Source organism: Nerophis ophidion, linkage group LG11 (assembly GCF_033978795.1).
Source record: "Nerophis ophidion isolate RoL-2023_Sa linkage group LG11, RoL_Noph_v1.0, whole genome shotgun sequence".
NCBI lineage: Eukaryota > Metazoa > Chordata > Actinopteri > Syngnathiformes > Syngnathidae > Nerophis > Nerophis ophidion.
In genome coordinates, this window is record NC_084621.1 from 48,852,063 (window position 1) to 48,924,151 (window position 72,089).

Below are 72,089 nucleotides of genomic sequence, written 5' to 3' on the forward strand. Positions count from 1 at the left end.
ACAGTATTATTTCCTATTTTTTTGGTTGTGCAAACCACAATACCACATTTTTCTCCACAAGACCCTGGTTTCCACTTACGAGGACATTATCAGTGGTGTAAGAAAAGTACATCACATCACGTTGGATTCAAGATGGCTAAAAACACTAAAATCTAAAGTTCAAACAGAAACTTTCAACTTTTTTTAAATTATATTTAAAAAAATTCCATGCCTTACAAGATTTTGGGTCTTTGGAAGCCACACGCTTTGCTCAGTTATTCCACAATCAATGCAAAATAATGTATATGTGTTTGAAATAAAATATAGATAAAACATGTGTTAATATAGAGTGTGTGAAAATACTTGCACACACACACATACTCAGGCAGTCAAAAATAAGTATTAACCACACAAAACTTACCACGATCATGTATACACACAGACTAGTCACACAATTGATTCTGAATGTGCATATTAAAAAGGCGGTGCAAATAAATTACATTTATTCCACTAACACATAATAAAAATGTTCCTGTGTGACATTCTGATATTTATTTTTGGTTAATTAAATTTACAGAAACTGGTAAACTGTGATTAGTCGTTTAATCAAAATTTTAAAGTAATGTGTTTCTGATTCAAAATATATTTGACAGCACACACACACACACATATATATATATCCACAACACAGCCTCCACCAGGCAAAAAAAACAAATAACACCTGCTGTTTGCTTGTGTTTTTTAATTAAATCCAAGAGTCACATTTACAAGTTACATCATTGCAGTCCTTAATAGACACATTTAAAGTAGCTTGCCATAATGACTCTTCTTTAAAATGAATTGCTAAACGAAAACAGGTGAAGAAAAGATACAAAAGAAACAGTTTTAGTCCGAAAGCAGTGAGCCATCAGAAAGACATTCGCTCTGTAAAGAGTACACAACATTTTTCTTCTTAGGCTCAATGTTGGACAAACAGTTTTTAGCAGGCAACATATATACAAGTTTCCAAATTATAGTAAGAAAAAAATAAAAGTTTTCTCCCCTATAAGGACAATTTGCAGGTGTAATACAGACATAAGCTATATGTTTCACTTGAGCATTTAAACGTTTGAAGTACACAAAGAAAATAAAGCACAGGGAGGATTTAATGTGATTCAAAATATTTCATTTAAGGTAAAACCCTTGTTTGAGTAGTACTTCACAGTCGGTTTTCTGTCCAGATTTACAAAATCTGAATGGTGTCATTTTACATCAACATGGAAAATATCCATTTAAACATTTGAATACATTTCCCACTCTGCGGGCCAAGCTTTTTTCTACTCATTTAAATCAATTACAAGTTGCCAAGTTTGCAAAGTCATTCATTTCCATGCTGTAAATGTTCAACAGTCCAAGACAAAGCATAAGTCGGTCTAAAAAGTGAACTTTAGGCATACAATTGAATAAAACTCTGAATAAACGTGAGATGCAATTTTTTCTAATTGCCTAATCCTATTAGTGTAGCATATAATAGATATAACTATTCCTAACAAAAAGGCAAACTAACTTAACATGCTTCATATGACCTTTCTTTATAGAATAAAGAAGACTAAAGTGCAAGGACAAATACAAACTTGAGAGAGCAAAGGCTCAACGAAAATGAATACTTAGCTGATTCATTAATTATTTGTTTTAAATGTGTGTACAATCTGGAGCTTTAAGCAATGTGGCCCGTCATTCGATGCTCAGGTCACCTCAAGGCCTGACACGTTTGTACTCGCAGTACGCTTAGCTCAACATGTACACTCATAAACAAAACAAAAAACCTTAAAGAAAGGGTCTAATAAGTGTACATTTTACAAATAAATCTTCATTTTGCTTTAAGTAGCTTGATTGTGACAAGATTGTCTATACATTCTCTTATTGTAAGCATAGAATCTATATAGATTCAAGGCTATCGGTTTCCCTACAAAATCTGCATTTAGTTTTGGAGCGGTCAACTATTAGCAGAAATGGGAATATTTTAACGATAGAACTTTATACTGCGGTGGAGAAATACAGCACTTCAGTATTATACAAAGAAAAGAAACGGAATGTGGCTCATTTCCCCCCACCGACACTTTGCAGAGATCACAGATTTCTGTAATGGCAGTGAAAATAAAAATAATAAAAAATAATTCATATACATATATCAAAAATTCACAAAATGTCCTGCATTTGGAATATTCAAAATACATATTAGAACTCTTCAAAAGTACAATATTTGAGAAGGCTTAAGAAAAGTTTACTATTGCTTCACTGAAAGCCAGAACAGCAATACATGCAAGAATGGCATAAATCAAACAGTGTAACTAACTAACAAGATACATATACATTTCTTTGAGAAACAACCCATTTAAGGTTAATCTGCTTAAGATAGGTGCCAATTTCCCTTTTACTATTTTAATCAACATGACAACAATTGAGAAAGAAAGAAAACTATTTTTGGGGGGCAGAAATTGTGTAGTAGTTTCAAACTGGATCAAAACATTTGTTTGCATTTTATGTTGCATGTAAGTGTACTGAGTTAATTAAAAAAAATAGGACCCTTAGATAAAAAATTTTTGGGCGATTATATATGCTGTGAACTGAATAGGAATGATGACAAATATACGGCAATGTAAGGCAGAAAGGGAATTAGGTATGACATGTCTTTTGCAAAATGTATCTTAGCCAGCCAAACCATTGTTTTCCTTTAAAGCCATTACACCACTGACTGAAGGGACAGTACAGGCATAGTAGGTGACATCTAATCACCAAACATATTTTTGGTCCACGTTGTGTCGTCACAGCATAAGAGACACTTGAATGAGTGTAAGAATGACTGGGTAGAACAGTATTCACGTCTTACAGTGGAAAAAAAAAAAAAAAAAAAAAACTTAAGACATGCACAGAACCAGTCAAGAATGATGACATCATACAAGTCTGTCATTTTTGTTTTGTTGAACCCTGAGCTAAATCAAAAATATAGTATAAATATATGTAAAGAACAGGCTCATAGCAAAAATGTCATTCAACTCTGTGTCCCGGGTTCACCTCAAATGTGGGCTTGATGCAGTAAACTTGCTTCAAGTGATCCAGCAATTGTCACTGGTCAACTCGGGTGGTCCTTCGTTACATAAATATTCCTTAATACTGCCTAAAATAAAACCTGTCCAAACACACCGCACTCGCTAAATTAAAAGGCAGCTACCTTTAAAAAAAAAACTGCAAAAAGGTAAAACAAAATTACAAACAAGATTTCCCACAATTTTGTTCCTTTCATTGTCGAGGCATGATTTCCACTTGCTATATAAACATGCAGAGCCTATACAGAATAGCGGCGTGAAAAAAAATACCAAAAAAAACTAAACCCAGACTATAATAATTCAAGTATGTATGTATTGTATCCCAAACAGCCAACTTGGCCTTCTGACAACCCTTGCTACAAAAACCAAAAGTAATTAAAGTAATAGAAAACTGCGATCATCATGCAAAACCCAAACCAAGAAATGTGTCTGGACATAATACTAGCAAAGGGGTAAGGTAAACATCTGATTTGTATGTACTGAAATATAGTCCCTTACAGTTTAAAAATGCAACTACTACCAAATATGCGTCACACAAAAACATCTTCTCTCCCGGAGAGACGTTTGTGTTTTCTCCTACGAACACTACTATTTACTTGTGTTTCTTTAAGAGTCCATGTATTGAGTGGTCATGGTCTTTGGGGCTGAAGTCGGGGCATATTCCATTTGTAATTTTGGCGGCAGTGGCACGCACATTGTGGATTAAAAGTTTTGGCTTTGTTTGTTGTTGGATTTTCCCACTGTTGAGACCAGGATTTTCTGTGTACAGGTACTCCTCTGCAAAGTCAATGTGTTTCTCCACAAAGCTCCTGAAATTCTCTGCGAAATACACAACGGGAGAGCGCCAAAAATAAATGAGCAGACAACCTAATTTAAAACTCATACACCAATGCTTCAGTCATTAAAATAACTGAACATTGTTTAACTTTTAAACCAAAATATCTTTGAAAAAATCCAAACGTTTAATTTGTTTTCATATACAGGCACATCTCAATAATTTGATATTGCACAAAATGCATTGTATTTCAGGAATTTAATTAAAACAAAAAGGTACAAATTAAAGGCTACAGTTTTTTAATGTGGCTCAGTAGTTTACAGTATTTAACTTTCTGATAATTCACATAAATGTGTAGTAAATGTATAGAAAACTGTCAGTGTTGCGAATGGTTTCCAGTATAAACTGCACATAGGGGTGCCATACTAGAAGCGGCACCAAAGCAATGAGCAGGGAATTAATCCAAGTTGTCGTTTGCTGTATTTAACAGCTGTTTATGCATGTGTAAATGATATAATCTATAACTGAGGCACGTCAATGCCATCCTTGTCTTGCCCCTTTCTCGCTCTCCCTCATACACACGTCATGCCTCGGCTCCTCTGTACCTCCCCCAAATGTGCATAGGGCCCCTTGCTTTGCATTAAGAAGCACATATGTAAAATGTCAATTTATGAATGCCAAAAACGTTATTTAAAGGAATCTTACGTCTAACATATTCATATCCACTTCTTACTATCTCATTGATTTGAATATCAAAACAATAATTCCCTGGTGATTTATCTCACTCCTGTGGCACACTTTGTTAGTACTTGTCTCAGAAGATGGTGGTCCTGCTATCGACTCACTGACAAGAGTTAGAATAGTGTACACTTTGTTTTAATGATGTTACATTTTTTATTTTCCACAAATAAAATATTTACAGACTTTTTTTCCCTAATAATACTGTTTGTTTTTAACAAAATGATCTAATTGAATTAAAGGTTCATTAAAAAAAGTACAAACAATCGTTTCACACAAACGATTATTTTTGCTTTGCTTGCAGGTAAATATTCAGGTTAGCTTAAGATAAACCCATTAAACATGGTATATTTTCAAACAATTTAAAAGACTCTTAAAAAAATAACTAAGCATTGGGAAAAGTTTACAATTAGTGCTTAAACTCTACTTTTAATGCTACTTTAAGGTGAAGTTGTTGAACAATTTGGGCCCCCGTGAAGGCACCACACTGAAGCCAAACAAAATTCAAAAGGCGTTTCCTGCACCCACTAAAATATTGGAAAGCTGCTGATGGTTTGACCGAAGGGGAAGCAGCTTGAACGAGACACTGCAGAGGTGTTAACTGCCCATGTAGCTAACGAGGCGAATATCCTACGGCTAAAGTGAAGCCAACTTCCACACTGTTGCTCACCCAAGATAAATGCTGCACATAATTACAGTACCTAGTAAAACTACTAGTTGTAGAGTTTTTCCTACAATAGTTAACGTCTAAAAAGTATGTTTTTCTTCTTGAAGTGCATGTTACATGCTAAAATGTTGCCATTTTAGGGGGATCAAACACCATTTAAATTGATTTAAAGGCCTACTGAAACCCACTACTACCCACCACGCAGTCTATATATCAATGATGAAATATTAACATTGCAACACATGCCAATGCGGCCTTTTTAGTTCACTAAATTGCAATTTTAAATTTCCCGGCAGTTTCGTCTTAAAAACGTTGTGTAACGATGATGTATACGCAAGACGTCACGGGTTTTTAGGAAGTATGAGCGCCACGCGCACACACACAGCTAAATATCGTCTGCTTTAACTGCATAATTACACAGTATTTTGGAGAACTGTGTTGCTGAATCTTTTGCAATTTGTTCAATTAATATTGTAGAAGTCAAAGTAGCAAGATGGAGTTGGGAAACTTTAGCTTTTAGCCACACAAACACACAGTGATTCCTTGTTTAAAATTCCTGGAAGTGAAACTTTCCTATGGATCAGAGCGCGGTCAAGAGAACATGGATCCCCACCACATGTCAACCAGCAGGTTTCGGTGAGAAAATTCTGGATTTCCCAGAATTATCCTACTAAGTGTGTCTAAAAACATCAGAATCGGTCCCAATGCAAACGCGTTTTTTTTTTTTTTTTAACTTTTTACCTTTTTTTTCCTAGTCCGTCGCTATCAATATCCTCGAACACAAATCTTTCATCCTCGCTCAAATTAATGGGGAAATTGTCGTTTTCTCGGTCTCAATAGCACTTTTTGTTAGAGGCACCCATTATAAACAATGTGAATATATGAAAAGCCATCAACATGTGACGTCATCGTCTGCGACTACCGGTAGAGGCAGGGCTTTAGTCTTAGCACCGAAAGTTACGAACTTTATCGTCGATGTTCTCTACTAAATCCTTTCAGCAAAAATATGGCAATATCGCGAAATGATCAAGTATGACACATAGAATGGACCTGCTATCCCCGTTTACATAAGAACATCTCATTTCAGTAGGCCTTTAAATTCCTTTCAATGGGCAACGTGGATTTTAGATACGAGAGTTTTGAGCTACAACTTCGATCATGTCACCAATTGCTCTTGTAAAGGTATTACACTGTATAAGAGTTTTATATCTTGAATTAAACTGGTAAAATATATTAGTTTTGAAAAATATTCAAATTCATTGAGATGTGCCTTGCGTTCGAATTGTACTGTGTAAATAACCTTTCCATGTCTAACTGTATACGTGATTGTTAGTTCTTACCAAATGTGATCTTCCCCGTGTCTTCACTGTCAATGGCAGCAAACAGTCGTGTTACATTGAGGTGACTCACTCCCAAAGCGGTCTGCAGAATAACTGCCAACTCTGTCTCTGTGATAGCGCCATCCTCGTCTGCCTCAAACATCTGGTAAATACATATTATAAGCATAATATATATCAATTGCTTTGGACTGTTGCGGTCACATACTTTACCTTGCCTTTGAGACTAAAAAAGACTTCTTAGAGCACCATTAGATGTTTATAAATTGTGGTAATATCTTTGAATTTAAAACATTTCATGAGACCCTCATTCATAAAGTACATTGAAGACATTATTAAAGTATGAAAGAAAACGGACATGATTTAGGCAAATTCACGCTACCAGACCAAGAGTTTAGTTGAATAACCTTAAAAGCAAACGTAACGGCAATCACTTTTTTTTTTAACATTACATGTCAATTTGTTTTATACCAAAAACAAAAATGATCCTAAAAAGCTGTGTGGATATCGTTGGTGTTCTACTAAAGAAGCGTTTATGAAAACGATTTAAAACAGCAATTAGATTGGTTTAAACCAAAAAAAAAACTCACCTTAAAAGCCAATTTCATTGTTTCCAGAGTTTTAGCAGGTCTGCATACAACAGATAAGGCTATCACGTATTCTCTGACATCCATGCTGTTTTCTTCATGCTAGAAAAGTGAAGGTAGCACATAGAAAATATGAAATCAGTGATCATGTCCCTTAATGTATTCCTTTAGGTGGCAACAAAGTCAGTTAACATTAGCATTTATGAGATAGCACAATATACATATGATATACAGGTACCTCAATTATTAATATTATTCCGTTCCAAAAAGTTAATTGCACAGAAACTGGGCAATTTTTTCCCCAGAAGAAATAATCCAATTAATCCGTTCCAAACATCCAAAATGTTAACACAAAACATTATTAATATAGAAAAATTAAGAGTTTTGCAAACAGAACATTTTGGAGAATGTATATTACTGAAATGGATAAAAGAACATTTAAAATCTTTTCATCTTTTTAAAAACCTCTTGTTGACAAAGAGGGCAATCAGCAGCAAGGGAAGGAAAAGCCAAACAGACCAGTTAATACGTTGCTACTAGGGCTGTAACGATAAATTGTATAAGTATCTAACCGTGGTAAAACTCATGACCATTAGGATTACAGTTTTAAATTAAAAATGATCTCAAAACTGTGATTGATAAGCCCATGTACCCATATATTATACAGATTATTAACTGGAGAAGCAAGCAAGTGCTTTATTGACTGGCTAGCCATCTTAAAGGGGAACATTAGCACCAGACCTATGTAAGCGTCAATATATACCTTGATGTTGCAAAAAAAGACCATGTTTTTTTAACCGATTTCCGAACTCTAAAAGGGTGAATTTGGCGATTTAAACGCCTTTCAATTGTTTGCCTGTTGGAGCAATGACCTTTCACCCCTGACGTCACATCGTGAAGCGACCCGCCATTTTCTCAAACACATTACACACACCAAGTCAAATCAGCTGTTATTTTCCATTTTTTCGACTGTTTTCCGGTCCCTTGGAAACATCATGCCTCGTCGGTGTTGTCGGAAGGTGTAACAACACGAACAGAGACGGATTCAGGTTGCAATAGTGGTCAAAATATGCAAAATTCCCTCGTTTGTTCTGCACACTGATGAGATGGCAAGAATGTGTGGATATCCTGCGACACGCAAAGCAGATGTATTTCTTCAAACGATAAAGTCAACGAAATCACAAAGGTGAGTGTTGTTGATGTTATTGACTTATGAGGAGTGCTAATCAGACATATTTGGTTACGGCATGACTGCAATCTAATCGATGCTAACATGCTATTTAGGCTAGCTGCATGTACATATTGCATCATTATGCCTCATTTGTAGCTATATTTGCATCCAGCCTTTCCCTCCACCCACATTTAATGCCAAACAAACACATACCAATCGTTGGTTAGAAGGCGATATCCTACTTCGTCCTCGCTTTCTCCCATGTCACTGGCTGTCGTATCGTTTTCGTCGGTTTTGCTTGCATATGGTTCAAAGCAATATGGCTCAATAGCTTCAGTTTCTTCTTCAATTTTGTTTTTGCTACCTGCCTCCACACTACAACCATCTATTTCAATACATGCGTAATCTGTTGAATCGCTTAAGCCACTGAAATCCGAGTCTGAATCCGAGCTAATGTCGCAATAACTTTATGTTCTATCCGCCATGTTTGTTTGTGGTGGCTTCACACAGTGACATCACAGGAAATAGACGGGTGGATATAACGATGGTTAAAATCAGGCACTTTGAAGCCGTTTTTCATGATATTGCGTGATGGGTAAAATTTTTAAAAGAACTTTAAAAAAAAAAAAAAAAAAAAGCACCTGGGAACTGCTTTTTATTGGTTATAACCCTTCTGAAATTGTGATAATGTTCCCCTTTAAATGCTAAAATGAATACAAGACAATAACAGCATACCCCATTCAAAGTATATAAAAACATTGCTGTCTGAGCAACTAAGCTATTCAATAGTGCACATTGAACCTACAAGCTGTGTTCTCTTAGAACAGAATGGTGGGTCGGAGGAATATGACATGGATGTGTCAACAGAAAATTAACCTGTCTGACATCAAACTGTTAATGCCACACTCGTTTTGCTTTTTTAAAAACTACTTTAAACCCTTTACAAATTAAAACAGAAGATAAACATACAAACAGTCATATATAATACGGCTCTTAGTAAGCAAGAAAGTATATACTTTGTCTCTTAAAATGTGTAAATAAAACTTAAGTTAAAATACTTCATTTTTAAGAGTACTATTTAACACATTCAACACCAGTGTTATAACGTTACCTGTGATCACAATAACTGTATAGTTGGTATACTTAAATCCCTTGTTGCTTTTTACTTAAAAATTGTTGAAATATTTATATTTTTTCACCATATTTTTCAAAGTGCCGGCATTGGCACTTGTGTTATATTCAAGAACAACAACTGTATGCACACACTAAGTTTACATCAGATGACAATTAGATGTGTGCGCGAAAAGAGCGCTTAACTACACAACACATTCCTTTTGACCAGTGGTGGGCCATTTTGCAGCTGGACTCAATAAAAAAGTATATAGTAAAAATGCAGACTGTCTAAAAGCATATTTGCCAAACACTCACAGAATTATGCAGTGTTTGATAGGATGAAGAAAGGAGACGTTAGGCTCCTTCCTTTATCAGTGGTCTGATTCAGCCTCACACCCCAACTCGGGCTCTGAGGTCTTTGGATTAGAATCTGCTGAAGGTTCCACACACTTGTTTTCAGACTAAAGGTCATCAATCTTTTCAGGCAGTTGCTCCCATGCTTTGGAATGATTTTTTTGCCCCCATTGCGCTCAGTTGGCATCTTTAAAAGCAAACTTAATGACTGTTCCAGCTTTTAAATAGCTTCTCTTGGGCTGCTATGATTTTTAAATTGTCTTTTATATTGTTATAGTGTTTTTATTTTGGCCTGTTTTTTTTCCATATATATCAATTGTGTATGAAAGCACTTTGTGGCTTTTTGTCTGTGAAAGGTGATATACAAAAATGTACTTATTTAAACATACTTACATATATGGTGTTGTTCATCGTTCTGTACGTGGTTTATAACAAATAAACCACCCGCAAACACAATATAATATTGATTCAAGAATTCCCTTGCTGTAATCTGTATACCGTGTCCTAACTCTACAAAACTCAAAATCCATTGTACACAGAGACTGAGTCCCCAATGTGTGGAAGTCTTTGTTTGGGCAGTCTGTTCAGCAAAATTATTTGCAGGCAAACAGATGATAACGGAGACAGGGCACACAAAAACCTTTCTGGCAATAATTTTACTGAAAAAACTAAATTACATAAAACATATAATAAATACAATTTCTCAAACTTATAAGACAATTCGGCTAGGACAGTAAGCTCTGACCTCATCAAAAAGGGCAAACATATCTCGTAGCATGTCTGAAACAGGCACATCCAAGAACTGAGCCAAGTCATCCAAGCAGAGCTTCTGTTCTTCCAGCTTCCTGGAACGGTTCCCATACTCCTGCAGAACCTTTTCAGTCTTTTGGGGTTTCAGCCTTTAATGGGACATACAGTTCAATCAATACTGTGTATTATTCAGAAAAGCAAATCATTTAGAAGTAAGAATCTTGGCCCATCGGTCAATTGTTTAACTTCCTTAACAACCATTATAGATCTGTGTATCATATTAGTATTGCTTCCAACACAGTTGTTTCAATGACTCATTAGTTTTCCTGGAATTTGATTTATTTAAGAGGCCACCATATCGGGACGTGTAATCAATATGTAGAAACACTTTCTTTATACGATGGTCAAATCAAACTCAGTTTCCTGTGCCATGAATTTGGGATATCTTACCCCAATCTCCTAACAAGTTTAGCAAACTCCAACAGGCAGGTGTCAACTGGTAGTCTCAGGTGGCCGTCTGCCATGGCAAGCTGGCAGTCCTCAAATGAATAATCTGTAATGGGGACTCCTAAGGCTCTGTTCAAAATAAAGACAATAACAAATCTTCAATATACCATATCTAAACCTGCTAAAATGTATTCATTGATCGCTGATCATGTTGCCTTTCACTGGTTTTACTTCCAATTTCAGTTTTGGACCATAACAGCTGTGTTTGATCGGCTTGTAGTGCTGTACATTATTTCCTGTCTATATATGAGTAATAGAGGCCAGACAGCCTACCTTTATGAACATCTTCTCCTCCAACTGATGTAATATTATAAAATTTGGTTTCTCAAAAAGTTGCAGCTACTTCACAAGCCCACTACGGACTATGGTGTCTAAAGTAATTCAAAAGTTTTTTATTTTTTTATTTATGTTGTAAAAATCTAACTAAATAATAAAAAAATAAAAAAACAGCAACAAGGGTCAAAAAAATGGAGCAACAAATACCTTAATAAAATCCCTAATAAAATGATCATAAATGGGTGAATGTATGCAAATGCATTTGCTGTAAAACTTAAGTCAAGTGTAACATTTGGTGTAGACTGGTTAGCTGTAAAACTTTTAAGTAGACATACATATACATGAGATTGTTTTCTGAATTTACAAAATACAAATACACAACACTTAGTACTTACTCAGCCATGACACGCCTCACATTGATGGCAAAGAGAGCAGGATTTATTTTCTCATCCTCAGAGGGTGTATAAATTGGAAGAAACTGAGGAAAGAGAATGCTCAATAAATTATTTAAATACATTATAATGTAATGTCAAACACTGTTATCCCCTTTAAAAGATGTGAAATTAATGCAGGTAAATTAACAGGAATAGACCTTATATGTGAGGAACTATGAGATGCAGACTAATCCTGTAAGTACGGAAAAGCAAAACTGACAACCGCACTTACTTAAGGAATTACCAATTTGTACAGAAACAAATAGCATTACTGTGTGAGATGCATTAAGTGCCTCATAAGCTAGTATGCATATATTTTCTGCAAATACTTAACACTAAATAAATTACACAGTGAGATCATGTAAAGCAGAGTACATCTTATGTGTGTAAATGTACAACTCCTTAAAAATAACATATGGGTTGTACTGAAAACACAATTGCCAAAAGGAATAGTTTTAGAACAAATTTGTAAAAGGCCTTGAGTCGTCCAGACTTAAATATCTGGAGAGATTTGACAATAGCTTTGCACTGAAGCTTCCCATCAAACTTGATGGCGCTTCTGGGGTGTTGCGAGGACGAATGGACGAGACTGTCCAAAAATTAGGTGTACCAAGCTTGGGGCAATATATTCAAAAATAAAGAGGATGTATTTTCTGCCAACGGTGAATCAACAAAGCACTGAACTAAGGCTGTGAATAATTTTATGTACATGTGATATCTTAGTTTATGAATTTCAACACATTTGCAAAAAAAAAAAAAAAAAGTATTTCACATTGGCATTATAGCGTTTTGAGTGTAAAAGTTTGAGGACTAAAATGAATGTAGTCTATTTTGGAATAAAGCTGTAAAATAGCAAAATGTGGAAAAAAGTGAAGCACTATGAATACTTTCCGGATGCACAGTACGTTGACGCTTCCAGGTAAACAAAAGTAGAAGGCAAAGGAATGAACTACATTTTTAACTGAAGATATTAAGGATCTTTTCTTTGTTTTCCTATTTCGCACCTTTGGTACATTGGAAGCTAAAAGCGCACAAGGTATAACATCCAATAGTACAATGAGTGAGAAGAGGAAGCACATTTCAGAGGAAACACGTTAAAAGGGGAACTGCACTTTTTTGTGTGAAATTTTGCCTATTCACAATCATTACAACAGACAAGAACACATCTTTTTTTTCAGGTTTTTGAAGATGATAAAATACGCTTGGAAAATGCGGCCAGTGCATTGTTGCCTTCAAAGCAACTTTGAAACCCTCCATCAACGTTTTATATACACACTGCAAGTCTGTATTTAATATAGTAGCAGACATGTTTATAACAAAAATTATATGTATACAATATTTACAGTATTTTGGTCATTTTAATCATTGCGGGAACTGATTTCTTCCACGCACTGACTTCCATTTTCATAGCAAGGCACTTCCGACTTCTGGCAACAACTGTGTGTTTCTACTTCCGGGAAAAAACAAGTGTGTTTTCTAATCATGGCAGACTTTGTAATTGACAAAGAAAACGACTATTTTTAGTCAAATAAGGATTCAAAACCTTGTCTTTTTTAAACTAAAATAAACCGAGGATGAACTGTTGCTTATAGAAGCGAGCATGAAGGGTGAGACATTTGAGCAAACGGAAGACAAAAGAGTGAGGTTGGCTTGATTTAAAACTGTAAATGTGGAACTTGAAGCCAAGCTATTTCGACAAAGAAGTGCTTACTCTGCTGCTGCTACAGTTCTAACAAAGACCAAAAAATGTCAGCACATTACACCAATTTTTAAATCCTTACATTGGCTCCCTGTACATCAGAGAATTGATTTCAAAATCCTCCTGCTCACATATAAAGCACTACATGGTCTCGGGCCGAAGTACATCACTGATATGCTCCCACTATATAAGCCCTCTAGATTACTAAGATCTGAGACCAATCTGTTAGCGGTTCCGAGTGTAAACTCAAATCAAGGGAGCGCATCATTCAGTCACTATTCAACAAATAGCTAGAATAAACTTCCTGAAGGTGTCAGACTTTCCCCAACTCTGACTACTTTTAAAACTAAAATGAAAACGTTTACGTTCATCTTAGCTTTCAGCTAAATCTTTTAACTTTTAACGTCCGCAATGTTTTCATTTTTATTGTCTGCATTTTAATTTTGCTTTTATTTTATTTCATTTCACTTTGTTGTCTGTGAAGCACTTTGAGTCTGCCTTGTGTATGAAAAGTGCTATACAAATAAAGCTGCCTTGCCTTGCCTACTCAAATAAACGGAAAAAAACTCCCCGGCCAACTGGAACCAACGCACAACTGTCCATCGAGTGGGTCACACTTTAAATATGATACACGCAGCACGTTATGCGTGTTATTACTACTACAGTACATACGCTGTCTGGCAAGCTGTGTACAAACAAAACATGAAATGTGGGCTAATACTTTAAAGTTACAATAATATTATTGTTCATGTTTTTCAGTCAGTATAAATTGGTGTCTTATCGCAAGCTCAAATGCGTTTTGTGTTGACACAGAATCCAGCTTATCTCTTGTCGTAGTTAGCTTTAACGGCAATACCGAAGCATGCCGATGTGTTACCGTACTATGCTAGTGAAAGAGTTCCTCAGTGTTTTTACAATGTTGCTACAGCTTGGTTATTATACAGGTTATGTAACGTGAATGCGGTATTGTTGACGGCTTTTGAATGCATTTTAAATGGATTTAGAGGTAGAATGTATTGCTCCGATTAGCTGCATTGTTAGCCACCAAGAACAAAATTATTTTTACAAGTTAGATAGCGGAAAAAAAAACAAAAAAACTTTTGTCTTCTTGTCATAATTATTGTGAACAATTGGCAAAATTCCCCAAAAAAGTTCAGTTCCCCTTAAAATTCTTTAGAACATAATGTCCAAGAGATAAGGCCGTGCTGGAAATATTGTCACTTTGGGAACAATTTGACATTTTCAGTTCAGAGTGTACTTTTCTTCTTTTTTTGTTGCCAGTGGTTGAGACATACAAGCTATGTGGTGACTTACAGTATATTTTGCAGATATGTGAGGGGAAAACTTACTTTTGTAAGGTAGAGTATATACAAACAAATGGTTTTACACTTACCTCTATTTCAAACTCATTGTGTAGCTGGCAGAGTGTCAGCCACAAGATCTCAAACCTGGATTAAAATAAGTAATGAATAAAAACAAATGCAAAGCTTAGATTGAGAGGTAACCGAGTAAAGAAACTAAATATACAGCAATAAAGGCAGAAAGTAATATTTTTCGGAGAAACAATGTTCTTGAAACAAAAAAGATTGTTGGTTATGTGTACATTTACAGTGGCTGTATTGAAAAAAAGCCAAAGACCGTGGCATTGTACATTCAAAGAAAATTACTTACGCTCCAGGCCCTTGCCAAGTCCATGTGATTGTGTCCTTGAAAAAAATAGAAATACATTAAGATTCACATCAAGTACATTTTGAACAGTCTTTTTTAAATTGTGTTACGGGCCAATACAGGAAAGCACATAACATCCCTTCACTAAACTATACAGCCTCTGAATATAAGTATTTAACAATCACCATTTTATCATTAAATATATTTTCAAAGTTGCAGTTGGCATAAAAAAAATCATCATGTTGGGAACAATCCAAGTAGTCTATACATACAAAAGAAAATAGAACAAAAATTTACTAAAAAATTTAAGGACTTTTGCATATCGTTCACAATCATCATCCTGAAAGACATGACAACAGATGTATGTTTATTTTATGCATTCTAACATGTAAATAAAAGTCTGCGTACAGCGGAGTCAATGGAAGGTCCTCTATTTTGCCCATAAAACCCAATAAATAACCATCCACAAAACCCCAACAAATCTTAATTTAGGTACTAACAGACAAACTATTTTCAGTGTGCGAGATGAGTGCAATGTTGACATAATCGACTGATCAGCTGCTTCCGCGTTTCCTTGCTTTTCAAACTTTATTCTGCATCATAAATAATGCCTCGGACTGGAATGGTGAGAACGACATAAAGACAGTTGGTTCCATCCCCGTTTTCTTTGCGAGGATTAGGAGTCATTCTTCCTTTAAATGGGTATATATGAACATCCTAGAAGTCGACATCCTAATGACAGCAGACCTTGGACAGTAAGTGATGTTTTATTATGTTTTTTGGCTCTCAAAGTCGTCTGCAGTGAGCAGCAATAAGTGATGGTAAAAAAATAGCAAACATCGTGATGCGTTTTTTTAATTAATGCGCAGCATATGCTTAAAATGATCAAAATACGTATATATTGAATGTAATTATACATGTGCTTGTTAATACATTACATACTTCCTTACATCATGTATATAAAAGCTTAATGGAGGTGTTTGAATGTGGTTTTAAGGGCTTTATAGGCAGAATAGAGTGACTCCAATTTTCTATATTGTAACAAACTTTTGATCGCATTTGTTTACCTTTTACAAACCCCGTTTCCATATGAGTTGGGAAATTGTGTTAGATGTAAATATACACGGAATACAATGATTTGCAAATCATTTTCAACCCATATTTAGTTGAATATGCTACAATGACAACATATTTGATGTTAAAACTGATAAAAAATGTTTTTTATTTTTTTCAAATAATCCTTAACTTTAGAATTTGATGCCAGCAATACGTGACAAAGAAGTTCGGAAAGGTGGCAATAAATACTGATAAAGTTGAGGAATTTTCATCAAACACTTATTTGGAACATCCCACGGGTGTGCAGGCTAATTGAGAACAGGTGGGTGCCATGATTGGGTATAAAAGCAGCTTCCATGAAATGTTAAGTAATTCTCAGACAAGGATGGGGCGAGGGTTACCAATTTGTAAGCAAATTGTCGAACAGTTTTAGAACAACATTTCTCAACGAGCTATTGCAAGGAATTTAGGGATTTTCCCATCTACGGTCTGTAAAAATCATCAAAAGGTTCAGAGAATCTGGAGAAATCACTGCACGCAAGCGATGATATTACGGACCTTTGAACCCTCAGGCGGTACTGCATCAAAAACCGACATCAGTGTGTAAAGGATATCACAACATGGGTTCAGGAACACTTCATAAAACCGCTGTCAGTAACTACAGTTGGTCGCTACATCTGTAAGTGCAAATTAAAACTCTACTATGCAAAGCGAAAGCCATTTATATACAACACCCAGGAACGCCGCCGGCTTCGCTGAGCCCGAGCTCATCTAAGATGGACTGATGCAAAATGTTCTCTGGTCTGACGAGTCCACATTTCAATCTATATTTGGAAACTGTGGACGTGGTGTCCTCCGGAACAAAGAGGAAAATAACCATCCGGATTATTATAGGCGCAAATTTCAACAGCGAGCATCTGTGATGGTATGGGGGTGTATTAGTCCAAGCAACGTTAACATATTTCAGCAAAACAATGCCAAGCCATGTGCTACAACAGTGTGTCTTCATAATAAAATAATTTGAGTAGTTTCCTGGCCCGCCTGCAGTCCAGACATGTCTCTCATCGAAAATATGTGGCGCATTATGAAGCGTAACATACGACAACAAGACCCTGGACTGTTGAACAATTTAAGCTGTACATCAAGCAAGAATGGTAAAAATTCCACTTTCAAAGCTTCAACAATTAGTTTCCTCAGTTACCAAACGTTTATTGAGTGTTGTTAAAAGAAAATGTAATGTAACAGTGGTGAACATGCCCTTTCCCAACTACTTTGACACGTGTTGCAGCCATGAAATTCTAAGTTAATTATTATTTGCAAAAAAAAAAGTTTATGAGTTTGAACATCAAATATCTTGTATTTGTAGTGCATTCAATTGAATATGGGTTGAAAATGATTTGCAAATCATTGTATTCCGTTTATATTTACATCTAACACACTTTCCCAACTCATATGGAAAGGGGGTTTGTACATTGTTAAAGCTTGTTTAAAGTTTGCCAACAACATTTGGACAAGTCAGTAAATACTTGGAGAATATGGTTTGGTCTGTTGAGAGCAAAATTTAGCTGTTTGGATCCCATAATGCACACAACATTTGGAGGACAAATGGCACTGCACATCACCCTAAAAACAGCAAAGTTCAGGGAACATGATAGTGTGGGCTGATTTTTAGCAAATGGTACTGGTAAACTTCACATTATTGAAGCAAGGATGAATGGGCATCAAGACATTCTTAACAAACATTTTCTATCATCTGCGAGGATGATAAAAATTAAATGAGGGTGGACATTTCAGCAGGATAATGATCCTAAACATATTGCCAAGGAAACTCTCAATTCGTGTAAAAAATAAATAAATAAAGCTGCTAGGATGGCCCTGCCAGTCAACTGACTTGAATCCCATCAAAATCTATGGAATGAACTGAAACTCAAGGTCCAAAAAAGAAGCCCACAGAACCTTCAAGATTTAAAGACTGCTTGTGTAGAGGAACGTTCCAAAATTACACCATAGCAATGCATGGGACTATAGTTTCTCCATAGAAAATGTCATTGCAAACATGCTTTTGTACAACATATTAAATAAATACTAGCTGGTGTGTTTATAATACTTTTCTCAGTGTCATTTCCCACTATTACACCAACGTAATTTCTGATCTTATTGGCTCTACATTCCTCGTATATATGCATTACTTGGGTTGTTACCAACTTCGCGTGGAATGTCAATATCACCTTTGCAAATATATTTAGTGAGAAAAATGGTGACGTGCGTGTACTAACTCAAATATTGTTTAAAGGGGACCCCAACTTTTTTTACATATTGGTACCTGTTTTTCTGTATTCAGGATCTGCATAAGAGCCGTACATTTAAAATCAAACTATTGAGGCATGGCAAGATATTTATAAAACAATCTTTACTTCCTTCATACTTTCTCCAAAGGAACAGTTTGGAATTTTCCCAATGTGTGACGTTTTTACCAGTTGTGACGTCAGTGGATATCTCCATATGTGGAAGAACCTTTTCCTGAAGATCTTTGCGCAAGTTTGCAATTGCAGTCTGACGATGTTGTCAATAAGCTCATTTTTCTCTGTCCTTTTGTTGTGGAGCAGACTGGTTTGTATTGGCACATGCATCTACCACTGTTGCCATTTCTAATACAAAGTAGCTTCAACCATCCATCTTCAACCGCTTATCCGGAATCGTGTCGCGGGGACAACAGCTCCAGCAGAGACCCCCAGACATCACTCTCCAGAGCTGAACTATAAGCAGTAGATTATAGTTCAAACTTGTATCTGTCAGTAGACTCAATATGGAAGCTTTAAAAACTGCCACATTGCTGGTGGGGAGAAAACGTTGTCGAAGTGGAGCCATGTAAATAAGACCGCCAACAAAACGCTGCATCCCAAAGAGACGGTTAGAAAAGCAGCTTGAAGACTGTCTATAAAACATAATCAATGCAAAATGTTGACTAAAAAACAGCATTACATGTTATGGAGACCAGAGGAAGGTGTTTTAAATGTAGAATTTTTTTTTAAATAAAAAGACCCCATTAAAAAAATAAAAAAAGCCATGGATATCTAGTGTTTACTCAAATAAAATGGAAACATGTCTGTCCAGCTGGACCAGACAGACAACTGTCCATCAAGTGAGTTACTTTAAAGGCCTACTGAAACCCACTACTACCCACCACGCAGTCTGGTAGTTTATATATCAAAGATAAAAATATTAACATTACAACACATGCTAATACGGCCTTTTTAGTTTACTAAATTACAATTTTAAATTTCCCGGGAGTTTCGTCTTGAAAACGTCGTGTAATGACGACGTGTACACAAGACGTCACGGATTTTAAGGAAATATGAGCGCTGCACACACACACAGCTAAAAGTCGTCTGCTTTAATGGCATAATTACACAGTATTTTGGAGATCTGTGTTGCTGAATCTTTTGCAATTTGTTCAATTAATATTGGAGAAGTCACAGTAGAAAGATGGAGTTGGGAAGTTTTAGCCTTTAACTACACAAACACACGGTGATTCCTTGTTTAAAATTCCTGGAGGAGAAACTTTCCTATGGGTCGGAGCGCGACATGGATCCCTACCAAATGTCAACCAGCAGGTTTCGGTGACAAAATTGTGGTTAAAAAGTCAGTTCTTACCGGAGAAAAGCTGAGCTTGTGCCGTCCATAGCTGCCGTTGACTCCCCTGAGACACTGCGCGTCAAGACACCCGTGGAGACACCCTTCCGACTATCAGGTACTATTCAACTGACTAAAACACTAGCAACACAATAGAAAGATAAGGGATTTCCCAGAATTATCCTAGTAAATGTCTCTAAAAACATTGGAATCTGTCCCAATTTAATCGTGTTTTTTTTTTTAAACTTATTTTTTTCTATCATTTTTTTTTTCTAGTCCGTCGCTATCAATATCCTCAAACACGAATCTTTTATCCTTGCTCAAATTAATGGGGAAATTATCGTTTTCTCGGTCCGAATAGCACTTTTTGTTGGAGGCTCCCATTAAAAATAATGTGAATATGTGAGGAACCCCCACACGTGTGACGTCATCGTCTGCGACTTCCGGTAGAGGCAGGGCATTTCTCTTAACACCGAAAGTTGCGAACTTTATCGTGGATGTTCTCTACTAAATCCTTTCAGCAAAAATATGGCAAAATCGCAAAATGATCAAGTATGACACATAGAATGGACCTGCTATCCCCGTTTAAATAAGAAAATCTAATTTCAGTAGGCCTTTAATATCGATCATGATACATGCAGTATGTCATGCGGTTATGAAAACTACATACGCTGTCTGGCTAGCTGTGTACAAACAAAACATGAAATGCAGGCTAATACTTTACAGATACCGTAAGGATTGGTCACATGTTTCAGTCAGTAAGATTGGTGTCTTGTCGCATTGTGTTGTCCATAACAAACCTAAACGTGTTTCTTGTTAAGGTAGAAGCTCGTTTATCTCTTTCCAAACCTAGATTTTACGGCTAATACCGAAGCATCCCAAACTGTTACTACGCTTGCAGTAACAATATCGCTAAAGCTTAAATATTATACAGTACAGGTTACAGAACGTAAATGAAGTACATTATTGTTGACTGTTTTTGAATGCTCTTTTATGGTAATTTAGAGGTAGAATTTCTTCCTCCCATTAGCTGCATTTCTAGTTACATAGAACGAGCCAACTTTCCCAAATTAGGTTTATTCGTTACAAGTTGAGGGGCTCACTGAACTATCCAATCTCTACCATGTTTGTTTATCAGAGTGGTTTAGCCTTTGAGTTGAAAAAAAGTGATCTAACCAATGGATGTCTGTTTTGTTCACATTAATGAAAGACTGATATATTTATACTTATATTGAATAAACATTGGAAGAGCTACCTAATGCTCTACATCCATGTGACATTACTGACACCTAGTGAACATTCAGTATACAGTATTACATACCAACACAATTATTTTCCTTCTTTCTTACAAAAAAGAAAGCAAACATGACTGATCGTTGATTATGTGCAAAATCTAACAAATCCTTAGTCAAAGTCAGCCTTAGTATCTACATTTGTCCGTTAGTATTAAAAGTGTGTTTTCTTAACTGCAACGCTAATATTAAGATATAAATAATCATACCAGTTTATTTGGGTACCGCATCACAACAGGCTGCACAGGTACAGCGGGGATGAATGCCCCTAAAAGACCAAAGACAATATACTTTGATTAGAAAACAGTACACAAAGTACAAAGATGGTCTAAAAACCAAGAGTACACACATTTTAATTTTTGACATTTTTGTGTGGCTGGTTCAGACGTGAGTGAGTCCATTTGGTCTAATACTTTGTGTTTTTACATTGACATGTTTTATTAGTGCCACAGTCTGCTTACTATCAGGTCTGTCGCATCGCTGCCTCTCTCCCTGGCTGTTATCTACCGCCCCCCAGTCCCCAATTCGGACTTTATCAGTGAATTATCAGAGTTTGTCGATCTAGTAACGCATGCCGACAATATAATCAGAATGGGGGACGTTAATATCCATACCCCATCGGAACCTACGTACGTGGCGCTACAGACTACAGGTATAATTGATGGCTGTGGTCTTACACAAATAAATGAACCCACGCATCGCAACGGTAATACGATAGATCTGGTGCTTGTCAGGGGTGTCACCACCACCAAAGTTATGGTACTCCCATATACTAAAGTAACGTCCGATCATTACCTAATATAATTCGAAGTTCTGACTCATTGTCAACAAGCTAATAATAACAACCGCTTTAGCAGCCGCAACAATTATGCTGCCACAACGATGACTCTTGCTGGCCTACTAACAACTGTAATGGCACCATTCCCAAATTATGTGGGCTCTACTGATAACTTCACTAACAACTTTAACGACGCCCTTCGCTAAACCATTGATAGTATAGCACCGCTAAAGCTAAAAAGGGCCCCTAAAAGGCGTACCCAATGGTTCACAGAAGAAACTAGAGCTCTTAAATAATACTCAAATCTCATCCGCCTCAACAAAAACGATCCTAAATATTTGTTGAATACAGTAGCATCGCTAACCGAACAAGAGACTCCTCCCAGTAGCTCCACCCACTCGGCAGATGACTATGAATTTTTTTTAATAAGAAAATTTAATTCATTACAAAGGAGATTAAAGACAACTGGGTTCTATTAACACAGATACGACTGTATATACGACGGATATTGCCCTCCAAAATAGTCTTGCTCTTTTTGATAAAATAACAGAGGAATTGCTACGGCGTGTAAATGGGATAAAACAAACAACATGTTTACTTGACCCACTTCCTGGGGAACTTATCAAGGAGCTTTTTGTAATATTAGGACCCTCAGTGCTAAATATTATAAACCTATTACTTTCCTCTGGCACTGTTCCTCAAGCATTCAAAAAAGCGGTTATTCATCCTCTGCTCAAAAGACATATCCTCAATCCTGACCTCATGGCAAACTACCGGCCGGTGTCCCACCTTCCGTGTATTTCGAAAATCCTCGAAAAAATTGTTGCCCGGTAGCTAAATGAACACTTAGTGTCTAACAATCTCTGTGAACCCTTTCAATCCGTTTTTTAGGGCAAATCACTCTATGGAGACAGCCCTCGCAAAAATGACTAATGATCTATTTATTGCAAACGATGGATTCTGATGCGTCATCTATGTTGCTGCTTCTTGATCTTTAAACTGCTTTCAATACAGTCAATCAAAATATTTTCTTAGAGCGTATCAAAACACGTATCGGTATGTCGGACTTAACCTTGTCTTGGTTTAACTCTTATCTTACTGAAAGAATGCAGTGTGTCTCTCATAACAATGTGACCTCGGACTTAGTTAAAGAAACGTGTGGAGTTCGGTTATTGGCCCTGCACTCTTTAGCATCTACATGCTGCCGCTAGGTGACATCATACGCAAATACGGTGTTAGGTTTCACTGTTATACTGATGGCACTCAACTCTACATGCCCCTAAAGCTGACCAATACGCCGGATTGTAGTCAGCTGGAGGCGTGTCTTAATGAAATTAAACAATGGATGTCCGCTAAATTTTTGCAACTCAACGCTAAGAAAACGGACATGCTGATTATCGGTCCTGCTAGACCAGGGGTGTCAAACTCATTTTAGATGGGGAGCCCCATGGATAAAAATCTACTCCCGTGTGGGCCGGACTGGTAAAATCACAGCACGATAACTTAAAAACAAAGACAACTTCAGAATTCACAACAAACTTTGGCATAATAATGTGTTAATTCCACAACTGTATATATCGGTATCGGTTGATATCGGAATCGGGAATTAAGACTTGGACAATATCATAATATCAGATATCGGCAAAAAAGCCATTATCGGACATCTGTAGTCGTTATTTATACTTTCTGAATAAATGATGTGATAATGTTCATCAACCCACTCATTGGTGTTTATTTTCAATCTATCAAAACAATAAAATATCAACATCAAATTACAGGATGTTATTTATGTAGTTTGTTAATTTTCCTCGACTGCTGCATTAACATTATGTGTTTGTTTTTTCCATATGTAGCATCATCTACAACAGGAGTAGGCCACCTTTAACAATCAAAGAGCCATTTTGACCTGTTTCACAAAATAAAGAAAAACAATGGGAGCCACAAAACTCTTTTGAAATTTAAAATGAAATAACACTGCATACAGAGGTTTTTTTTGCTTTGTGCTATGTATAAACCAGGGGTCTCAGACACGCAGCCCCCACCTTAATATGAAAATATAACGTTAGTGCGGCCCGCAAGATTTATATGAATGCCGCTTGACAGCATCACACTTGCCAACCCTCCTGATTTTTCGAATTTCAGAGCATCTATTCTGGTGAATGTCTGCTGGTGTTCACCCTGAGAACAATAATGAGGGCATGCTATGATAACAGAACCTTTAACGCCCCCTACAACCTGTCCTAACAGCTTGCCAGCCCAGTCACATGTTGATTGTAGTTACTGCAGATCACGTAAGTCAAGGCATACTTGTTCAACAGCCACACATGTTACACTGATGGTTGTGATATAAATAACTTTAACACTCTTACTAATATGCACCACACTGCGAACCCACAAGAATGACAAACACATCTCGGGAGAACATCTGCACTGTAACACAACATAAACACAACAGAAGAAATACCCAGAATCCCATGCCCCTAACTCTTCCAGGCTACATTATACACCCCCCCACCCCCCTCCGTGCGTCGGTTGAGGTGGGCGTGGTGGGGGTGTATAATGTAGCCCGGAAGAGATGCATGGGATTCTGGGTATTTCTTCTGTTGTGTTTATGTTGTGTTACAGTGCGGATGTTCTCCGGAAATGTGTTTGTCATTCTTGTTTGGTGTGGGTTCACAGTGTGGCGCATATTAATAAGAATGTTAAAGTTATTTATATCACAATCATGCGTTCCTTATGTCTCGTCTCGATTTCTGTAACATGATATTTTCGGGTCTCCCTATGTCTAGCATTAAAAGATGTTGGTACAAAATGCGGCTGCTAGACTTTTGACAAGAACAAGAAAGTTTGATCATATTACACCTGTACTGGCTCACCTGCACTGGCTTCCTGTGCACTTAAGATGTGACTTTTAGAGTTTAATACTTACGTATAGAATACTATACGGTCTAGCTCCATCCTATCTTGCTGATTGTATTGTACCATATGTCCCGGCATAGTCTGACTTACTTTGACGCACACCAAGGACTCTGGAACCAGTTCTCTCCAGTTCTCTCGAGAGGGGCTGGACTCTCTTCCACTGTGGCGTTGCCGGCAGTGAGAGGCGACAGGCTGGGGTGGCAATTCTTGTTGCCCCCTGGCTCAAAGCCTGCACGTTGGAGTTCAACACGGTGGACGAGAGGGTAGCCTCTTCAGAGTACACACCCTTTTTGAATTCCCTCAAGGGAGTACTCGAGAGTGCTCCCCCGGGTGATTCCCTTGTTTTACTGGGGGACTTCAACGCACATGTTGGCAACGACAGTGAAACCTGGAGAGGCGTGACTGGGAAAAATGGCCGCCCGGATCTGAACCAGAGTGGTGTTTTGTTATTGGACTTTTGTGCTTGTCACAGATTGTCCATAACAAACACCATGTTCAAACATAAGGGTGTCCATATGTACACTTGGCACAGGGATACCCTAGGCCGCAGTTCCATGATCGACTTTGTAGTTGTGTCACGGGATTTGCGGTCTCATGTTTTGGGCACTCGATTGAAGAGAGGGGCAGAGCTGTCTACCGATCACCACCTGGTGGTGAGTTGGCTTCGATGGTGGGGGAGGATGCCAGACAGACCTGGCAGGCCCAAACGCATTGTGAAGGTTTGCTGGGAACGCCTAGCAGAGTCTCCTGTCAGAAAGAGTTTTAATTCCCATGTCCGGAAGAACTTTGAACATGTCACGAGGAAGGCGCTGGACATTGAATCCGAGTGGACGATGTTCCGTACCTCTATTGTTGAGGCGGCCGATTGGAGCTGTGGCCGCAAGGTTGTTGGTGCCTGTCGTGGGGGTAATCCTAGAACCCGCTGGATGCAGTCAAGCTGAAGAAAGAGTCCCATCGAGCTCTTTTGGCTCATACGACTCCAGAGGCAGCAGAAAGGTACCGACAGGCCAAGCGGTGTGCTGCTTCAGCGGTCGCGGAGGCAAAAACTCGGACACGGGAGGTGTTCGGGGAAGCCATGGAAAACGACTTCCAGACTGCTTCGAAGCGATTCCGGACCACCACCCGCCGCCTCAGGAAGCAATGCAGTGTCAACACCATGTATGGTGGGGATGGTGTTCTGCTGACCTCGACTGCGGATGTTGTGGATCAGTGGAAGGAATACTTCGAAGACCTCCTCAATCCTACCAAAACGTCTTCCTATGAGGAAGCAGTGCCTGGGGAATCTGTGGAGGGCTCTCCTATTTCTGGGGCTGAAGTTGCCGAGGTAGTTAAAAAGCTCCTCGGTGGTAAGGCCCCGGGGGTGGATGAGATCCGCCCGGAGTTCTTTAAGGCTCTGCATGCTGTGGGGCTGTCTTGGTTGACAAAACTATGAAACATCGCGTGGACATCGGGGATCACACTCCTCAGCCTTCCCGGTAAGGTCTATTCAGGTGTACTGCAGAGGAGGCTACGCCGGATAGTCGAACCTCAGATTCAGGAGGATCAGTGTGGTTTTCAATAGGTCGTGGAACTGTGGACCAGCTCTATACTCTCGGCAGGGTCCTTGAGGGTGCATGGGAGTTTGCCCAACCCGTCTACATGTGCTTTGTAGACTTGGAGAAGGCATTTGACCGTGTACCCCAGGAAGTCCTGTGGGGAGTGCTCAGAGAGTATGGGGTAACAGACTGTCTGATTATGGCGGTCTGCTCCCTGTATGATCAGTGTCAGAACTTGGTCTGCATCACCGGCAGTAAGTCGGACCTGTTTCCAGTGAGGGTTGGACTTCGCAATGGCTGCCCTTTGTCACTAATTCTGTTCATAAATTTTATGGACAGAAATTCAAGGCGCAGTCAGGGCGTTGAGGTTATCTGGTTTGCTGGCTGCAGGATTAGGTCTCCGCTTTATGCAGATGATGTGGTCCTGATGGCTTCATCTGGCCAAGAACTTCAGCTCTCACTGGATCGGTTCGCAGCAGAGTGTGAAGCGACTGGGATGAGAACCAGCACCTCCAAGTCCGAGTCCATGGTTCTTGCCCGGAAAAGGGTGGAATGCCATCTCCGGGTTGGGGAGGAGATCTTGCCCCAAGTTGAGGAGTTCAAGTACCTCGGAGTCTTGTTCACGAGTGAGGGAAAAATGGATCGCTAGGTCGACAGGCGGCTCAGCGCGGTGTCTTCAGTAATGCGGACGCTGTACCGATCCTTTGTGGTGAAGAAGGAGCTGAGCCGGAAGGCAAAGCTCTCAATTTACCTGTCGATCTACATTCCCATCCTCACCTATGGTCATGAGCTTTGGGTTATGACGGAAAGGACAAGATCACGGGTACAAGCGGCCGAAATGAGCTTCCTCCGCCGGGTGACGGGGGTCTCCCTTAGAGATAGGGTGAGAAGCTCTGTCATTCAGGAGGAGCTCAAAGTAAAGCTGCTGCTCTTCCACATCGAGAGGAGCCAGATGAGGAGGTTCGGGCATCTGGTCAGGATGCCACCTGAGCGTCTCCTTAGGGAGGTGTTTCGGGCATGTCCGACCGGCTGGCCTGGGAACGCCTCGGTACCCCCCGGGAGGAGCTGGACGAAGTGGCTGGGGAGAGGGAAGTCTGGGCTTCCCTGCTTAGGCTGCTGCCCTCGCGACGCGACCTCGGATAAGCGGGAGAAGATGGATGGATGGATGGCATGTGTTCCGGCAAGAAATCTGCATTCAAAGAATTTCGGCTCATTAGTGATTTCCAGAGCCCAAAGAAAGTCTGCGGGCTATAGAGCGTTTTCTATTCGGGGTCCAGTGCTCTGGAATGCTCTCCCGTTAGTTAGGAGATGCTACCTCAGTAGAAGCATCAAAGTCCCATCATAAAACTCATTTGTATACTCTAACCTTTAAATAGACCCTCCATTTAGATCAGTTGATCTGCCGTTTCTTTTCTGCTTTGCCCCCCTTTCTTTCGTGGAGGGGGGGGGCAGGTTCGGTAGCCATGGATGAAGCGCTGGCTGTCCAAAGTTGGCTCGTCCTTGCATCGGTTGGGGACGTCTCTGCGCTGCTGACCTGCCTCCGCTCAGGATGGTCTCCCGTTGGCTCCACAATGGACTCGACTCTCACAATATTATGCTAGATCCATTCGACGTCCATTGCACCAGTCACCCGGGGGGGATACCCCACATCTGCGGTCCCCTCCAAGGTTTTTCATTGTCCCATTGGGTTGAGATTTTCCTCGCCCTGATGTGGGATCTGAGCAGAGTAAGTTGTTGTGGCTTGTGCAGCTCTTTGAGATACATGATTTAGGGCTATATAAATTAACATTAATTGGTTGATTGATTGATTATGATTGTATGCGCCTAAGCAACGTCACGGCCACACGGCAGCACATCTTTTTTTTCTACATTCATCATGCTTCAGTTGATGATTAAACAAATAACTATACGGAGAAAAAAACGCCATCTACGACTGTTGTCTCTTGTTAATTTTTTGAAGGTATGTAACATTAATGTTTTCACATTCACAAACTTTAAAATTTTAGTATTTTAGTATCATTTAGTATTTTAGCCTGCCAGTGTGTCTAGCAGGCTAACATTACAAACAAATGTTCCAAACTAACAAGTAAAATATTATAAACTTATGCAAAAATTGTGCATTTTTCTCTGGCCCTACCTGAGCAAGTCAGCATCTGAAATGCCTCACTCTGAAGGGCTAGATCAGGGGTCGGGAACCTTTTTGGCTGAGAGAGCCATGAAAACCAAATATTTAAAAATGCATTTCCGTTAGAGCCATTTAATATTTTTTAACACTGAATACAACTAAATGTTTGCATTTTTAAGTGAGACCAACATTTTTAGAATATAATAAGTTTCTTATTCTTTTTAATAACATTGTTATTCTGAAGCTAACCAATAATAAATAAAATACCTCTTACCATTAATGTGACTTCTGGAACAGGTGTGGTAGAAAAAGGACGGATGGATTAAAATGTGTGAGAATGTTTTATATTTTGAACGTTATTTTTAACACCGTGACTACGAGCGGAATTATTCATTACTTATCGTGTTAAGCAATGTCAGCTAAGATTTATCTGAGAGCCAGATGCAGTCATCAAAAGAGCCACATCTGGCTCTAGAGCTATAAGTTCCCCTACCCCTGGGCTAGATGCATAATCATTACCCCTCGTTATGCCCACTACCCCAACATACAAAGAATCATTGGGACACCACTACCTTCACAGGAATGCGCAACATGTAGGGATAGATATAAATAGTAGGGCACTGGGGTGTATTGGGATTGGGCCTATACAAAATAAAGCAAACGTGAGCAAAACCCAGGCTTTTACTAAAGGCAGTAATCATAAACTAAGCTTTCAGTACATACACAATGTTGACATCCATAGTTATATTTTGATAAAGATGAATAAAAACGCTCTACTCGTAAACGACATGTGCAACCGCAACAAACACTGCTGCAGACGAAAAGTTAAAATAATGAAATGAAAACCTTATTCAAGCAAAAACAATGCATGTTTATCTAGGAGAGTATTGATACCAATTTCTTTGACCCGGCCACACACAAAGAAGTTGTAGACGTTCATGGTTTTCCAAGTTTTCATCGGTTCTGTTCTGTAGAATGGGGCCTGGACCACAATAGTTCAATTTGTTTGGGAACACTAAGACATATAGTCTGTTGGTATCACTCAAAAAATCTATTCCATTGTATAGTTAAACATTTTTTGCTCGTATCAGCTTTTTGAAGGAAGAATGAAGCCTCTTTTGTACTCCGATATTTCGCGCACTGCTTGCTGTAATACAGCCATCTTGGCTTGGTTGACCGCCACTGCTTTAACTTCCGGGAAGAAGCCCTTTTTGGGAATACATGCAAATACTATATAGCACTTGTTCTTTCTTGTCATTCGCTTTGCTTCTTTTCGTTAGTCTTTCATCTGTTTTGTATTTAGGGTCACCATGTTTAGTGTCTGGAGTGAACAATCGGAGTGGCTGAGTAGTATTATGTGGTATGGCTTAACTCGCATGCAGTAATTGGTCAGTAGATTTTCTGGTCTGATCTACCAGTACCAAAAAGTCCGTAAAAAAAAAAAAAATGGAGGTGAAAATGGAGGCACTCCGTTGAAACGTAAATTCCTACATAGTAGGTCCAGATGCGTATTGGACAGCATCTGGGTTTGGACTCTAACTATGGAGTGATCAATAAACCTACTGTATACTGTGCTTTATTTTCAATAAAAACACTATTTGTTTCTAGTGCTCAAATATGGTACATCTTAAACCACAACAAGTGAAACACTGAAGAAAGAAAATAAAGCTGAAAAAGACAAACAATGACCAAATTAAGAAAGTTTACCTGGCTTAAAAGTGATTAGGCAGGATCTATTAGTGCATGTTCCCTCTGGAAAAATCATTATCTGCATGAAAAACAAGTACAACATGTCAAATGGGTTGAGACTACAAATTATCCTCTCAGTGTACAACAGGGATTTACAAGGGTCAAATTAAGTCATGGTCAAAAGTTTTAGCCATCCATAAGCTTCTGGTTGAATTTTTGACAACTCCTCTTGACAAAATAGGTGCAGTCCAGCTAAATTTGTTGGTCTTCTGACATGGACTTGTTTGTTCAGCATTGTCCACACGTTAAATTAAGTCAGGACTTTGGGAAGGCCATTCTAAAACCTTAATTCTAGCCTGATTTATCCATTCCTTTACCACTTTTGATGTGTGTTTGGGGTCATTGTCCTGTTGGAACACCCAACTAGGCCCAAGACTGGTGATGGAACGGAACTGGTGCTTTACGGAGAGTAAATGGGACAATGAAAAAGGAGGATTACTGCCAAATTCTTCAGGACAACCTAAAATCATCAGCCCGGAGGTTTGGTGTTCCAACAGGACAATGACCCAAAACACATGTCAAAGGTGGTAAAAAAATGGCTAAATCAGGCTTGAATTAAGGTTTTAGAATGGCCTTCCCAAAGTCCTGACTTAATCTTGTGGACAATGCTGACGAAACAAGTCAATGTCAGAAAACCAAAACATTTAGCTGAACTGCACCAATTTTGTCAACAGGAGTTGTCAACATTTCAACCAGAAGCTTGTGGACGGCTACCAAACGCGCCTTATTGCAGTGAAACATGCCAAGGGACATGTAACAAACTATTAACATTGCTGTATGTATACTTTTCACCCAGCAGATTTGGTCACATTTTCAGTAGACCCATTTTAAATTAATTAAAAAAACCTAACTTCATGAATGTGTTTTGTGACCAACAAGTATGTGCGCCAATCACTCTAACAAAAAATAAGAGTTGTAGAAATTATTGGAAACTTTACACAGCCATGACAATATGTTCATTACAAGTGTATGTAAACTTTTGACCACGACTGTACATAGAAATTAAACTGTTGAAGCAGGATTTTACTGGATTGGTTAAGGGACGAGCGGTAGAAAATGGAGAGTCAAAACCAATAGTCTTTTAAACCACTATTGAATTTCAGTGTGATGTCATAATTCTTCACATTGGCCCATATAATTAACAACCCTTGAATGAATGTTTAGTTCAAAACATTCTCAATCATTCAAACTGAAAAGAGCAGGCTTTTTTGATCATTGCATACATTTACCTGAGGCCATTCTCCTCCAGAGTGGGCTCTGCGCTTAATCTCTTCCACAGTCTTCTTTCTTGAATCCTGGTCCGACCGTGAAACAAACACTGGCCTGATGTACTTTATTAAAGCTGGAGGAAAAGCCAGAAAGAGTTGAAAACGCAATTACCAATGTTGTACACTAAACACCAAATCACATTGACTAAAACAATTATTCTGATTATTTTCGAGATGCAATAATTGTTTTTTGTCTTTATTTCAATATCTGTCATCTGACTGAGTGTTCATGTAATTAACACATTGGAACAAACACCGGTAAACATACAACAACAAGAACACATTTAAGCCATAAAATCAGAAAAAAAAAAGGGAAAAAATAAATAAATAAAATAAAATAAAAAATAAAAAGAGTATCACAATATATGAGAGCAAAAATTATACTTTCCATGGTGTATAATAATTCATAACCTGCCTTTGAGACCTAAACAAAGTTGACCCACAAAAGGAGAAAATGTTTTCAATAGGGTAACTTAGGAAAAGTAAATGAGGCATGGGGCTTGATGAAAAGTAGTAATTGATTTCAACTGTGAGTTGACGGAAAGAGATTAGGACTGCAACTACAACCCTGAGAGACACTACACACGTCACTGCGGCTGATCAGGTCTTAATGCCTATTCTGGATTCAACTTGTTCAACTAAAGCATCCGTGTCCTTCCATAAATCTGTCAGAAAAAAGTTGGATTCAAGTTATCGACATGTACCGTATTACACTAAAAACTATTTTAGAAACTAATAAAAAAAGGCTTATTTTAAGAAAAATATTTCAGATAGGACTTGAATATTATGTGTTCACACATCTCTAACGTATGTTGACATCACTTCCGAAAATAAATCAAATGCTTCTTTAAAATGCATATGAAAGACAAAAAGCCATATCCCTTCGCATAATATTTTCCAATTTATTGGCATGTATTTACAAACAGTTACTATGTAAAAAATATTTTGTACCTGTTTTTTTACATTTAAAAAAAAGATGTATATGTGTGTATGGTTACTCACTGCCCCACAGGGGTATATCCTTGCTCTCGGCTTTCATGACAATGGAAGCCATTGTCATGGTGACAGGGATGGCGTCAAAGTAAGAAGAGTGGGGTGCCAGGGTGATAATAGGTGCTTCGGCAGGTAATGCTCTTCGCCCCTTTACAGTCATCCAATGGAAACCACCCGCAAACCACATGACCCGCATGATGATCTTCAGACTAATATCAACCAATCTGAAAATGAGAGGATTTGGTTTCAGTGTCTCTTTTATAAAAATTGTACATGTAAATATATAAAACAGTAATCCATGGAATGTCAAAAGAATACATTTTGTAGAACATACCTTAAGAACCTGACTACATACAATTTAAATCAAACCACCCTCATTTGACTTGTTTTGTTAAGTCATTGTGCATCTAATTGAAGTGGTATTTATATCTGATTTATGTCAGTGATGAAAGCAAGATTGCATTTTTGGCTATTGTGCCACAGTTCTCTTGCGGTTTCTGATAATGATGTGTCAAAACCCACTGTGAACAGTACAGAAATAGAATTTTCACTTCAAACATGCACATTCAGCTGGGTACCCACCTCCTCCAGAGGCACTGGGGTTCAATGCTTGTTTCTGAGCGTCCCACTGTGGCCAGAAAGGCAAAGGGCCAAGCCAGCAGCATCATAAATGCTGCTATGAGTAGACGGATGGGGAATAATGTGACTGTCATTACTGCTATCTGTAAATGATAAGAGGAAAATACATTAAATACATAAACAACTGATCCTATTGTATTCATTTTTCAATTACCGGTAAATTAAATTTAATTCATTCATGTTTTGTCACTGGTGAAGTTCAGGGTTATGTCATGCTTAAAGAAAACATTCCCATTAAAAGCCTACTGAAATTAGATTTTATTTAAAAGGGGATAGCAGGTCCATTCTATGTGTCATACTTGATAATTTCGCGATATTGCCATATTTTTGCTGAAAGGATTTAGTAGAGAACATCGACGATAAAGTTCGTAACTTTTGGTGCTAATAAAAAAGCCTTGCCTTTACCGGAAGTCGCAGACGATGACATCACAAGGGTGAGGGCTCCTCAACTCCTCACATTGTTTTAATGGGAGCCTCCAGCAGCAAGAGCTATTCAGACCGAGAAAACGACAATTTCCCCATTAATTTGAGCAAGGATGAAAGATTTGTGGTTGATGATATTGATAGCGAAGGACTAGAAAAAAATAAAAATAAAATAAAAGCGACTGCTCCGGGCGGCGGCAGTGTGAGCGTTTCAGATGTAATTAGACACATTTACTAGGATAATTCTGGGAGATCCCTTATCTGCTTATTGTTTTAATAGAGTTTTAGTGAAATTCTAAAGACATACCTCGAGGTCGGATGGCTGCGGTGAACACGCAGTGTCTCAGAGAGAAGCCAAGCTCACAGCTGCCTTTTAAACAGCTACTCCAGGAGGAGGAATAATCCAATGATGTCTCCGGTAAGATATATATTACAAATTTCCCATCCAAAAACATGCTGGTTGACGTAAAGAAACTCGTTCGCTTGACCGCTCTGTGATAAAAACAAAGAAACACCGGCTGTCTCGGAGCTAAAGACATCTGCAATACACCGCTTTCCACAAACATCATTGTTCGTTATAGTCTCCATTATTAAATGAACAAATTGCAAAAGATTCAGCAACACAGATGTCCAGAATACTGTGTGATTATGCGATTAAAGCAGACGACTTTTAGCCACTAGTGGTGCAGCGCTAATATTTCCTGACAGTCCGTGACGTCACGCGCATGCGCAATCATTCCGCGATGTTTTCAACAAACTCCGCGGGAAATTTCAAATTCCAACTTAGTAAACTAAACCGGCCGTATCGGCATGTGTTGCAAAGTTAATATTTCATCATCGATATATAAACTATCAGACTGTGTGGTCGGTAGTAGTGGGTTTCAGTAGGCCTTTAAGTGAAAGGACATAATTGCCCCAAGTCTTGGTGTAGTAGTTTTTTAAAGATTAGTCTGACCAAAAGCTGACTGACTGAAATATATTTCCCAAGTTTTGACCATCTCGTACTTATCGAGTATCGGATCGGTTCAACACAATAGGACAAAAGCACATTGTCTGGCATTAAATTAACTATCCAGCTCGGGTGAAGTAATACCATGACATTAGACATTTAACAATTGATTTACAAATTCTACTTCGTCTAACAACTATATCTAAACATGTTCATAAGCAAAAACACAAATATATACGTTTTTAGGTACACATTGCAAGTCTCCATTCAAATAAAAATAGTAGCGATTTAAAAAAGTACTTAGCTCACGCCTAATGCCAATGCTTATCTTCTGTCAATATTTGTTTTGATAGTACACACTAGTAGGGGAGCGCTATCTTATCTGCCGACAGTTCTTATCTGACAGTAAAGACAAGTTATCATTTTCAACAAAAATAATGTAGAACAAATATAATTAACTGCTTTATATGTATATGTTTTTGTTATACTGCAAAAGAGGGCTGCAGAAAAATATTACAATAAAACAACTTAAAATTCACACCAACATTTTTTATTCTATTTAAACATTTTATTTTAGATGGTTTAATTAAATAAATTGAGGGTTTCCCCTAAACGTAATTGATTGTGGCGGCCAGCCACAGATAAAAATTAAAAGCTGCCACACTTTAAAAATTCATTTTTCTTTTTTTTTTTTTAAGTGAACGCAAATTAAAGTAATATAATGTATATATTTTGCCTGTCATATGCGCACTATTGAAAAGTAATACACCGAAAGTTCGGACGCCAAAAAAATAAGACTTTGATCACTGAAACACTACTGCCAAAATCGGATGCTGAGGACGTAACAAAACTGTATAGTGCGAGCAATTTAGCCAAATTTGTGACTAAAAATAGGTCTAAAAAAAAAGTTGCACACATTCAAATAGAGACTTTAATCCTTTCATCGCAGTTTGCTCCCAAAATAAATCTATCCAAAGTATAGCATGTTTGAAATAAACATAAATCATAACCAAATGGACAAAGTGACTTACGCTGAAATGTCACTGTCTATGCTGCAGAGCTGTGTCCCCCTCCTCCTCCTCCATGCAGAGGGGAACGGAGCTCCAGTAGCTCACAAATGTCTTAAACACGGAATAAACAAAGTCTTAGTTGGAGGAACTGATCAATAAGTTTTTTTCACCAACTTAAAACTTGACTGTGCTGCGCGCTAGTGACTACGAGGGTTAGTTAGTTGTACTTGAATAGCTTTTCTACCTTCAAGGTACTCAAAGCGCTTTGACACTACTTCCACATTTACCCATTCACACACACATTCACACACTGATGGAGGGAGCTGTCATGCAAGGCGCTAACAGCACCCATCAGGAGCAAGGGTGAAGTGTCTTGCTCAAGACACAATGGACGTGACGAGGTTGGTACTAGGTGGGGATTAAACCAGGGACCCTCGGGTTGCGCATGGCCACTCTTCCACTGCGCCACGCTGTCCCTAGTTAATTAGTTTTAGTTTATTTCGAACATGCAATACAATTACAACAGAAGGAATATTCAATAACAAATCAATGATTGAAGAGACAAACTTGCCATCCAAACAGTACATATTTTATTGACAAGAATATACAGCCATGCAGGGCTGGGCGATATATCGATATACTCGATATATCGCGGGTTTGTCTCTGTGCGATATAGAAAATGACTATATCGTGATATTCGAGTATACGTTCTCACGCAGTTGCTTTTAGCTTCTGGAATTACACTACAGCAGGGGTCACCAACCTTTTTGAAACCAAGAGCTTCTTCTTGGGTACTGATTAATGCGAAGGGCTACCAGTTTGATACACACTTAAATAAATTGCCAGAAATGGCCAATCTGCTCAATTTACCTTTAACTTTATGTTATTATTAATAATTAATGATATTTATCTTTGTGGAGACACTGATCATCTTAATGATTTCTCACAATAAATATATATAGAAACAGATATCAATATGCAAGACTTTATTTTTATATTTTCTCTAAGTGCACATTTTTCAAATTGAAAATTTTCAAATGATCACTTCTAAGACAGTCTTATGAAATTACAATATGCCATTTTAACTAGCAAGCCACTAACATTTTTTTAACAAATCATGAATTACTTTGCACCATGTTTGTACAAAAAATAACTCATGCAAAATACAAGTCAACTCTCAAATTTTTAAATAAATCATGTCACACTTTGAACTGGACACCAAATCTGTTATCTGTTTCTTTGTCAGTTAGTGGGAAGCCTGGCATTGTATGCTGTTATTAACTAGTGTGTTGTACTTAGGTGTGTAACTTGACACTGCAACTCTGAGTGAGTCTTGCAGATGTGCATCAGTGAGGCATGTTCTGTGTTTGTTCTTGATGAAGTTCATGTCAGTAAAGGCTGATTCACAAAGATAAGTTGAACCAAACAGGCTTGCAACCTTCATAGCTGCTGCGCATACACCACTGCACTTTTCTGTGTCAACAAGGCACCAAAAGTTTGGTGCAGACTGGTGGGCTTTAAATTTTAAATTGTCAGGAAAGAAGAGGAAGGAATTTAAAAGGTAAAAAGGTATGTGTTTAAAAATCCTAAAATCATTTTTAAGGTTGTATTTTTTTCTCTAAAATTGTCTCTCTGAAAGTTATAAGCAAAGTAAAACAATAAATGCATTTATTTAAACAAGTGAAGACCAAGTCTTTAAAATATTTTCTTGGATTTTCAAATTCTATGAGTTTTGTCTCTCAGAATTAAAATGCCGAGCAAAGCGAGACCAACTTGGTAGTAAATAAATAAAATTTAAAAAATAGAGGCAGCTCAGTGGTAATTGCTGCTATTTGAGCTATTTTTAGAACAGGCCAGTGGGCTACTCATCTGGTCCTTACGAGCTACCTGGTGCCCGCGGGCACCGTGTTGGTGACCCCTGGACTACAGGCTCTTCCCACTCTTTCCTGTCTCTCCTTCTCACAGACATCAAGTGCACGACATCAAGTGCACCTTCGTACATAAGTCACATACGTATACGCCCTCGCGGAGCAGAGAGGTAGCAGCATGGGTAACGTTAGCTGTGATGCTAGCGGAGCCTAGGTGCGAATCTGGTAACAAATGAAGGAAGAATTATTTACCAAAAAATAGCATGGGCAACAACGTCTGGTGGTGGTTTGGCTTCAAGTGGGAATATGTCGAACAGACAAACATAATTTGTCAAGTGTGGTGCTAAAGCGTCGCTACAAAAAGTAACATTACTGCTAATGTGTAGCATCATTTGAAAAGATGCTTGAGAATGAAAAGTGCTTACTCCGCATTTCAATATCTTCATTCTGCGCCACACGCCCACAAAATCATGCACAAAAGTGCACTTTATTTGTTTTTAACTATTGTAGTTGCGTTCTGTACAAAAAGTGCACTTTAATTTAGTGTTGTTTTGATATGACACCTTAGTAACATAATAGCTTTTTTTAATGTGTCTCTGATAATCTTGCACTTTGTGTTTTGGAGATGACATGAATGTATGTGCCAGTGCTTAATAACTGTTTAATTAATACAGTTTTGGTCAATTGACTTAGTTGTGAGTTCCTTCTCTGCTTGAAAGTTTAAAATGAACATATATTAATGCAATATGAACAAGAATGTTTTAATGTAGACACATAGAATCATCATACTGCTGTGATTATATGTATCAAGTGTTCATTCAAGGCTCAGGCAAAATATCGAGATATATATAGTGTATTGCGACGTGGCCTAAAAGTATCGAGATATTAAAAAAAAAAACATATCGCCCAGCCCTACAGCCATGGAAGCACATTTAATTTATTTATTAAGCAGTAACACAAACCAGGAAAAGACTCAAAAGAGAAGTTGTAAGAGCTGACAAACTGCTGCTGCTAGCCTTCAGAATATGTATGAGATCCATGGCTGCCAGTTATGACTAAAGTAATATTTAAGATTATTGTTATCAATATTGAAATCATGATTACTGATCGTTAGGTAAAGCAGTGTTCGGGTGTGAATGTAATACCATCATGTCATTTGTCCAACCATCCATCTATCTATCTACTTCCGCTTATCCGAGGTCGGGTAGCGAGGGCAGCAGCCTAAACAGGGAAGCCCTGACTTCCTAGGGAGGCGTTCAGGTGGCATCCTGACCAGATGCCTGAACTACCTCATCTGGCTCCTCTTGATGTGGAGGAGCAGTGGCTTTACTCTGAGCTCCTACCTGATGACAGAACTTCTCACCCTATCTCTAAGGGAGAGCCCCGCTACCCGGCGGAGGAAGTTAATTTCGGCCGCTGGTACCGGAACTCTTGTTCCTTTGGTCATAACCCAAAGCTCATGACCATGGGTAAGGATGGGAATGTAGATCGACTGGTAAATTAAGAGCTTTGCCTTCCGGCTCAGCTCCTTCTTCACCACAACCAATTGATACAGTGTCCGCATTACTGAGGACGCTGCACCGATTTGCCTCTAAATCTCACGATCCACTCTTCCCTCACTCGTGAACAAGACTCCGAGGTACTTGAACTCCTCCACTTGGGACAAGATCTCCTCCCCAACCCGGTGATGGCACTCCACCCTTTTCCGGGGGAAAACCATGGACTTCGACTTGGAGGTGCTGACTCCCAACCCAGTCGCTTCACACTCGGCTGTGAACTGATCCAGTGAGAGCTAAAGATCCTGGCCAAATGAAGCCATCAGGACCACATCATCTGCAAAAAACAGAGACCTAATCCTGGACTCCCCACAAGACTTCTCCGGGGACACAATCGAATGCCTTCTCCAAGTCCTCAAATCACATGTAGACTGGTTGGGCAAACCTTCATGCACCCTCAAAGATCCTGCCGAGAGTACAGAGCTGGTCCACAGTTCCACGACCAGGACAAAATCCACACTATTCCTCCTGAATTCCAGGTTCGACTATCCAGCATAGCCTCCTCTTCAGTACAACTGAATAGACCTTACGGGGAAAGCTGAGGAGTGTGATCCCACGATAGTTTGAACACACCCTCAAGCTCCCCTTCTTAAAGAGAGAAAATACTGACCCCGATGTCCACACGATGTTGCAGAGTTAGGTCAACCACAGCATCCAGCGCCTTAAGGAACTTTAACTGCCTCGGCAACCTCAGACCCGTAAATAGGAGAGCCCACCACAGATTCCCCAGTATTTACTTCCTCATAGGAAGACGTGTCATCCGCAGTCATGGTCAGCAGAACACCATCTTTACCATACACGGTGTTTACAGTGCATTGCTTCTCTTTCCTGAGGCGGCAGATGGTGGTCCAGAATCACTTGGAAGCCGTCCGGAAGTCGTTTTCCATGGCTTCCTCGAATTCCTCCCATGTCCGAGTTTTGTCTAAGTGACCGCTGAAGACGCACACCGCTTCGCCTGTCGGTACCTGTCCGCTTACCTCTGTAGCTTATCTTTCATATGACATTGCGAAAAGCTGGATTTCCTTTTTCCATACTTTGCAGCAGGCTACACGTGGATTTGGTTCACGTATTATCCAAAGTTTGCATTTGTCATTTTCCCTTCAATGTTCATTAAAACGACATGATGGATTGATGCGCCACTATTCTCTTGGGGTCGACACAGAGCCGTATGACAACAACCTAATGTAAGGCTTGTGCAAAGCCAACAGATCAAGCGTGTAGTTTACATTTTTAAGGAAACGCATTTTAGTTTTTACCATTCTATAATTAGCCTATTGAGTTGGACTACCGAGAAATATGATGAACATTTCCAAGCATTTAGAAGCATTTCAACCAAAGTTCAAGCATTTTTCAAACCTTGAAAACACAACGTTAAAATCCAAGCATTTTCAAGGTTTTTAGGCACCTGTACGAATCCTGTAAAAAGTAACTGAAAATTTCAGATCATTCAACTATCCATCCATTTTCTACCGCTTATTCCCTTTGAGGTTGCGGGGGGTGCTGGAGCATATCTCAGCTACAATCGGGCGAAAGGCAGGGTACACCCTGGACAAGTCGCCACCTCATCAGAGGACCAACACAGATGGACAACATTCACACACTAGGGCTAATTTAGTGTTGCCAATCAACCTATTCCCAGGTGCAAGCCTTTGTAAGTGGGAGGAAGCCGGAGTACCCAGAGGAAACCCACTCAGTCACGGGGAGAAGATGCAAACTCCGGGATGGAATTCAGGACTACTCAGGACCTTCGTATTGTGAGGCATATGCACTAACCCCTGTGCCATCGATCATCCATCTTCTACCGCTTACTCCCTTCAGGGTCCCTTGAGCCTATCTCAGCTACAATCGGCTGGAAGGCAGTTAACACCCTGGACAAGTCGCCACCTCATCGCAGGGCCAACAGAGATAGACAACATTCACACTCACAATCACACAGAAAAATCCCAAACCCGGGATTGAACTCAGGACAACTCAGGACTTTCGTATTGTGAGGCACATGCACTAACCCCTTTTCCATCGATCATATTGTTATTAAATGAATAAATCGTATCGGCGATGAGTTCTGACTCAAATCATTATTAAAAAGAATTGTTACACCCCAATATATTTTTGTAAATACAAGTAGCTGGAAATCGTTCAAGCTCGATATAGTATCAGAAAAAAAATGCAACTTCAGGCTGAAAAAATTGTTTTTTTACTTACAGATTTAAAACAGTAAATAACGGTCTTCTGCTAAATGGAAATTAAATGTATTATTCAAACATAGAGGTGTTCTAAATCAGTGGTTCTCAACCTTTTTTCAGTGATGTACCCCCTGTGAACATGTTTTTAATTCAAGTACCCCCTAATCAGAGCAAAGCATTTTTGGCTGAAAAAAGAGATATAGAAGTAAAATACAGCACTATGTCATCGGTTTCTGATTTATTAAATTGTATAACATTGCAAAATATTGCTCATTTGTAGTGGTCTTTCTTGAACTATTTAGAAAAAAATATATAAAAATAACTAAAAACTTGTTGGAAAATAAACAAGTGATTCAATTATAAATAAAGATTTCTACACAAATAAATACCATCCACTTAAAGTGCCTTCTTTGGGGATTGTAATAAAGATCCATCTGGATCCATGAACTTAATTCTAAACATCCACCCATCCATCCATTTTCTACCGCTTATTCCCTTTGCTGGTGCCTATCTCAGCTACAATCGGGCGGAAGGCAGTGTACACCCTGGATAAATCGCCTCCTCATCGCAGGGCCAACACAGATAGACAGACAACATTCACACTCACAATCAACCTATCCCCAGGTGCATGTCTTTGGAATTGGGAGGAAGCCAGAGTATCCGGATTTCTTCAAAAAAAAGAAATCTTTAACATCAATATTTATGGAACATGTCCACAAAAAATCTAGCCGTCAATGTTGTAAGCACAATATCAATGACGCGCAATTTGCAAAATGCGCAACCGCATTTTGCAAATTAAATGTCAAATCAAATCAAATGTTTATTGCATTCATCACTATACAGTGTACATCCACGACTAAACTACTGACTAAACTACTACCAAGTGTGGATTCAGGCCGGGCGTTGCTTATTTCAAGTTCCAGGTAACCCTACATTATTATATTTTATAAATAGTAAATAGAGTTGTGGTAGTAGTTTAGTCAGTAGTTCTGTCGTGGAAGTACACTGTATAGTGATGAATCCAATAAACGTGATTTGATTTGACATTAAATTTGCAAAATGCGGTTTCGCATTTTGCAAATTGCACGCCATTGGTATTTTGCTTCCAACACCAACACTGAATATTGCAATGTTGCATTCCTTTTCACAGTTTATGAACTTAGATTCATATTTTATTGAAGTACACTAAATATATTTATAAGGTATTTTTGAATGGTTGCTATTTTTAGAATATTTAAAAAAAAATCTCACATACACCTTGGCATTCCTTCAAGTACCCCCATTTGAGAACCACTGTTCTAGAACAATATGCATGGTTTTAAGCAGCGCATAATGTGAACTGTCACCTATCCTTACGTTACACGCGTTGAACGGGATGCATACATCAACTCTGCAATGAAGTAACATGGGAACATACAAAGCAATATTATGTCAGAAGTGAATAACTGACAGCGTCGTTTATGAGAGGCATCACCCAAAGGTGTATTAAAATGACTGTTAGTTTCGGAGCAACAAGCTAGGCCCACAGTGGATGGACGGCCATGCTCCTTTTAACTGTAACGGTAACGATTTTGTTTGGCTTAATTATTAAACCGGGTTTTATTACGGTTTGGTTTATCCACTTTTGTGTAGAAAATTTTAGGTAAATGCAAACACTATAAGAAGCATTTCCTTCACATGTAAGCCAAGAAAAAGCAGGGCAGAGAATGCAACATGTATGTAGCTAATGTTAGCCGGCTTGCTAGCACGCACACAGCTGACTAGGGACACCCGCAATGGCGAATGTCAATAACATGGGTAGCGTTCAACACAAGCCTGATATTTACCTTTGCCTTTTCCATTGGGGAGAATTTCATAACGTGTACAAAAGGGTTTCTGAACGGCGGCGCTTGGTCCATCTTCTTGCCATCTCCCTTCATCGCACATTGCCTGTGAGTTGGCAACCTCATCTTGACAACAAATAATGGTCAACTTTAGTCTAAAAAAAAAAAAAAAAAAATCACAACAGTGATGATAATAATAATAATAATGCCCCCACAAAGGGAGGCTCTCCAGTTGCACCCCAATCTGTGTCGTGCAAGGCGGCTAATTATGTTGGCAGCGCGGGGTTATAAACGCTATCTGCCTTTCTTGGACACCATGGAGAGATAACGGTTAGCTCCGGGATTAGCGGGGGTTATTTGAGGTTAGCTTGTTATCTTTACGCAGGACGCCCTCCTCCACAGTGCGTCCCCCCGCTCCCCCCCCAAGCAGCCTTTTTTAGCTCAAGATGCTAAAGGAGCCACGATCCCGCTGGCTTGTTTGTGCGCATGCGTACAACCACCATCCGGGCAGGCTCCACAGCGACAAATATATAAGCACTTAAAACAAATAAAAATAAATATTTATGGACTCAGTATACATACACACAGTATTTATTTTTAATCTAAATTCAAGTCCATTCAAGTTTCACGCGTTTGATACAAGCTAGTGTATCTACAAAATGTTTTACAATCCACTTTGCTTTGTGTATGTACAGTGGGGCAAAAAAATATTTAGTCAGCCACCGATTGTGCAAGTTCTCCCACTTAAAATAATGACAGAGGTCTGTAATTTTCATCATAGGTACAACACGACGAGTTGAGTTTATAGATCATTATCCATGCGTTTGTTACGTCTCGCCTCGACTACTGTAACATATTATTTTCGGGTCTCCCCATGTCTAGCATTAAAAGATTACAGTTGGTACAAAATGCGGCTGCTAGACTTTTGACAAGAACAAGAAAGTTTGATCACATTACGCCCGTACTGGCCCACCTGCACTGGCTTCCAGTGCACTTAAGATGTGACTTTAAGGTTTTACTACTTACGTATAAAATACTACACGGTCTAGCTCCATCCTATCTTGCCGATTGTATTGTACCATATGTCCCGGCAAGAAATCTGCGTTCAAAGGAATCTGGCTTATTAGTGATTCCCAAAGCCCCAAAAAAGTCTGCGGGCTATAGAGCTTTTTCATTTCGGGCTCCAGTACTCTGGAATGCCCTCCCGGTAACAGTTCGAGATGCCACCTCAGTAGAAGCATTTAAGTCTCACCTTAAAACTCATTTGTATACTCTAGCCTTTAAATAGACTCCCTTTTTAGACCAGTTGATCTGCCGTTTCTTTTCTTTTTCTCCTATGTCCCACTCTCCCTTGTGGAGGGGGTCCGGTCCGATCCGGTGGCCATGCACTACTTGCCTGTGTATCGGCTGGGGACATCTCTGCGCTGCTGATCCGCCTCCGCTTGGGATGGTTTCCTGCTGGCTCCGCTGTGAACGGGACTCTCGCTGCTGTGTTGGATCCGCTTTGGACTGGACTCTCGCGACTGTGTTGGATCCATTATGGATTGAACTTTCACAGTATTATGTTAGACCCGCTCGACATCCATTGCTTTCCTCCTCTCCAAGGTTCTCATAGTCATCATTGTCACCGACGTCCCACTGGGTCATTATTGTCACCGATGTCCCACTGGGTGTGAGTTTTCCTTGCCCTTATGTGGGCCTACCGAGGATGTCGTAGTGGTTTGTGCAGCCCTTTGAGACACTAGTGATTTAGGGCTATATAAGTAAACATTGATTGATTGATTGATACCAAAAAGTTCTATTTGGGTTTCATCTGACCACATGACATTCTCCCAATCCTCTGCTGTATCATCCATGTATCAATTTTGGTATAAACTCAACTTGTGTTTGGAGGAAGAAGAATATTGAGTTCCATCCCAAGAACACCAAACCTACTGTGAAGCATGGGGGGAAACATCATGCTTTGGGGCTCTTTTTCTGCTAAGGGGACAGGACGATTGATTTCTGTTAAGGAAAGAATGAATGGGGCCATGTATCGTGAGATTTTGAGCCAAAACGTCCTTCCATCAATGAGAGCTTTGAATGGTTGACCAAATACTTATTTTCCACCACAATTTACAAATTAATTCTTAAAAATTCCTACAATGTGAATTCTCGAATTTTTTTTCACATTCTGTCTCTCACAGTTGAAGTGTACCTATGATGAAAATTACAGACCTCTGTCATCATTTTAAGTGGGCGAACTTGCACAATCGGTGGCTGACTAAATACTTTTTTGCCCCACTGTATGTCTGCTGGTGAATGTATTCATTAATGGAACTGATACAATGTAATATTAAAAAACAATACATATGTTTTATATCATAAGTTTTCATTTTGACTTTATGTATGTGTGAATGTGAGTGTGAATGTTGTCTGTCTATCTGTGTTGGCCCTGCGATGAGGTAGCGACTTGTCCAGGGTGTACACTGCCTTCCCTCCGATGGTAGCTGAGATAGGCACCAGCGACCCCAAAGGGAATACGCGGTTGAAAGTGGATGGAACATTTGAAACACCCGTAAACAAGGGCCCCAAGCACAGGAAAGGCCCTGAAGCTTTTGTCATGTTCCATCCATCCATTTACTACCGCTTATTCCCTTCGGGGTCGCGGGGGGCGCTGGAGCCTATCTCAGCTACCCGAAGGGAACCCACGGAGTCACGGGGAGGACATGTGAACTCCACACAGAAAGATTCCAAGCCCAGGATTGAACTCACGACAACTCAGGACCTTTGTATTGTGAGGCAGACGCACTAACCCCTCTATCACCGTGCTGCCCTTTTGTCGAGTTTAAATTGTTTAATTTCTGCCATTTAAATATGCAGGTTATTTGTGGGAAAACACATGTATAGCCATGATAGTTCAATAATATGGTTGCTTCAACCCAATTAAGAATGTCTAGGTGCCCTCCCACCCCTTCTCCCTTGTGGAGGGAGGGCACAGGTCCTGTGGCCATTGATGAAGTGCTGGCTGGATTGTGAGTTTTTCCTTGCCCTTTTGTGGGCTCTGAACCAAGGATGTTGTTGTGGCTTGTGCAGCCCTTTGAGACACTTGCGATCTAGGGCTATATAAATAAACAGTGATTAATTGATTGATTGATAGAGTGTACGCCCTGAGATCAGTGGGTCGTGAGTTCAAACCCCGGCCGAGTCATACCAAAGACTATAAAAAATGGGACCCATTACCTCCCTCTTTGGCACTCACATCAAGGGTTGGAATAGGGGTTAAATCACCAAAATGATTCCCGAACGCGGCCACCGCTGCTGCTCACTGCTACCCTAACCGCCCAGGGGGTGGAAAATGAGGATGGGTCAAATGCAGAGAGTTATTTAACCACACCTAGTGTGTGTGTGTGACTATCAGTGATCCTCTAACTACAGCCACTATCAAAAAACGAAATGGTTCATTCCACCTTCAATGCAAACCGTTTGTCACATGTAAGCATTCCTAGAAAACACCAGCATTTTGAAACAAAACTGAGGTGACATTGGAAAGGAAACAAAATAAAATAAATGCATATGTAGCAGCATAGGAGAGAGTTATGTAAAAGTGGTTTGTTCAAAGACCTTCGAATTACAGTGAGAAACACTGTATTTTAAAGACAGGTGAGAATTAACTCCCAGTAAATGTACTAATAGTAATATATTCATGACAATAATGTATTATATAGATAATGTATTATAATGTTTTTTATTATCCAGAGATGATAACCATATGTGTATAAAACAATCTCTACTTTACACTCTGAAGTAAAATGCAATTTGATAGAATAGCAATCACATTTAAGTGAATAATGACAGGTTATATGAGTATCTAAATTCAAATTCTCAAAACTTTATATTGAATTCATTGACACATTGTCACAAATACCTAACTTTAATTTATTTTTTCAAACAAAACCCAAAACATTTTGAGTGTTTAATAAATTCTTGTCCAAGTAGGTTATTCCCATTTAAAAATAAAAAAAAAATCCAAATTAAGTTTATTGCATTCGTTTTTTTAGTTCATGTAAACATACCAACTGTGCATGTATGAGGCAACATTGATTTTAGGGTGGGATGGAGGGCCCTTTGGAATCTTGTGCATGGAGTCCCAGAATTAGGTGCTACACCCATGATTACAGGTGGGTGATAAATGTTGGTATCAATCTGAGTTTTTTCCAGTCTGGCCATCTTTATTTATTTCTAAATTTATTATGACACCACATTTTACACTATATATTTACACAAAGTTAAGGGTAATCACAGCTTTTAGATGCCATTTTAGGATGAACCTAAACTGCAGTATAATCTTAACAGATCATCTTAATATGACCCTCTATAATCATCTGAACCAGAATTGTATTTTGTTGTACTGCCTGGTGCTGCACAATCCAAAATGATTGCCCACAACCCTAATGTGGTTGTAGATATTCGTGAGAAACATGATATATGATAGGAATACCACATTATGTAAATTTTGCACCACATCACATACCTTAATGTTTGAGATTTTAAACTGTCTCTATAGTCAACAAATGTAGTCAATGACTGCAGAAGTGATGCTCTTCATAACAAATCATGTGCTGTCATCTAGTGGTTATAACCTCAGATTACATTCAGGCCCATTTAAAGATGGGATGAAAAGGCGTCCTCTTGTGGACAAATCTAATAGATTCCAATAAAGTCATCCAGTAGATATCTATCTATCTATCTATCTATCTATCTATCTATCTATCTATCTATCTATCTATCTATCTATCTATCTATCTATCTATCTATCTATCTATCTATCTATCTATCTATCTATCTATTTATCTATCTTTTTAGTCCTGTGCAATTATTTTGACTGGGGGGGTTCAAGAGTGGGCACATTCGTAGAAAAAAAAAAAGTGGTGGAGGGGCTGGTCTATGTGAATCACAATAAAAAGGTCCTTGGTTCAATTCCTGGTCTCTGGATTTTTATATGTGGAGTGTGAATGTTCTCCCCGTGACTGTGTGGGTTCCCTCCGGGTACTCCGGCTTCCCCTCAATTCCAAAGACATGAACCTGCTTAGGTTGATTGGCAACACTAAGTTGGCCCAAGTGTGTGAATGTGAGTGTGAATGTTGCCTGTCTATTTGTGTTGGCCCTGCAATGAGGGGGCGACTTGTCCAGGGTGTACCCCGCTTTCCACCCGAGTGCAGCTGGGATAGGCTTCAGCACCCCCCACTCCGATAGGTTTAAGCGGTAGAAAATGGACGGATGGATATATACATATATATATATATATATATATATATATATATATATATATATATATATATATATATATATATATATATAAATGTAGGTGTGGGAAAAAACACAAGACTACTTCATCTCTACAGAACTGTTTCATGAGGGGTTCCCTCAATCATCAGGAGATGATGAAGATCTCCTGATGATTGAGGGAACCCCTCATGAAACAGTTCTGTAGAGATGAAGTAGTCTAGTGATTTTTCCTACACATACATATTGCGCTCTACCACGGTATCGAGCACTATTCTCTGGATAATCCAATCAAGACATATATATATATATATATATATATATATATATATATATATATATATACACACGTTTGTATATACTGTACAGTATGTGTGCTCGGGTCCCTTTTTTTCCGGAACACTAATACAAAAACTCACAATATTGTCTGATTGAATGCTAAAAACATTGTGTTAGACTACCCGAAAAACGTAATGGAATTGTAATTTTTTTTTTTACTGAATGAGACACGCAGAATATACACAAACATTTAAAATGTGGGATTCACAAAATGAACTATTAACAATAAAACACTGATTATAACAACTCATGAAAGTCACTCATTTTTGACTTTTCAGACCACCTCCTCGATCAACATATTTTCCAATCAAGCAAAACGCAACAAAAAGACAACGAATACTGCGAAATATGAACAAAAAGGGTAAAAAAACACCTACAATCTGACGTAATATCACTTTTCTACAAAACTTTGAGGTAAACATTTACCTCTGAGTCTGTCCCTGACACCATGTTCCGGGGCTGGCTGCTATGTAAACAAAACCCGCCGACTCTGCTTGGTGCCTCATCTGCCTGCAGCAGCTCTGACTTAGATAACCGTAATAACTTGTATATCAATGAAAAGTGCAGATTCCAACCATTGCAATACTTTCTATAGTTTGCGCTGCATATCATAATGGTGGTTAGAATTTCGATGTTAAAGTTTTAAAAAAATATTTTGGATTGTCTGGCGGGCCGGCTCAAATATCTTAACAGGCCGTATTATGCCCAGATGTATTCTATTCCAACCCCCCGCGCCCCCAAACAGGACAAGCAGTAGAAAATGGATGGATAAATGGCTATTCTATACCATTCTAAAATGTACTATACTATAGTAAAAAACACTGCTTAATTACTAGCAGAGCATAATCAGCTATATGACACATTTACCTTATTTAGCAAACGGTACCATTATCATTTTCTCTCTGTCATCATGTTTTTATTTTAATAGAGATTTTGTAATTACGAGTCTGAAGCAACACAAACCTAACACGTGCGAAAACTGACTTTTCCTACTTTTTTGTAGTCAGAGTGCCCTGTAGACTGATGGTATCAGGTCGTGACATTTGCCTTTGACAGGGATGACATCAGATTTGGTTAATGTTGAGGCGGGTGGAAGGGGAGGTAAATGGAGCAGAAAAGCTTTCCCTCAGTCTACCTTCTCACCCCTCCCTTTTCTCGTATGTCCGATAGCTGGGGTGCTTAAATTAAAAAGGAAGAAATGCAATTTAAAGACATGGGGTAAACAATCACAAAACACTTGTTTCTGGGGGAGACACAATTTCCTGGTGCCTTGTCCAATTTCTTATGGCCTGGAGGGCTCCTGCCGCACTTTAAGACCTGATTTTATAGCCGCTGATTAAAATTGTATTGCCAGTGTTGAATCAATCCATATGACATTTTGGAAATACACAAGTGTCAGGACATTTTATACATGCAGCGTTTTGTCTTTATTGTTTTCATTCGGTAGCAGAAAGGTCCAAAGTGGTGACTCACACTATACGTTGCCATACTATGCCTTCTAACTATTTAAACGGGGGGAAAGCAAGTCTCAATATCCTAGACACGTTTAAATATGTCACTGTAATGATTGTTTGTATTAAAACTGTGAGTAATGCACTGACGAGAGGCCATGTTAGCATAATTAGCATTTTCTTTTTTTAAATTAGGTAAATTGTTTCTTTCATAAATGTCAGAAAAGAGCACATTTGCTTGAAACATATGAACATGCCTTGGAAAGACAATGGTTAAGGTGGCTTAAAGATTTAAATGAACCAATACGTCTTGTTATGTCTAAGAGAAATTAATGTTTTGCGTATGTACAAATACGTGTTTATTATATGTATTCAGTGCAGCCATGGATGAAACAAAGAGAGAATGTGCGAGAAAAGATTAAACCCAGAGTGAACGTCAGGGTTTTTAAAACACTATTAAAGCAGGATCACCCCTCAGGCCAAACATCTGAGGCTGGGTGACAGACTGGACCGTTGTTTGCTTCATACCACCGTAGTGTTTTACTAGCCTCCGCGCCCATGTCAATCAATGGCCACCGTGTTCCAAAACATATTCAACACACAAAGAAAAAACACTTAAGCTCGAGGAAATGGATTGTACGCATGATTGACAGGGGACTCGGTGAATAGGTCAATCAACCAAAGCCCTTTGTTTTTACTCGTGTTCCAAGCCTTAGAGTCAAGGGGGTTTACTTTTGTTTGCCTCTTTGAACTAAACAATAACATTTGCAAATTATAGTTTAAGTATGGTAAAAGTGTTGATACTAGAGATGTGACGCTAGCAAATTAGTCAAGTGTTTTGAACGGCTCTTCAAGTAAACGAAGAGAACAGATTTGCAGTTGTGAGCCATTCGTTTGCGAGCCGTTTATATATATATATGTAGACGACCCGACTGGACTAGCGCTACACTGTTTGAAAACATCCACAAAAGGAACCAAAGTTAAAAGAAACATAGAAACATGATGCAGTACCGGTGATTATTTCCTTTATAAAAATTAGTAACTTCTGAAAAAATAAATATAACAATGAGTCAGACTTTTGAACAGCTCTTTCAAGTTAAACGATGAGAACCGATTTGCATTTGCGAGCCGTTTATATAGATGTAGAGGACTCGACTGGACTAGAGTCACACTGTCTGAAAACATCCACAAAAGGAATCAAAGTTAAAAGAAACATGATGATTTCCTTCATAAAAATGAGTCACTTCTGAAAAAAGAAATAAAACAAATATAACATTGAGTCAGTCCTTTAAACGGCTCTTTTAATTGTGAAGTGAAGTAAATTGTATTTATATAGGGCTTTTTCTTGAGAAACTCAAAGCGCTTTACATAGTAATACCTATTATCTACATATTTAAGCAACATTTAAACCAGTGTGGATGGCACTGGGGAAAGGGGGAAAATGTCGTGCCCAAGGACACAATGGCAGTGACTAACATGGTGGAAGCTGGAATCAAACCTAGGACCTTCAAGTTGCTGGCATGTCTGCTCCACCAAAAAGTCATGTCGCTCCTATCTTGCTCCCTCTAGAGAGCAATACATGTCATCTCTAGTTAGTACCAGTAGTATGTCACATAGTTTTGGGGGATTAATTGTCATGCTCAAAGGCGAATTTGTAGCATTTAGAAAACAGTATGGCCTCTCAGTTTTAAATTATGTATTGACTTTTGCAATCAAAGTAAATAACAGTTAAACTATTAGGTCACTTTAAAACAAAGTATCTGAATTTAAGTTATTTACTATGGAAAAATGTGTCTAAAATTGCAAACAAATATATTTGTATTCAACCTTAGTGGATCTTTTGTACATTACAGTGGTACCTCATGTTAAGAATGTTTTGAGCTAAGAGCTGTCTCTCCGCTAATTATTATGCTAAAGCAAACATTTGAGTTACCACTAACCTCTTCATTAGTTGGCGTAGCAAATGTCACAATACTTCAATTTTAGGACATTTCTTAGAAAAAATAAGTTATTACAGTTGCTCGTTACTTTCCCATAAAAATAATAATACTACTATTGGAATTATTAATTAATAGATGTAATTAATTATTTTGGAAAGTAATTATCATGTTACTTTTTTAATTTTCATATAGGATAGGCTCCAGCCCCACTGCTTACTCCGAGAGGGACAGGCGGTAAAAAATGGATGGATAGATGGATATCTGGCGTATGCAGTTAAGAGATGTTTCATGAAAGAAGAGTGCTTGAGTGTGTGCCTTTAAAGAAGGTGCCTTTTGCCAAGTGAAGCGCGACATCAGCGAAAGCACGCTCATCAGCTGTTTTAGCTCAGCATTGGTAGTCCTCGCAGTGGAAGGAGTTTATTGACAGCAGCACCTTTGGAATGTTTTCAGTGATAGGTTATTAAGTATGGAACGAAAACGCTGCCAGTAAGATTTGGTATCGAAAAAAAAATACACTGTTGAAAAAGTTGTTAAAGTTAACGTACCAATGATTGTCACACACACACTAGGTGTGGGGAAATTTGTCCTCTGCATTTGACCCATCACCTTGATCACCTCCTGAGAGGTGAGGGGAGCAGTGGGGAGCAGTGGGCAGCAGCGGTGCCACGCCCGGAATCATTTTTGGTGATTTAACTCCCAATTCCAACCCTTAATGCTGAGTGCCAAGCAGGGAGGTAATGGGTCCCATTTTTATAGTCTTAGGTATGACTAGGCCGGGGTTTGAACTCACAACCTACCGATCCCAGGGCGGACACTCTAACCACTAGGACACTGAGTAGATAGTACTGGATAGATAGTACTTTATTGATTCCTTCAGGAGAGTTCCTTCAGGAAACTTAAAAATAGGCACCAAACAAACAAGTTTTGGCAACAAATAAATACAAACATTGACAAAACATTTTTTGTGGATATAGTTTGTATCGTGACATGTTTTTTGATGTCAATGTTCATATTTTTGTACACCTTTTTTTGTGTTGGATTTTTTTCACATTTGGTTGTCTCTTTTTATGTTTTCATTCCTTTTTTTTCACATCGCTTTATTTTTAATGGATTCATATATATGGCAGTAATTTGAAATGAGGGGCAGGTGCCTGTGGGCGGGGCTTGCAACAAGTTTACCCGGAAGCAGTTTTACTATACTTGGGCTTGCAGTTAAAACAGCGTAGAAGAAGACGGGAGTACCCAGACCGTTATTATGTAATGCATTTTTTAAACACTGCAGTACACACCATCCAAAAGTAACTGGCATTAACTTATAGCTAGAGATGGACACAGCTTTGTTTTTCCATGCTTGGAAGAAAGAAAGTGAGTGTGACAGACAGTGCTGAGAAAAGGAAGTGGGTGATTTTTATTGAATCAAAAACAGAAATTGTGACAAACAAGACAGTGTGTGACCAATTTGGCAAAGCAATTTGAGCTTAGCAATGTTAGTCTGTCTGTACAATGCTGAAGCATAATTGGTTTAATGCCAACCAATAATGTTAAAATAATATATACATTTTTCATCTTTTCATCCGACGCAAAATTTTGCGGCGGATGAAAAAGGCACAGATCCCTCCCCCCATTCTCACCACATTCTACAGAGGCTCTATAGAGAGCCTGCTGACCAAGAGCATCTCTGTCTGGACTGGAGCCTGCAATGCCTCAGACTGGAAGTCTCTCCAGAGAGTGGTGAGGACGGCGGAAAAGATTATCAGGACTTCTCTTCCTCCTATCCAGGAGGTCGCAAAAAGCCGCTGCCTGACCAGGGCTCAGAAAATCTGCAAAGACTCCTCCCACCCCCACCAAGGACTGTTTTCACTGCTGGACTCTAGGAAGAGGTTCCGCAGCCTCTGTAGCAGAACCTCCAGGTTCTGTAACAGCTTCTTCCCTCAGGCCGTAAGACTCTTGAACGCATCATAATTAAATTATTCCCTCAACTCCCCCCAAAATGGATTAACTCACTGGAATAAAAAAGACAATATAACATACATCCATAAACATGGACGCATGTGAAAAAGTGCAATGTAGTTATTTGTACAGTAATCTATTTATTTATATCTGCACTTTATTGCTTTTTTTTTATTATCCTGCACTACCAAGAGCTAATGCAACGAAATTTCGTTCTTATTTGTACTGTAAAGTTCAAATTTGAATGACAATAAAAAGAAAGTCTAAGTGTAAGTCTAAGTCCAAATGGCTGATACTTATCCATGTAAATATGGAGAAACTGCTGATTAGGTTTGAAGCAGAAGCAGCTAAAAGAAATGCCGTAAAAGTGCGCTCTCCAGGATAAATGCTAGTGCTGCGAATGTTTGGGTGTCCCATGATTCGATTCAATATCGATTCCTGGAGTCGCGATTCGATTATATATCGATTTTTTCGATTCAACGTGATTCTCGATCCAAAAACGATATTTTTGCGATTCAAAACAATTCTGTATTCATTCAATACATAGGATTTCACCCGGAGCTACCCCAGTCTGCTGACATGCTAACAGAGTAGTAGATTTTAAAAAAAAAAAGCTTTTATAATTGTAAAGGACAATGTCTTATCAACTGATTGCAATAATGTAAATTTGTTTTGACTATTAAACGAACCAAAATATGACTTATTTTATCTTTGTGAAAACATTGGACACAGTGTGTTGTCAAGCTTATGAGATGCGATGCAAGTGTAAGCCACTGTAACACCATTGTTCTTTTTTTTAAATTTTATATAAATGTCTAATCATAATGTCAATGAGGGATTTTTTATCGCTGCTATGCTGAAATTATAACTAATATCGATACTGTTGTTGATAATATTCATTTTTGTTTCACTACTTTTGGTTTGTTTTGTGTCGTGTTTGTGTCTTCTCTCCATTGCTCTGTTTATTGCAGTTCTGAGTGTTGCTGGGTCAGGTTTGGTTTTGGAATTTGAGTGCATTGTTATGGTATTGCTGTGTATTGGTTTGTTTGATTGATTTAAAAAAAATACAAATCAATATTTTAAAAAAATTAGAATCGATTCTGAATCGCACAACGTGAGAATCGCGATTCGTATTCGAATCGATTTTTTCCCACACCCCTAATAAATGCTGTCCATTACTATAACAATACTTTATAAAGCTACTGTAGTTGTTAGTAGTGCAGTACATTCTCATGTATTCATTTGCAATTTGTCTAATCTAAAATAGTTTATTTGGCATCAATTCAATTGACCTCATTTCATTGCAATGGTAGATGTTGATATGAAATACAAGTGCTTTGAGTTAAGAGCTTTGTCACAGTAAAATGAGGAACAGTACTCCTGTAAATGCATGCTTGTTATGATGAGGGCAGGATTAGGGTTAGGGATTGGGATGTGCTCGTTAGTGTTGCATTCCAAATTTTCAAATGAAAATTTGAAATCTGAGAGAGCTGCCCGTCTCTTTGTTGAAATCAAATCCAAGCAGCTTTTGCTCCTCTTCTCCTTTTCGTTTCTTCTTGTCCGGCCTGTCCGTGTGCTTCTCAATATCGCAGCTAACGCAGGAATCAGTGAGCTCTGTAGATCCACGGTCCTTTGAAAGAGGAAGCCCCTTTTCAGATCATGTTTGGAAGGCACCCTGCTTTGTCCACGGTGCTCCGAGGTAGATGAAGGGGCTCCTGCTTAGAGAGCTGCTTTTGTAACCAAAGCCACATGTTGAGCAGGACACAGTCAGTTGTAAGACAAGAAAGATCTTTGTGGCAAACACAAGTGCTTAGCTATCCTAGTGCATGCCCGTCTCTCAGCACTGCTTTGCTGGACTTGGGCAACTGTACAACTGTAATATTCCACATTGCAAACACAAACAACCTATGGAGTCAGGCGATGTGTGAAGAGGGATTGTCAAGCCTTATATGTTTTTTGTTTTTTTTGGAGTATGTTTTTTTTTTCCTGAGAGCAAAGCTTTAATGTGATCCTTCTTTTTTGCCAATCACCAATAAGAGGCGAGGACAATCAATCAATCAATCAATGTTTATTTATATAGCCCCAAATCACAAATGTCTCAAAGGACTGCACAAATCATTACGACTACAACATCCTCGGAAGAACCCACAAAAGGGCAAGGAAAACTCACACCCAGTGGGCAGGGAGAATTCACATCCAGTGGGACGCCAGTGACCATGCTGACTATGAGAAACCTTGGAGAGGACCTCAGATGTGGGCAACCCCCCCCCCTCTAGGGGACCGAAAGCAATGGATGTCGAGCGGGTCTAACATGATACTGTGAAAGTTCAATCCATAGTGGCTCCAACACAGCCGCGAGAGTTCAGTTCAAGCGGATCCAAGACAGCAGCGAGAGTCCCGTCCACAGGAAACCATCTCAAGCAGATCAGCAGCGTAGAGATGTCCCCAACCGATACAATATACTGGAAAAACATGTGAAGTGTTCTCTGTCTGCAACATAATGATTATTACCACTGGAACACTCAAATGCAGGGCTATTCAACTCATTTCTGGTGCCACATTTCCAGACTTCACTATCAATCTTATTTTGCAACCCTGCATCCCATATAGTGGACATTTGTTTTTGGTTACAAATTTTTAGAATAAAAAACCTGTTTTGCAAAGTGTCCGCTCAGTGGCCCAGTGGCTGGAGGGACCGCCTTGAGATCAGTAGGCCGTGAGTTCAAATCCCGTTTGAGTCATACCAAAGACTATAAAAATGGGACCCATTAACTCCCTGCTTGGCACTCAGCATCAAGGGTTGAAATTGTGGGTTAAATCACCAAAAATGATTCCCGGGCTCGGCACCGCTGCTGCCCAATGCTCCCCTCACCTCCCAGGGGGTGATCAAGGGTGATGGGTCAAATGCAGAGAATAATTTCGCCACACCTAGTGGTATGTGTGTGACAATGGTACTTTGATACAGGTTTTGGAATAACATATGTTGTCATCCAAGCAACGTTATCATGCACGCAAGACAAGTGTTACAACTGAAATAAGCAGGGGCGTCCATGAAAAAGATGGCACTTAGATGGCAGCATATGTTGTTCCAAAACCTGTATCTATCTTTCAGCATTAATAGTGCCTTCACGGATGTGTAAGTTAGCCATGCCTTGGGCACTAATGCACCTCCATACCATCACAGATGCTGGCTTTTGAACTTTGCGTTGATAACAGTCTGTATGGTTCGCTTCCCCTTTGGTCCGGGTGACACGATGGTGAATATTTCCAAAAACAATTTGAAATGTGGACTCGTAAGACCACAGAACACTTTTCCACTTTGCATCAGTCCATCTTAGATGATCTCGGGCCCAGAGAAGCCAGCAGCGTTTCTGGATGTTGTTGATAAATGGCTTTCGCTTTACATAGTAGAGCTTTAACTTGCACTTACAGATCTAGTGACAAACTGTATTTAGTGACAGTGGTTTTCTGAAGTGTTCTTGAGCCCATCTGGTAATATCCTTTAGAGTTTTATGTCGGTTTTTGATACAGTGCCATCAGAGGGATCGAAGGTCACGGTCATTCAATGTTGGTTTCCGGCCATGACGCATACGTGGAGTGATTTCTCCAGATTCTCTGAACTTTTTGATGATATTATGGACCGTAGATTTTGAAATCCCTAAATTTCTTGCAATTGCACTTTGAGAAACGTTGTTCTTAAACTGTTTGACTATTTTCTCACGCAGTTGTGGACAAAGGGGTGTACCTCGCCCCATCCTTGCTTGTGAAAGACTGAGCATTTTTTGGGAAGCTGTTTTTATACCCAATCATGTCACCCACCTGTTCCCAATTAGCCTGCACACCCATGGGATGTTCCAATTAAGTGTTTGATGAGTATTCCTCAGCTTTATCAGTATTTATTGCCACCTTTCCCAACTTCTTTGTCACGTGTTGCTGGCATCAAATTCAAAAGATAATGATTATTTGCAAAAAAAAAAAAAGTTTATCAGTTTGAACATCAAATATGTTGTTTTTGTGGCATATTCAATTGAATATGGGTTGAAAATGATTTGGAAATCATTGTATTCCGTTGATATTTACATCCAACACAATTTCCCAACTCATATGGAAACGGGGTTTGTATAAACAGGTGTGTTACTTAAAAGAAAACTGTTTTTGTTTTATAAAATTCTACCCAGACATTTAATAAAGTCAATTACATTTAAGGCAACAAGAAAAGATTCCAACACTTCTCTTATCCAAAATAAATACATGCATATGTTAAGCAGATATGGGCATATACATAAACGATATGATTTCCCTGAGTGGTTGTACAGGACAGTTTTAAAAATAAATAAAAATAGTTTGAATCAATTAAGAATCGTTATAAATAAGATTGGCGAATAATTGCTATTAATGAAATTTTTTTTGACACCCATAGTATGTATATATATATATATTTATACATATATATATATATATATATATATATATATATATATATATATATATATATATATATATATATATATATATATATATATATATATCAATCATTCAAAAAAATGTATTTCTTAAATCAGATTAATCACATTTTTAAATTTGGAATAATCATGATTAATCAAAGCTGATTAATTGCTTGCATACTTGAAATTATCTTAGGAAAAGACCAAATATTGGGACACAAATGCAATTTACTGTAGAATGTCATTCAGTAAAGTTTTTAAATGTTTTACTTGATTGCATGTCATTTATTTGCACAACATTAGGTAACGATTTAATCTAAAATTCTTTCAAGATGTAATTTGCAGTATAATTTTTCAGTCGGAATATCCTCACTAAATAAATTGCCTGATTAAGCTATCTGTGTACACGATTATTATTAAGCCCTAATCTATATATACACTGTGTGTATATATATATATATATATATATATATATATATATATATATATATATATGTCTATATGTCTATATATATATATATACATATATATATAGACATATATATATATTCCTCCCACTTCCAAAGACATGCACCTGGGGATAGGTTGATTGGCAACATTAAATTGGCCCTAGTGTGTGAATGTGAGTGTGAATGTTGTCTGTCTATCTGTGTTGGCCCTGCGATGAGGTGGCGACTTGTCCAGGGTGTACCCTGACTTCCGCCCGATTGTAGCTGAGATAGGCGCCAGCGCCCCCCGCGACCCCGAAAGGGAATAAGCGGTAGAAAATGGATGGATGGATGGATGGATATATATATATATATATATATATATATTACAGTATATAGTAAAATTGTGATGGAATGAAATAGGACAAGAAAATGAAAAAATAACTCTCATATGCTTTTTGTGTCCACACATACACACAAAAGTACCACGTTGCACTACACATGTGTTGAGTGTTGGTGAACAGAAACCAGGGACACGGGTGCTAAAAGCAGGATAAAAATCAAGGACTCAGGTGACCTGTAGTATTTGTGTCAAGTGTCACGACTTAAAGTCTCCATACTATGTAATGTGCATGCAGCCTCATCATGTAATAAGAATTATTTCATTTATCAAATATTTGTAACAATGATCCTGTGCCAGACTATCACAATACATGGACCGCTGAACAAGCTTTGCTCCGAGGTTCCCGAAGTACTATATGAAACAACACCGCTAACATTATAGAGTGGCAGGTGTTATGCTTCATAATTTAGTAGGAATAATCCATTATGCATATCATTTGACTAAAATGCATCTCACTAAAAGGGCCAGCCATCGCTTTAACTCACATGTGAGTAACTTTCAGTTTCAAAGGAAAGAAATAACATTTTGTGTTACTTTTGCTGCCAAAAACATGTTAATGTGCTGAAATACATCGCCACCCATTTTGACAGCCGGTGAAAGACCAATATCGCGCTACTTGTTTTTAATGAAATGTTCAGAGTACGATTTCTAAGGGGACAATGTCCCTCAATGTCTGAATATCTGTCAGCATTACAACATGTGTCTTGTTTCCTTCTTTCTCCCAGACTCCCATTGTCAGCATGTCCTCATCTGTTAGGCAAAGACTATTAAGTCTAATTGAGCAACCATAATGATGATCAAAGCAATGTGATTTTTCTTTTGTGCTCTCATTTCCTGTCATCTGGGTAATCCCACACCCATTCTTCCACAGGGCACCTGGTCCTTATGTCAGCGGTGACAACTTGGAGGTATATTTTGACTACATGTGGGCCAATTCCAGGAATGAGACCTGGGAAATTAGAACTGTGCACTAACAATCTCTCTGGCCTTTCCTACTCCTCAGTGCTTTAGTTCCCATGCGAAGAACACTTTTTGATTTTATTTTCATTATCGATAGTATTAGTTCAAACGTTGGTTTGCTAATTGTAATACATTTTCATAGTTTCTGAAAAGTATTACCAACACATGTTTTTTCATGGTAATAAACCCCTCCATATTTGAAAAAATGTTTATACATACTAAATGATAACATATATAATAAATCTAAACAAAACCAACTGCATCAATTTCGGTTTTGTTTCATAATTTTTTAAAAGTTAAAGCTTTCTTTTTCACAATATCACTGCGTATTACTCATACCAAGAAACAATTAAAACATGTTTTTTAAAATAAAATCCTATTTACTAAATAGTTTACCATTAGTTGTCGTTCTCAGCTGCCCACTGCCACTCAGTCCTGCAGTACCAACAGTGAACGAATAGAGGCGCTCTAGTGATGCTTTTTTGACCACATGGGAAGACCAGCAACGAAAGTAGTGATTGTGTGTGTCAACATTTTTGTGTGTGTGATGAAGCCTCCAAGTTACAGAATGTGTGTTACTGCATTTGCAGGATGTAAACGACTGCACACACGTGTTCACGTAATTGGGGAACATCATTCAGCTTGTATGCATGTTCCAACGTACACATTTGTAATTGTAGTCCTACTATACCAGTACTGATTGTGTTACTATAGTACATCACCTACAGACAAATGATTGATGTTCTGTTCATTAATTGTTTTTTTTAACTATTTTTTCATCATTGTTATTTTATTCAGAAGTTGCTTTTTTATTCACTGTACGCAGACACAAATTAATATTAAATAGCCTCTGCAGTGAGCCCTACTAATCTACTGTAAACACATATTGGGCATGTAGAGTGGGAACCGTATTATATAAAAGAAAAATGTGTCTGTATTGAAATTCTCCAGTCATCACTTTAAGCCAGGGGTCAAGAACCTTTTTGGCTGAGAGAGCCATGAAAGACAAATATTTCAAAATGTATTTCCATGAGAGCCATATAATATTTTTTCAACAATGAATACAACAAAATGCGTGCATTTTTAAGTAAGACCAACATTTTTAGAATATAATAAGTATCCCTTTCTTTTTAATAACATTGTTATTCTAAAAGTTAACCAATAATAAATATAATACTTATTTCCATTAATGCAACATCTTGAACAGGTGCGGTAGAAAACGGAGGGTTGGATTAAAATGCATGAGAATGTTTTATAATTTGAATGTTATTTTTAACACTGTGATTACCAGCAGAAATATTAATTACTTATCATGTTAAGCAATGTCAGCTAAGATTTATCTGAGAGCCAGATGCAGTCATCAAAAGAGCCATATCTGGCTCTAGAGCCATAGGCTCCCTACCCCTGCTTTAAGCACACCTGCAACACATTATCAGAACACTGTTAAAGGCCTACTGAAATGAGATTTTCTTATTTAAACGGGGATAGCAGGTCCATTCTATGTGTCATACTTGATCATTTCGCGATATTGCCATATTTTTGCCAAAAGGATTTAGTAGAGAACATCCACGATAAAGTTAACAACTTTCGAAGTTGAGGGGAAATGCCCTGCCTCTACCGCAAGTCGCAGACGATGACGTCACAAGTGTGGGGGCTCCTCACATATTCACATTATTTTTAATGGGAGCCTCCAACAAAATGTGCTATTCGGACCGAGAAAACGACAATTTCTACATTAATTTGAGCGAGGATGAAAGATTCGTGTTTGAGGATATTGATAGCGACGGACTAGAAAAAAAAAAACGATAAAAAAATAAAAAATAAAAAAAAATAAACGCGATTGCATTGGGACAGATTCCGATGTTTTTAGAGACATTTACTGGGATAATTCTGGGAAATCCCTTATCTTTCTATTCTGTTGCTAGTGTTTTAGTGAGTTAAATAGTACCTGATATATGGAAGGGTGTCTCCACGGCTGTCTTGACGCCAATGTCTCAGGGGAGTCGACGGCAGCTATGGACGGCACAAGCTCAGCTTTTCCCGGGTAAGAACTGACTTTTTAACCACAATTTTCTCACCGAAACCTGCTGGTTGACATTTGGTAGGGATCCATGTTGGCTTGACCGCGCTCTGATCCATAGGAAAGTTTCACCTCCAGGAATTTTAAACAAGGAATCACCGTGTGTTTGTGTGGCTAAAGGCTAAAGCTTCCCAACTCCATCTTTGACTTCCCCAATATTAATTGAACAAATTGCAAAAGATTCAGCAACACAGATCTCCAAAATACTGTGTAATTATGCCGTTAAAGCAGACAACCTTTAGCTGTGTGTGTGTGCAGCGCTCATATTTCCTTAAAACCCTTGACGTCTTGCGTACACGTCATCATTACACAGCGTTTTCAAGATGAAACTCCCGGGAAATTCAAAATTGAAATTTAGTAAACTAAAAAGGCCGTATTGGCATGTGTTGCAATGTTAATATTTCATCATTGATATATAAACTATCAGTGCATTTATTTGCGTCTGTAAAAAGAGACGGATAGGTGGGTAGTAGTGGGTTTCAGTAGGCCTTTAATGCAGTGCAGTTTCAAGGCAAACAAAAACAATTAAATAAATTGAGTTAACTGAATATAGAATATCTCAGAGAATAATATTGTCCTATTGCTGGTACATCTCGTCTAGTGGATGCCATAAATCAGGTGTATGCATAAAATGAAGAGAGTTGAAAAGTTACTTTTTGTAGGTTTAATTTATCACTCCGGTCGCTATTCGACAACTGACATTGTGGTAACATCCTTTTTTCTCACATAGAACCCCGCTGTAGAACAGCTCTGACATGGTGTTAAAACTGTCACAGCACAATGCTTGACATTAGTTTTTTCCTACCCCAAGACCAAACAACCAAAAAAAAACAATGGCCCTACATGCTCCTATCAAACCCTTCCTTAAATCCCCTCTTTTACCCCGCTTTCATTCGGTGTCATTCTGCCTTCTATCTGGAAGGGACTTACAAGTCTCTGGCTGTGACATAAGGGATTTCATGTTGTCCATTTCTAACAGATTACACAAGGACATGAGACAAAGGGACATCCACTTGGCCTGTGCATTTATTTGCGTCTGTAAAAAGAGACGGATAGGTGAGGAGGGGGGCTGGGGGATACACCTTCTATACGTATGGGTGCTGATGGTCCCACAGACAGAGACAACATACTACAAGAAGGAAAATAAGGAGGAACGAGAGTGCATTTCTTACTTGGTGTTTATCGCCATTCCAGGCCAGCATCTTTATTCTAGGAGGGGAAATGCTAATCATCAATCTCAGGCTGCATGCCACGTCTCTGTTTAATAGCTGATAGGGAGTCTCCACAGGCTGCTTTGCCTCTTTGTTTAAAATGACATATAATGGGACTGGGCCTTATCAGCGTCTCAGTGCTTCCTCTCTCTCCCTCATTCTCTCACCCTCTCTCTGGAATTGTGGTCCAGTGTAAAAGAATAAGGGAACGTGAGCCACGATTGATTTCGAGCCAGGTATAACTTAATCTATCAATTTAACATGACATGAATATGCAGCAGTGAGAACGGGTGGAGCTGGCATGTTTGAGGCAACGATGACTGAAGAGTAGGACAAATACAGCGGGGTATTCGGAATTAATTACGAGTTCTAAAATTCATAATCATCTTATCACTCTTTTCCAAAATGACAGTTAAGATGTACTGCAGCTATATTTGCCACTGCAAATCATAGTTGCTCTCATGAATGTGTCTTTTGTGGAAGGACATTACTCAGGTATAGGAGTACAATATATCATTTCTGTGTATAGGGCCCCAGAATCAGTTTTACGTGAATAAGCGAATAAGTGCTTGTAAAATATTAAGTAATAAACGGCAGGGTGTTTCATATAAAATTCTACTGAAAGCATTTTTCTAGCCTCTTCCTGCTCCGTCACTGATACGTATATCTATAGTATATTGTTTTCCCCTGTGGCGCACATTAGTGCAGGGTTTGAAAAAATGTATACTGGGATCCAGTACTGATCTGTCCGAGTGTCAGAAAAATCTGCAAATTTGTTCATTAAATTAAATAAAATTGTTATTTTGCACAAAAATAGTCTAACTCAATTGTTTTAATGAATTGGTTGTCAAACAATACATGATTTAAATTAAATTCAAGTTAGTTTGAAAAAAAGTAAAAAAATAATTTCTCATGAATCAAAAAGTCTAAATTTATTTTTGCAATGAGGCCTGCTTTGCTTTGGGCCCCATTTTAGCCTGCATTAGAGATTCTCTGCTTTAAGACCGTAAAAACAAAATATGGTTGGCTTTCTTAACATAAGCAATATAGAGAAACAAGTTTACGTGAGTAAAAACCTTTATCATGTTACATGGTCAAATGAAAAAACATTTTTACAAACTTTTAAAAAAATGTTTTGATATTTATTTAAGAAAGACTACATGTTTATTCAACTTTATGTGTTTAAACTGTAGTGCTGTCGAACAAGTCCATCTTGTATTCAGATGAATCACACTTTTGCATTTTGATTATTCTCGATGAATTTCAGAAAATTTTTTGTGTGCAGGGCAGCACGGTGGTTTAGGGGTTTGTGCGTTTGCCTCGCAATACAAAGGTCCTGAGTAGTCCTGGGTTCAATCCCGGGCTCGGGATCTTTCTGTGTGGAGTTTGCATGTCCTCCCCATGACTGCGTGGGTTCGCTCTGGGTACTCCGGCTTCCTCCCACCTCCAAAGACATGCACCTGGGGATAGGTTGATTGGCAACACTAAATTGGCCCTAGTGTGTGAATGTGAGTGTGAATGTTGTCTGTCTATCTGTGTTGGCCCTGCGATAAGGGCGACTTGTCCAGGGTGTACCCCGCCTTCCGCCCGAATGCAGATGAGATAGGCACCAGCGCCCCCCGCGACCCCAAAGGAAATAAGCGGTAGGAAAAAGGATGGATGCATACTTGTGTGCAAAATTTAAATTAACTTTATAAAATACACCAACGTTTTTATACAAATGCATTTTTTTGTCAGAATGTCATACGTGAACATAATTTAAATGTTTTACTTAAAAACACATCATTTATTTGTTCAAAAGAGTTGTATCTACATGTTTTGTGAACATTTTGGCACATTAGACTGTTCTTTTTTTTATATGTAGATGATTGGACATATTTATATATCACACAAATCTGAATGTATTTAAATACAAATTAGCAACAATCAATTTAATTTGTTTATTAATACATGTGTTCAGTGTAAAATGTAAGTAACTTACGAAATAGTTTATGTCTCTTTTAAGAACCAATTTATTTTAGAAACCTAATTTTTGGGGGGACCTTGGCCAGGAAATAGTTAAAAAGCCCTGGTCCAGGTATTAGTAATTGGATGTGCTTTGGTGTGATGTTTGCGTAAACTTTGCTCTATTGGTTGCAACCGAAACCATGCCTCACCCTCAAGTATCCTAATTTATCTTTTGAAGATGAATCCTGTTTAATGTGCATCTTGAAGTCGTCACTGCTGTTTTTTTTCCCTGACAAAGTCAAAAATAAATTTTATAAACAGTATATAGATTTACAACATTAGTTACACATGCACACTCCGATCGGGAGAACGTGCATCCTTTGGTACATGATCCAGAGTAAAGTAATTGTTTATGATAATTCACTGTTTCGTTATTAAAGGAAATATAACCGGACACATTCCCTATCATCAAAGAAGCTACTGTATATGTACATTACATTGACTGCCAAACATATATTGGCAGTTGGGTTTTCGGTGACCCTCTTTGTTACCATTCTGCCCTGTTAATAGTATTGATCCTTTGATGACAATCGTATGTTTGCAGTTTTAACAAAGCAATATGTCAATGGCTTCCGAACTGTTTAGAAACAGTCAATTGACACGGAAAAAGTAGTTGTTTTATGTACTTCTATTAAATTCACAGTATCACATTTAGTTTTCTTTATTAACTTTTGCGTTAAAGCTTTATTATTATAATGTCAAAACAGATTCTAATGTATATTGGACTCATCCTGATTATATAATCAGGATATAATCCTGATCAGATATAATCAGACTGATTGTATAATCAGGAGGTCTCTCACTGGCATTGAAAGAAAAAGTGTTTTTAAAAGGAAACTAATTGTAACGACCGGGTCGCATTGTGATGCGGGGTTTGTTCTCCCAGGATGCAGACGGACTTCGGACACAGCGTGCAGGTAGGAAATGGAAGGCAAAAACCAAAGGGGCGAGCATGGAAGCTAGCAACAAACAAAGCCTGGCTTGGAACTTAGTATACAGGTAGCAGGAATCAAAAGTCGTCAACTGTTGTGTGTAGCAAATTAGGAAGCCAGACTGACTGACCGCAAAAGGCAGCGTTAAATAGTGCTACTGTTTAGCGCTCGGGGAACAGGTGAGCCTCCCGAACACCAATCAGAGACAGGTGGAAACAATAAGCACCCATGAAAACAGAGAACAACCCCAGGGGTGCACAAAAACGTGAACCGAGGGAGTCTAAATACCAAACTGAACATGATCCCGGCAGCGGATCTTAACACTAATATTTCATCATGAGTCTGTAAATTTGTTTGCTTGTTGATGATTTTTTATTATTTTTTATTATGCAGTTATATTTATATGGTAACTAATATTCTGAGGCTGTATATTGTTTGCTTGTTGCTTGTTTTTTATTTGTTTCTGTATTGTGTAGTTATAATTACATGCTTTTACTTGTAATGGTATTGAATTTGTGGACCCCAGGAAGACCAGTGGGTTGTTGTGGCAACCAGTTAAGGAGATCCTTAATCTAATAATCCACATTTACATCTCATTCTTTGACACTGCATTAAGTTTGCAAACTCAAAGTACGGCCAAGGGAGGACTTCAAATCAAAACCAAATAATCTTTGAAGATATTTCCATTTCATGGCCGTCATGTACTTAAAGATTGGTTGTGTTTATGGCAGTTTCGGGTCAGCTGCTTGTCTGTCACATGATCAGGGAGGAAGAAAAACATTAACATGGAACATGGGCTGGAGCAGATGAAAGCTCTTGGACTGACTGTCAGTGCTCTGAGGTGATGAGAGATGTCATTACTTATTCATGAGCCCTAAATGCAGAGCACGTGAGATGGGCATGGCTGACCGCCAATCATAAGGGCCTGAATTATCTGCCAGCATTGGGGTGAGGGTGTTATTAGATGAGAGAAGAGTGATTGAATCAAACCCACGACATCAGCTGTGGTGTTAACTTAATCCATTGGACTGGCCAAAACATAAATTCTAGGCCATGTGTAATGTTTTGTTATAATTGATATGTGCCCTTTGGTGACCAGACCAGGTTGTATCCACCTATCTCCCAAAGTCAGCTAGGATAGTCTCTAGCTCAAAATGAAGAAATAAATATTTTATACAGAACACAGGTAAATGTAAATAACTCATTTACATTACCAACTTGCATCTTCCTGGCTTTATCACCCAAAAGTCTGTACCTGGTGTACAGCATATTTGTAAAACAGCAGTTCTACAACTACTGTTTAATAAAACTATCTGTTAAATCAGCCTATCCTGTAAATTTGTGAACACATACACAGAACAAGTATGGCGGAGGTCTTGGAGGTTGTGAGGGGCCGGTATTTGTTTTTAATCATGCTTGAACAATACACAAACCTTCAGGTTGGTGGCAGCAGTGTATCATAAGTGCACAATATTTGTTTTGCTTTTGCATTCTCACCCGTGGTTGACTGCTCTTCCCCCGTTAGTATACTCTTTGTTTTGCGATACTTTGTTGCAATGAAATCCATTCTCATAACTGTTACAGAAATGTTGCCTTCACAACAAGAACAGTAATGCTTAGAACAATTTGATTGTACAAGTTTGCTTGAAATTGACAATAAAAATTAATTAATATTTAGAAAAAAAGGGCTAGGGATGTATATTTTTCAACATTTATATGATTTTGGGTCTTTTGTCCAGTTCAATTTTGTCCAATTTTCATTAGATGAGTTCTGAAGGGAGGTTTAATAGAAATGTGAGCACCCTTAAATTGAAGTTGCTTTATTTCTAGCAACATCTTTCACTTTGAAGTGCAGTCGTCCCTCGCAACATCTTACTTCGAAGTTTGCGGTTTCACTCTATTTCAGATTTGGTATAATGTTGTTCTTTAGAAAAAATATATTACGATTCATTGTGGTGTGGATTTGATTTAGAATTGATTTTTGATCAAATACGATTCTTTATCAGGTCACTTTTCACAATTTGTTATTTGGTATGATAACAATAGTAATACATTTTATTTACAATACATTTTATATCCCATAGAAATTTCAAAGTGTTGAAACATTTAGGAGTTAGCTAACATATGAACCTACTTAAAATATATAAAACATCAAGAAAAAAACAAAAGCTAAATAAAAAATACAATTAAAAAAACTTGAATAAAACCTTTTCAAAACAGGTTACAGGTTACAAAAGCACCCCTCGTCTGTTGACATATATGTACAGCAAGTAAGCAATGGCCGGAAAAACAAAAACAAAAATATTTTTAAAATATATATGTGCAGTTAAACAAAAACGTTTTTTAATTCTGATTAATTGCACTTTTGAATAATGATTAATCACAATTAATTGCATAAAGTTATTTGTTTTCAGGATAAACATTACTGTGACGGGTCTCCAACCCAAATCGTGTGGGGTGCAGTGCCGATTGATACAGGACGCATCATAACAGGATTGACTCGAGTTTATTATCTCAATAAAAAAGTTGTCTTGGAAGTCTGTCGCGCCAATTTCTAGCTCGCCAGCTTTTCCTGTTTGTCGCGGCGCACCTTTCGGTGGCCGGTGGCTGTGTCTGCTGCGGGGGCTCACCTACCTCGGGTCTCTCTCGTCGTGATCGTGCTCGTCTTTCGCCGTGGTCTTCTCGCCTACTTCTGCCCCGAATGTTTCTCCTTCGCCCCTTTTATGCTGCAGCAGAAGATGACGGGATTGAGAACAGGTGTGTAGTTTACGCACCTGACTCGGCTGGCTGCAGCGTCACTCCGAGTGCGCCCCGCCTCTCTGCTTCGCTGCATGCTCCGCCTTCTCGCCGCCATCTTGGGCTGGACCATCGTTTGTCTGAGCCTGCTGTCGGCTCGTCGGCTCTGTCTCTCTACAATTACCTTCTAAAAGACTTCATATTTTGACACACATTTGGCTTTATTGTAAGTGTCATATATAAATATTTTTCATGACGCTCGGGTCGCACCAGTTCAAACCCCGGCCGAGTCATACCAAAGACTATAAAAATGGGACCCAGTACCTCCCTGCTTGGCCCTTTAGCATCACGGGTTGGAATTGGGGACTAAGTCATCAAAAATGTTTCCCGGGCATGGCCACGGCTGCAGCTCACTGCTGCCCTCACCTCCCAGAGGGTGGTCAAGGGTGATTGGTCAAAGGCAGAGAATAATTTTGCCACAACTAAAGTGTGTGTGACAATCACGGGTACTTTAACTTTTTAATAAGTGGCGTGTTCCCAAGATGCAGATAGCGGAGGAGGCAGGATGCAGGTAAAAACTATTTAAAATAGCTCAAACCAAGACAAGTGCCGCTAGGAAGACACCGAGGCATAGGCAAGGCTATGACTGAAAACAAACCGAATGCTGAAACAGCAAAACTTATAAACAATTTGGAGCAGAGACAGCGTCCACAATGGATACAGCATCTGTCCATGAATGATGATCATACAAACACAACAGGAAGTGCCACCAAAATAAGAGCGCAGGACATGAACTAGAACCCTAAACACAAGAGAACACTAACAAACTAAAATAAAAGCACAGCCTGGTGTAACCAGCTGTGAAAATGTTAAAATGTGTTACTTAACTGCAAGTAGTTGAGTTGCTGAAAGGGGAACAGCACTTTTTTGCGGAATTCAGCCTACCATTCACAATTATTATGAAAGACAAAGTGACATACGGTATGTATATTATTCCAGTACATTCTAATTCGTAAATAGATGCGAGCAAATGTTCATGTACAGTATGTATGTATGTTTGTATCGGGAATGTGTGATGATGTATGTATCGAGTGTGTGTATGTATGTATTTCTGTATGTATGTGCGTGCTTATGTACCTATATATACGTGTATGCACCTATGTGTGTGCATATGTATATATGTACTAGAGTTGTCCGATACGAATAATTTGGTACCGGTACCAAAATGTATATTGATACTTTTCGATACTTTTTGATACTTTTCCAAATAAAGGGAACTACGAAAAATGTCAAAATTGGCTTTATCTTACCATAAAATCTTACAAAACATTAAACATATGTTTCCTATTGCACTCAAACAACCATTTTAGAAGGTAAAAATATAAATTAAAAGGCAGTAAAGACATTGGGTTATCTTGTTGCACTCAAATAACATTTTCCAATTTTCCACATTACATTTCTGCCATAATCAAGGATTAGGCTAGAATAGAACAGAAAGTGTTACTGTCATTATATGTTATGCGTAATTATTCATGGTTGGCATTCCTGGTCTGTGTTTGAAAAAAATTACAATTATTAGTAAAAACGAAAAACAAAACTATGGATACACTTTGTACACAGATAAGCCATGCAGCTGGTAAAACACACATCGTTAAAGATACAACACAAATTGGAGCAATTTGTTACAAACTGTTGTCATTTCACTTGCATTAGTTAATTATAGATATCCATCCATTTTCTACCGCTTATTCCCTTTTGGGGTTGCGGGGGGCACTGGTGCCTATCTCAGCTACAATCGGGCAGAAGGTGGTGTACACCCCGGACAAGTCACCATTTTATATATATATATATATATATATATATATATATATATATATATATATATATATATATATATATATATATATATATATATATATGTATGTGTGGGAAAAATCACAAGACTACTTCATCTCTACAGAACTGTTTCATGAGGGGTTCCCTCAATCATCAGGAGATTGAGGGAACCCTCAATTGATATATATATATAACTTGGCTGCAGTTCACTTGCTACTGATGAGCCACAAGCAAGCAGAAATGGACAAAAGAACGCCTACCTTACGGAAATATCAGGTTCAAATCCCTGGCAAGAGAGAAAAGGCGACGTCCCCGCAGCAAACACCTCCTGCGCTCATCGTTCAGAGGTCGGTGGTGTTTCACTTCTTTGCTCAGATTAGGGTTAAGGTGCAGCGATAACATAACATTTGGATAGTTACTGTGACTGATTTAGTAAGTAAGATGACATTAAAGCTTAAAAGAAACAAAAGACGGTCGGCAGGAATCCGAAAAGAGTCTTTTTTTATAGCAAACAGTCGATCCAAATATCAAAACATGTCAAGTTACTTCATCAAACCAATCACACAGATTTCCGGCTTCAAAATGAAAGCACAAAACTTTACAACCGGTTTGACTACATTTACAAAATAATCGTCTATTTTAATCAGCACTTGCCAGTGGCAATTACTTGCTGGCACTTCAGAGGAAAACAGGCAATTTCGAAGCAGACATGCTCTTAGTTGTCTTGCATCCCATCAATGTTTCATGACAAAAACCCAACCATAGATTACGCTCTAAAATGTGGCTCGTCTTTTCCAAATTACGATGCCGATGCACATTACACTCGCTGCAATATTTGTGGCGTAAAAATCAAGCAAGTGGCAGGGATATTTCCAATCTGGTTAAACACAGGATTTTTCTTATGGCTGAAGAGTGCAGATGTACGGCTGGAACTCCTGCATTTGGCACCTTTAGGGACTCGGCTGCAGCCAACAACATGAGCAAAGAAATGGTGTTAACATTTGGTAATGATAACAATTACATAATCATCCTCTACCTCTCCTCCAGGTAAAAAGCTTACTGTAAAAGAATATGTTGGCTTTGCACTTTAACTTGCAATAGTTATTGTAATCAGCTCGGTTCCTCGTACTGTACTTTATAATGTTAATGTAAAGTTTTTGCTTTTG

The 72,089-nt window shown here is 38.5% G+C and overlaps 1 protein-coding gene across 1 annotated transcript; it reads right to left on the reverse strand.

The window, feature by feature from the left end:
• Window positions 1-704: 704 nt before the first annotated feature.
• LOC133562214 (lysophosphatidylcholine acyltransferase 1) lies at window positions 705-43,414 on the reverse strand. Its single transcript, XM_061916189.1, has 14 exons — window positions 42,944-43,414; window positions 33,072-33,211; window positions 32,499-32,713; window positions 31,458-31,570; window positions 30,187-30,247; window positions 21,332-21,390; window positions 15,145-15,179; window positions 14,867-14,921; window positions 11,736-11,818; window positions 11,008-11,133; window positions 10,553-10,706; window positions 7,173-7,271; window positions 6,586-6,727; window positions 705-3,884 (listed from the first exon to the last, which is right to left on the reverse strand). Exons 1-14 carry the CDS (start codon window positions 43,064-43,066, stop codon window positions 3,658-3,660), a joined length of 1,632 nt encoding a protein of 543 aa, XP_061772173.1. The 5' UTR covers window positions 43,067-43,414; the 3' UTR covers window positions 705-3,657.
• Window positions 43,415-72,089: the final 28,675 nt, after the last annotated feature.

Bases quoted from the DNA above. Each gene is read 5' to 3' on its own strand.
- LOC133562214 (XM_061916189.1), bottom strand. From the start codon at position 43,066: ATGAGGTTGCCAACTCACAGGCAATGTGCGATGAAGGGAGATGGCAAG. The intron at 14,922-15,144 runs GTAAGTAATTTT...ATTTTAATCCAG, and splicing joins ACTTGGCAAGGGCCTGGAGC to GTTTGAGATCTTGTGGCTGA. The intron at 7,272-10,552 runs GTCAGAGCTTAC...TCACTTTTCTAG, and splicing joins TGTTTGCCCTTTTTGATGAG to CATGAAGAAAACAGCATGGA.